Source organism: Lichenostomus cassidix, chromosome 7 (genome assembly GCF_008360975.1).
Source record: "Lichenostomus cassidix isolate B80296 chromosome 7, HeHo_3.0, whole genome shotgun sequence".
NCBI lineage: Eukaryota > Metazoa > Chordata > Aves > Passeriformes > Meliphagidae > Lichenostomus > Lichenostomus cassidix.
Genome location: NC_139488.1, coordinates 29,909,435 through 29,981,523, shown reverse-complemented (window position 1 = coordinate 29,981,523; position 72,089 = coordinate 29,909,435). Strand labels below are relative to the sequence as shown.

General features: G+C 38.4%; 3 long non-coding RNA genes across 3 annotated transcripts in view; 2 read left to right on the top strand and 1 right to left on the bottom strand.

Moving 5' to 3' along the window:
• Positions 1 to 610, top strand: part of LOC146434892 (uncharacterized) — a 4,819-nt gene extending 4,209 nt beyond the window's left edge. The window contains exon 3 of the long non-coding RNA XR_014853305.1: positions 1 to 610. This exon is cut by the window's left edge and continues 64 nt beyond it. This is a non-coding gene — a long non-coding RNA (uncharacterized LOC146434892).
• Positions 611 to 42,492: 41,882 nt separating this feature from the next.
• On the top strand, positions 42,493 to 44,959 carry LOC146434891 (uncharacterized). The gene is made up of 4 exons (XR_014853304.1): positions 42,493 to 42,530; positions 43,071 to 43,304; positions 43,904 to 43,968; positions 44,886 to 44,959. It is a non-coding gene; the product is annotated as an uncharacterized LOC146434891 (long non-coding RNA).
• Positions 44,960 to 49,097: 4,138 nt separating this feature from the next.
• On the bottom strand, positions 49,098 to 60,291 carry LOC146434890 (uncharacterized). Its single transcript, XR_014853303.1, has 3 exons — positions 60,216 to 60,291; positions 55,375 to 55,465; positions 49,098 to 50,238 (listed from the first exon to the last, which is right to left on the bottom strand). It is a non-coding gene; the product is annotated as an uncharacterized LOC146434890 (long non-coding RNA).
• Positions 60,292 to 72,089: the final 11,798 nt, after the last annotated feature.

Below are 72,089 nucleotides of genomic sequence, written 5' to 3'. Positions count from 1 at the left end.
AATTTTTTTTTAAAAATGGTTTTTAAGAGTTATTTTCTTGCTTGAAGGCTGCCCACAAAACTTTCATCTTGGCTGCATTTATATATGAAATATTGTGAAGACCAGGAGCATTGTTATTAATCTATGAATTACCAGAGAACTTTGATGCAAACCCAAATGGACTGGAAAGAAGAATAGACACAATCTTTAGAGTTTCTTCTTTGGTGAACAGTCTGGACAACTTTTTCCAATTTGAGATTTTTTTCCTTTTTTTCCCTCTCTTCCCATTCCTCTGACAACTTCTGAAAAATCAGAGTTTGAATCAGAAAAACACATAAGCAGACAGAGCTAATTTTAGACACTTTTAGTTAGTCTGACTAATTGCTGAAACTCTGAGGTTACTTGAATTTCCTAAGAAAGAAAGCATTGGGAAATAATAGTTATTAAAGAAAAGTTGGGTAGAACAGAGAAGTAATCCTACATCTTGGGTTTGGCCTGGAAAAATCCTCTGAAGTTTTGACAGATGAGGTTCCCTGCATCAGGCTATATGAAAAGACATTAAGTGTAAGCGACTGTGAAGTAAACCTTAGAAATCAGACAGAATCTTCACTTTCCTCCTTAATTTGTGATTAAAAAATGCTTTTATTTGATAAAAATACTTTTTTTAAAATTGTGATTTAAAAAAAACCCAATAAGATGGGGAAAATAAAAATTAAAATAAGAGAAAGCTAATGAGAAAGCATAAAGGCAAGAAAATTGTGAAAATTTTTGGTGTGTGCATGGAGCAAAGATTTAACTAAGGAATATATGAACTTTACCCTTCTTTCCATCTATCCAATGACTTGGAATTGGCAAATCCTATTGCATATCATACCAGGAACAAGGAGCCCAAAAGAGCCATTTCTCTCATGGAAGAGACAGGAATGTCCAACGTTCCAGCTAAAGATACTGAAAAGGAGCTCACCACTCTCTCATAACCAATTTGCTTTTTTAAAACAGGTTAAGAACCAAGAGACAGAGGAGATTTCTGGGTACACAGTCAGGCACCTCAATGTCCAGATTAAACACAATTCACTTTGTTCAACACAATTCCTCAGTCTGGATCTGTCACAGGCTAAAAGGAATATACCATGTCCAATATATCCATTATGGGGGAGATGAAGCACTTCTTCCCCGATTCTGGCAATAAAACTGTCAGACAGGGCAGCTCTGGGGCTGGTGGAGATGTGACACAGCAAGAAAGGCCTGGAAGCACTTCTGAAATACTGCTATTTCACAGCACCAGTTACTCCTCACACCACAGCACTCACAGCAGGGATCTGAGACTGGAAGAGATCATTCCAGCATGCAGAATTCACAATCCTTTTCTGGGATCAGTTGACCTTCAGGCTCATAACTTAGTATCTGCTCAAGCAGACTGAAGTGTGTTATCCATCTCACTGTAAATCTCGGGGTGCCATATGTAATTTCCTTCTTACTACAACACACTCCTGTAGTCATCCTTATCATCAGGAAAAGTGATGTACAGCTTGTTGTAGTGCCAAAAAAATCCAGAGATTGCTGTACAGAAATATCAGAGCATGAAAGAGATTTAAGATTTCTTTGCTTAAGCTTTACAAATGGCAGACAAAAAATACCAATAAAAATGGGGCAAAAATTCCTCCTCTCATGGCATTTTCTCAAGTGACACTTGAAATATTGGAACTCTGCTATTACACTTATGGAAGCCAGACCAAATACTGATGTGTAAAAATGGCTTTATTGTGAGGTCAAAAGACCCTGCAGGATGACAGCAGCTGTATGGAGGTCCCACCATAGCTAATATCACCCCTTGCACCAGGGATAAATAGGGAATTCACTCAAGTATACATGGATTGCTGTAGACTGGCTTTGTACAAGTGCTCAGCAGGAGTACAGTAACACCTGGTCCACATCTGCCATGAATACTGAAGCTGAAAACTCAACTGACAGAGAGAAAGGAGCAAAGAGAGGAATATCTGCAGCTTCTCTACAAAGCTATTTTTACTACAAATGCACCTCCCTAGATTCAGGAGAGAATTAAAAGAGTGAAGTCCTTTGACCAGTCTACACAGGGAGTTTAGGCAATTTAATGTTTCCTCCTGGCTTTGGAGTCTGAAAAATTCAGTTAGGCAGGTCTTGGGTCAAGTCCCAGAAGAACTGTGGTGTCTTGTTAGTTCCATTTGTTATAACACTGGGAAAAAGTCCCTGGAAGCTTTTTGCAAAGAAACTCCTAAACAAGTCGATTTTGGAAGTATAATTTTTGGCATAACATGAATTTTTGAAGGTCAGGCTGTATGGATACAGTAGAAATGTTCAGAGTTCAGACACATTTCATTTTTTTTTCCTCCAAACTTTTGCAGATCTTTTCATGAGGAAGAAGCAGTCTCTATAATTCATCAGACCCTCTGGCTACAAACTTCTGCTGATCATCTTTTAAAAGTTTGGCAAATAGCAACTGCTTTGCTGAATTTAGGAGCAGTAAATATAGTTTGCTTCCTCTACAACTTATTCTTTCTTGTTATCCCAAAAACCAAAACAAACAAAAAGACCCCAACCCACAGTTTTTAGTCAACTGAATATGTGAATCTCAGCTGATATTATGAACAAACAGATGGCAGGGAAAGAATGGAGGAAACAGCAATATTCCTTACAAATAGTTCTAAAAACAAATGAGATCAGATGCTTTCTGCTCATTAGCAAAGAGCCAACCACAGAACAGTGAAAAATCCATCATATCCTTCCAAATAAAACCTTCACTAGAAGGGTGGAGGAAAGATTAGGGGAGTTTCTATTATGAACTCTATACTGTGATAATTCTTCGCTCTCCAGATTGGAGAGGACAACCCTGGCTGCTCCATTCATGTGATCAGACACCCAGGCTTAAACCCAGTAATAAAAATCATCTGCTTCAATGGGATTATTTGCACAAATGAGGGTTTGCAGAACAATGTTTTAAGTAGCCCACCCACGTGGTGTTCCCTGGGAGCCTTGGGGGAAATCTTCAGAAAGAAGCTTTTCGCAAGTGCTGTGCAATTTCACTGAAGAGGATAGGTCAGACACTCAGCTGATGCAATTCAAACCAGCATTGTTGATATTAGCTATTCTCTGAGGTCTTCCCTGTAAAGATCTGACCTCTAGAACCAGCTGTACATTAGCATTATCTTTTTATGCTTCCACAACAGATAGGTTTAATAAGAGGCCATCTCTTTTCAGAACGTTCTTGCTATGAGACAAAACAGAAATAGAGTCTGCAATAATACCAAGGTCAAAATGTACTGCAAAGAAACAGAAGAGCATTTCACCAGAGAATGGAATGGATGTTAAATATTTTAAGAATCTGCTGCTTAAATAAAAAGTAACCTCCTGTGCATTAAAAATACATTTATTGATCCTATTCAGGATTCAACAGAAGTATTTCCAGCAAAAGAAAACTTAAAAGGACTTGTCTGCTGCCAAAATGGGTATGTTTATGGGACTGTCTTTGGTAAATGTAGCAGAAATAATAAAACATACTTAATAAAAGGGTTTTAGTCCCTCTTTTCTCTTCAATAGTTAACCTAAATTACAATTTAAGCATTGGCAGTGCAAGGAGGGAATTTAAAGAGTGAGATAAGAAGAATAAAGGTGCATCACTTCAGACATTCTAGCTAATTTATGCAGATAGAAGTGTTAAACAAATAAATTAAAAAGACCCTCACTGACAACACTTGACAGAAATAGAAATCATGTTCTTTACTCTCAAGGTACCCTTATCTTTCTTCTCTTTCCCTTAGTGGATGTGAATCAGAAATTAACACTGGCAAAACAACTACTGAAAAACTGGAATCCCAAAGAAAAAGAACCTGGGTTCATTTTTGTTAATATGGAGTCTGGAACAAATTCAACCCCCAAATCATCCTCCTACACCCAAATAAACCCCATAACATGGAGCACTGACCTTCCTCAGCACATCACATTTGCACCCTTTATTTAATGCCTTTTTATCTTTGCAGTTCTGGGTTTTAAGTTCCACAAGAGACAAAGAGCCAACTCATTTTTGGGAGGAATGAAGAACTCTGTTCTTGGTATTATTAAAAAAATAACTGTGATGGTTTATTCAGTACCAGGCTTAGAATATGTGCTGCAAATAGGAGTTCTTCATAAACATTTTACCTCTTCCTATCAGTGCCTGTCCAGATTGTCAGAGTACAGAGAACTCTTTCAAGGTTTTTATCATCAAGGTCTTGTCTGACTTTGGAGTATATTTGCTCTGAGATTACTGATGGTACATAAAGAAAGCACAGCATGATCTAATCATGATGTGTTAAGCTCTGAAAATATTATTCTGAGAGATGCCATGGGAATTTCCAACCCAAAATAGAGATTTTTAATAGGATACCCTCACTCCATAAGGTAAGGAAATTTGGAAGGCACATTTTTAATGTGTATAGACAAGGCAGATTCCAGACTTTGATCACAAAGAGTGGGTGGGAGGTGAGGAACTCTACTTTTTATTGAGTGGATTTCTATGGAAAAGGCCTCTGGTGCCTTCAAGGGTCAAATCAGTACTTGTCCTGTAATTCTGTTCCCTGTCTCTCTTGACTTTGTACATCTGCATGTATCCTTCAGTTAGGAGACAGCAGAGCAAATATAATCTGAAATGGATACTGATTCCAAATGACCCATAAAAGAGTTGGCTTTTCTTCATGGACACCCTCAGGCTGGGGCTCAGCAGACACATGGGATCCCAAGACACAGAGCTGAGAACTCATGACTGATGTTTGAAGGAGAAAAGCTGAACGAAGGTCTTGATATCTATCTGGAAACCAGGCTGAGCTCTTGCTCCTTGAAGCACCTCATTTCCTCTGCCAAGGATTCTCCTAATGGGAATAAGGCTCTCTGAAGGCTAATGCATGGATTTATATGCTTGGACTAATAACCCTGAGCAGGGGATCTCACTGATACAGGCCAAGAACCATTAGAACATTGTGCACATGGACTTGTAGCAGTATCTGCCCTCAGCTCTGTGTTGTGCAGCACTGCAAATCCTGGGCAGAATGGACCAGCAGAGTAGCACCAACCCAGCTGCCAGCAGTGGCTGTTATTAACTAATTAGCAACATGGCTCCAATTGCTCCTTCCAAAATTTTTTCCTCATGTGAATACTACAGATCCAAGTGTTATGAAAATTTAAACGGGGAAATTACAGTCAAATTTCCATTCTTTAATATTACATCCCAGACAATAAAAAAACCCCGTGCCATATGAGACCAATTTTAAGATCCAGCACCAGTTAATTTCTTCCACAGATGGAGTTTGTAGGAGCCCCTGCATAAGTCTCTCTTACATTTCTCTGCTGAAAAGTAACCAATACTCAATTTGGCTATCAGATACTTATCACCACATCATGGCAGATTTCCATGATACTTTGTGATAACTATTAGTTTTAAAACTGATTTTGATTTATAGTAATTTACTGGGTTAATCCGTTGATTAATTCCTTTAATTGATGTTTGAGTATATCAGAGAAACAAACACTTTTAAAAAATAAACATAAAAAGACACAAAACTATGAGAAATATCATTTAGATAATTAAATTCAAAAAAGAACCACACAGGGTATTTCTAACTCTCTTCATCCTGTATAGTTTCCAACTTCTCAATGCATAAAAGTGATGTAGAAACCCCATAATAATTGCTGAAGTTACTCATTAAAATGCAGAGCTATGTGAAAGGGAAGCATGGAAAACATTTCTGACATCTACAGGCAAGGTAAAGTTTTCGAAAGAAATACGTTTGCAGATCAATCCCACAGCTAAAAGACTGACATAAATTAGCATTCTTCTGTCAGGTGTTTGAAACAAGTGAACCTATCTTTTAGCAACCAAAGCTAAAAATATGGAACAGTTACTTTTGCTTTCAGCAGGACAAGTGCTTTGCATAAAATGAAATATTCATAAAACAACGTGGTTATAAAAATAGGTAATTTATCACAGCAATCAGAAAAAACAAGGCCCAGGAATTGTATCCATATCCTAGGGAGGGTAAGGAGCATTCTGGTGCCCTGCTGTCTCCCAGGACATATTGACATGTCCTAGAAAAGAGTGGATTGGATGAGGGAAGATGCCAGGGGAAGACAAAGCTGATCTCACATTTGCCTCAGAAGGAGGCTCAGTTCAGCTCAGGAGGAGTCTGCTGAAAGATAAAAATTTGGCTATTTCTAATTGATTGGCAGTTTTACGAAGGGTACAAATGTGGGAACTCATCTGGAACCATCATACATTTTGCTTGTTGTCAAAACTGGGATTAAGGTCAGGTCTCAGAGGAGTGGGGGAAGAGTGGAGGGTAGGCAGGGCATTAATCCACTGACAGCAAAACCTCAGCAAAGTTTGAAATAGAGTTTTCTTTATGAGCCTTACATTATTTTCATTCCTCTTAAACAAAAGGCAATGCACTAGAAGAGTGTTTGTGAAATAATATGCATGTGTGAGCAGAAATAATGGCTTCATGTATTTAAACTGGAAAGAAGGAAACAGTGTTCTTGTTTCACTTGGCTGAAAGAGAGCAAGTGAGAGAGGGAGGAACAAGGCACTCATTAAGGTAAAATAAAGTATTTAACATGTTTCATATTAAGTGAATTGGCGTACCTAAAGACTTCAGCTCAAGTGCAAAACATATGAATCTATTTTTAATTTACTAGGTTTATGAATTTTACAACATAGCCTGGAAAAGCAAGAAGGAAAGGGTGGGTAAAAGTTACAGAGTTAACAGATTAAATTATTGAGACTAATTGTAAGAACACAGAAAACTGCAAACGTAAAATTAAAATATAATTATAAACAAACAAAAACAACTACAGGGGCCCTGGAAAATATGTGGGAAACAATTTAGGGATTCTAAACCTAATGGCTTTTCAAATGTTTTATTAACACATTTCCTTTAACTGGGAAATGGTAGAAATGAGGTTCATTATGGTTTCAAAGAAAAGCTCCAAGCACTTTATAACTGCATACAAGGCCTTCAAATATTCCTGTGAAATGTTGCACTTGAATACATGCTCATAGCTCACCCTCCCTTAAAACAAAACCTCTGGGAAAGAAGGAATCACATCCCAAGTGACTAAAATCAAAGATTGTTGCCTTTGCTTCTCCTGGCCAAGGTCCTGTTACTGAGGAGAATGGGAATTTTGGTTCCTCTGTGCTATTTCAGAGTTGAGATCACCATGAGGGTTGGGAGGGCAGGGTGAAGTTTATAACTGCCTTTTCTTAAAAGACTGATTTCTGCTGAAAACATTTATCCCAAGTTTTAAGTTATGAAACACCAATTTTACTGATTCATATTTAGGTAATACAAAGACAATGTCTATGATTTTATCTGTGAGATAAAATGTTGTTTGCCTTTTTTAACAGCAATTATTTCTTGTCCATAGATCAGTTTGAGTTTTTCTGAGCAAAGGTTCCCTGGTATGCCAGAAAAGGACTAATGAAACTATTTTTAAAAGTTCATTTTCTATAAGTAATGAGAAAGGAAGAGTTGTTTTCAGTTTAGTTAAAAGGATCTTTAGCAATCTGGAAATTGTTTTCTATTTTACTTTGTTACAACAGTCATCATTCTCACTGAGAATTTCAGAGCATTAAAGGTACTTAAATATCAGGGGAAATGAGTACTTAAATCAACCCATTATTCAAAAATTAAACACTAAGCTCTTCAGTTTTCAGTCCCATACTCTTTCTAGTGTCATATTTGATACTACTATCAGTAACTTGAGTTCACATAGCTTTTATTGCTGTAAAGTAGCTTTCTTGTGTCTAAGTATTAACTTAACAAACAATTGTTAATACTACTGAATTAATGTCTATGAATTTTAAGTATTTCCTTTGAATAACTGTAAGCTCAACAGGATTTAAGAAATGCAATCTCCTCACTATTGTGTGCAAACAGCAAAAACGAAAGAATGAATAAACACAGGAGACCTAACTTCAAAAATAAAATTACTAAAGGCGTTCATCACACTCTTAAAAATTCCTGTGAAAATTATCTTCTTCAAGTCCTGCAAAATTTACTAATATTCAGCATAATTTGTCAAGCATTGACAACAGTGATAGAAGAGATCAAATACTAAACAAACAGGGCCTCCTCCATAAGAGCACAGTGACAGAAATGAGAAGTGAAAGAAAATTAATGCCTTTAAAAATGTGTTACACTGTTTTGTTGGTTTTTTTTTTCTTTTTAATCTCAGCAATTTAATGCATTAGAACAACAGAGAGGTGGATTAGATTTTTGTGTTGGCTTCAGTGAGGCTCTCAGGGGGCAGATGAAGTGGAGGTGTTTCCTGGCACCTCGGCAGGGGATGCCCAAAAGGGCACCCTGTTAACATTGGAAACTGTGCCAAAATGCCGCTGGACTTCAAATGATGAAGGTTTCAGGGCAGCTTTGAAGCTTTACAAATGTTTCTGGAGGAATAAACTGTCTAAAATAACCCAGTGTGAGGAATTACTACTATAGAGCTTGCATTTTATCCTTCACGACAATAAAACTACCCCACTTCTATATATTTCAGCCTCTGCTCAGTGTTGACACCATTAAAACCACCACATTATGCAAGGGCAGTGAACTCACACCCACCTAGCTCAGCAGGACAAGCCCTCCTCCTCCACAGTCTGCTCTGCCTCACACATTGCTAAGATACACCTAATTACACTAATAAAAACCTCCACCTGTTTCCTCTGCTTATCTGGGTGGAAAAAGAAAGGCAGCCATGGGCTGAACTTAAGTGAATTAAAATTAACCTAATAGTGGCAGTGATTTAAGCAATGGCAGGTGGTCTGGCTGCCTCTTTCTACATCTTCCAACTGGAAGTGGGCAAATAGCCTGCCAGGTTTGTGTGCTGCTTTTAATGAGGGTTTTTAAAGCTGTTTACTAACTCAGGGAAAAGAAAATTAAGGTGACTGCTAAGTAGAAATGGGAAAGGAGTTTCAAAAGCACTCAGCACTGAAATGAACTCTGATCCTTTCAGTGTACTGGAGATGCTATTATTAATTTCAATGAGACCAATGCAAAATATCTTGGTAAACCTGAGGCAAGGATCTTTCTTATGTTTAAAATATTGACTAGTTGTTTGCCCTTTTCCCCTACCACTGCCCCTCATACGTTCCTTCTTTGACAAGATTTTTTAAAAAAATCAAATATTGCAAAGAAAACTGAAATATATCTTGAGAGTATCAAGAGGGAGAAAAGCATTTTCCTATCAGCAGTGTTATTTTTATAAGGTTCAACTTAAGAGCTAAAAAATATTGCAGATTCCTGGCTGAAAGGTTAGCAGGGACAACCCATCCAAAAAAAATTAACATGGGTCACATGAGACTTTCAGGATAAATAGATATTATCAGAAAAATGTAGGCAGAAGGAACCTTAAAGTCCTTACAGATAACAAAACTTGCTCAGTACTTGGGGGGTGGGTCTGTATTCATTAAGAGAATAACAAAAGAAATCTTGTAGTCTGACAAATGACAGTAATTTAGGAAATAAGGCAAGCAGTGAGGAACAGTGCAGCCAAAGGTCATTTTAAACTCGACAGTGGAACACAGCAGACAGTGGATCCTGCTGAAAATAGAAAAATGCATTCCTAAGCATACCTTTTTCTGATTATTTTCTAAGTGACTAAAACATATATTGAGATTGTGCAAAATGTTTGTTCCTAAGATCATTAACCCAATGGAAATTTCTGTAATCCCACTAAGGCACCAGCACCAACTAATGTGGTGGCTATTTTCATTGGTGTGAAGAAATATTAGACACTTGGAAGTAATTAAACCTAATAACAAAAGTCATTGTTCATTTGCATGGAAAAAAAGAGGTCTATTATTGTTTATCTGAAATAGTTTACTAAATTTAATTGTTTTAAAGCAAAAAAAAAAATCCAATTGCTGCAGTCACTAAAATCTAAAGAATCTATATCAATTTCATTAGGCTTAGCAATTTTACATAGAATTTGCATCTGTAATAAACAAATATTTTGACTTCAATATTTAATACACAAGAGTATTCAAAGCCAGTCAGAATTGTACAGACTCCCCTGGATATTATCTTTTGGTTGACTGTTATATGGTGACCTGGTTGACATTATGACATGGTTCACCATATAACTGGAACAGGGAAGTGCCCAACCCTGGAGGAGACAAAAGCTGTGCAGATGTGGCACTTGGGGACATGGTCTAGTGGGGTACCTGGCAGTGCTGGGTTAATTTTTGAACTCAGTGACCTTAAAGGTCTTTCCCAACCTCAACAATTCCATAATTCTGTTCTCTGTTTCCTCTTTCCCAAGACAGCAAACAGCTTAGACACTGTCTCAAGTTCCCTGGCCTGGCAGTGCTTCCTGCCTTTTGATGGCAGAGAAGCATTTACAGAATCAAACCAGAGCAGTTTTAGGTGCAGAGATTAAGCATATCAACCTTAAACTCAGTAATGTCTTCTTGCATGAATTTCAGACATTTCTTTTTCTTCTGCATTCTTAGTATAATAATTTAAACTCATGATCACTTCCCAAACGTTCAAATAAACACTGATAATTTTAGAACATTTTTGAAGTTCGCGGTTTTGTTCCTTGCTAACACTTATTTTGTATTCTCAGATCTCATGCCAGTTCTTCTATAAGGACATAAAACCAGCAAATTCACTTTCTTCTCTTCACCAGTTAACACCTTTTCACTTTCTGGAAGCTTATTTTAAATGTTTATTTTATTAATTCTTAAAGCCCTTCTCAGGGTTATAAATGAGTTTGATAGCTGATGCCTAAATGCAATTCTGAGTGTGTTTTCACTTCTCCCCATTTTATTCTGAACCACCTTTCTAGATGTTAATTCTAAAACGGATGACATTTCCCCCTGAGCTGGGAATAAGTCTGGGATGTCTTTCTTCATTTCTGTTAACACTGATTCATTTAAGCACTGAGTATTCCAACTTTTGGTGTGTTTGACTGTAACTTGATAGGAAAAATAATTTGGTTCATGATGGACAGAAATCCCTAAATTTTTTTGCCACTTCAGAAAAATAAAATTAAGAGACTACCATAAAAAACTAATGAATTACACTGCTAACTCTGAACTTCCATTATAAAGTATTAAAACCCACAAAAAATAACAGAAGCCTTTCTCCATGTTTTTCATGTAACTGTGTAGATAATAACTGTAAGGATCTGAACAGCTGAAGATCAGAGGATTCCTAATCACAACTACATGAAATTTCTGACTATGGTCATAATATACTGAGTAAACTTCTGCAGGACTATCCATCTGCAAAGGTATAAGGAAAGCAAAAGGTCTTTGGAAATTCATCATCCATCCTTCTTTGATGGAAAGTGTCAGGCTGTTTTTTGATAGAAAGTGTCAGCCACTGAAAATATCAAAATCTAGCAAACACATCAAAGAACACAGGGTAAAAAAATTACTGCAGCCATACCCTTTGATGCTGAAAAAGCCTTTGATATACCTATGATAGAGTACAGGGCAGATGACTTAGCTAAAGGCTTTCTAACTAGAAATGAAGTCCTTTAATAATTTCTCAACTTTATCTATGTAATAAATATATAAACACTGCAGCCCAGAAATACCTGTATTATTTGTTGGGAATACCTTTATTTAAGAAACAAACCTACCAAAGTGTTTTTGCATTAGATTGGCTTTTAAGAGAGAAGTCTTGGGTAACTACGGCACAAAATCTCCTGACTATTAAATAGATTGGATTTTCTGCACATAAATATCCACTGTTTAGCAAGAGCTCCTGTCCTTGGAGATGTGCAGACTCCCACAGAATAACAAAGGTACCATACAATATTCTCCTAATGATCTCCAGAAAGTAATTTGTGTGGAGATTATTTCTACTGGAAAGCTGACTGCTGAAGGTGTGAGCTGCACTCCTGAGAGTGCATAACTTTCCTTGTTATTTACAGAAACTTGCGGTGAGGAAACTTTAATTAAATAATGTCCTAAATGGATTCTTCTGTTTGACCTTATGCAGTTTCATAGACTTGGTTTGCACGAGGGAGTTCACCACTGGTCCACTCCATTTGAATCTCATACAGTTCTAGTCTGCCTTTATAAGGAGTGCTGGTATTTGCACAGTAGTATCTGTTTTCTTTCCACTGTATTGCAGATTTATTTGTACATTTATGCAACTTCCTATGGAAAAGACAGAAATTGCATTTAGTCCTTGCAAAGGCTTCGCTGTGGTTCTACTCTGTTTTTCCCAAGACCAAGCTGGTGTTCAAGATAAAACTCATCTTAGGTTATCCTCGTGATGAAAAAATAGACTATAAAATTTGGTACTTTGCAAATTACTCAGCACTAAAGTACCCCCTGTAAAATTTTAAAGGTACATTTGAAATCCAGAATTAAGCAGAACAGTTTGGTCAGGAGAACCAATGCAGAGAGCAGTAGAGGAACAAGGTGTACTGTGGTATGAGTAGATCCAGCAGGGAGATAACTGCAAACATTCAGGGCAAAATAGCTCAGACACAGTAAATAAGAAAACCATGATCTGTGTTAAACAAATTAATTTTGATTACTAACTGAAAAATACATTTTAAGTAATTTATGATGCTGTCTTACTTTTTGCACTAATTAAGCTTTTGTAATAAAAATAGATCAACAGACTACTTGTCCAAGCACTTTTATCCAGATTTTAAAAGAACTTTATGTGCTTCATACCCTGTCAAAAAAAGAAACTATTAAGTAAATAGTATTTAAAAATCTATTGGGTTTACCACCTCAAGTATGATTAATTATTTAGAGTTTTTTACAGCAAAATAAAATTGAAAACTTTTTTTCTGTTCTGCAAAGCATTTGCATGCTATTTTGGGGGTTAGAATCTGTCTCCATGAAGAAAAAATGTGAAGAGAAACCATATTAGGCCAAAATAGGATGACGATTATCCTTGCAAACATCACGCTTCCCATTACTAGTATTCAAAAAAATAATATTTCAAGGTTTGAAATTACTTTTTGAAATAGAACTGAAAAAAAATCTCGTTCTTTGGCAGCAGTATTTGAACAGAGCTCATTAAAACATCTCTTGACAGGTTATATTAAGTGCTACAATTATGCCTAATTTTGGTTTAGTACAATATGTTAATTTTAAACAGTTTAAGAGATTGTATCTCTTCTGGCCATTTTCCTTTCTGCTTTGAAAGTGCACTTCACTCCAGCAGCAATCATAATTTCATATTGGAACTAACTGCATTTCTTTAGCTCCCATATTGCAAAGAACAATTTAATAGACACATTGGCCTTACTCTGCTGAAGCCTGTAAGTTTTTTCAAGTAGAGTATTTAATATCACCATGAGGACAGACAGGAGAGACCTGGAATGTGTCAGAACATATTGAGGAAGATATTCTCTTTCCTTGGAAAACAGAAACAAAATCCATACAAGATCCATACAACACACATGGCAGGAGGATCTGAGAGCTGAGATTAAACCTGTGGAGTGTTCTACATCACCTCTCTAGGTGAGCAAAGGTGAGAGAGATTCTTTATCACTGGAGAGAATTTGTAGACATGGAAAGAATCTTTGTGGTCTTTTTTGGGGGTTTTTCCCCGCTATGTATAAGGATCTGCAGCAGATAACCTAAAAGAGCCAATTGGAAGACAGAGTAGAACAAATATTAACCTTTGAACTGATGGGGAAGAAAAAAGTCCATCTGATGATCCAGATGGAGCCATGTGCACTTTGGGTTAATGCAGAAGGCAGTGCTTCAACCTACATTTTCATTTGAAGAGAAGAGAGTAATGATTTTAATTTTCTCTTTTGAAAGGTGCTATAAAACATAAATAATATAAAGCAATGTCTGCCTGGGTTGAAAATTGAGAGTGGAGTGTTTCAGCTGCAAAATAACCTATAATACCCAATTCTAGGTTCTTAGGATGAAGTCATTCATGTAGCTGTGTGTGAAACCAGGAGTGGTGAACCTTCCTTCCTGTACCAATTACATATCACAGGCCAAGAGGCATGAGATATTTCATATGTCACAGCCAAGAGGTGTGAGACACAGAGCAGTCCAGAGGGCACATGGCAGGGCAGAGATGAAAACAGACCCCTGGAAATCCACTGGACTCCTAGTCCATTGGGAGTATTTTTTTTTTTTTTCAATGCAGAATGTGTAAGAGGTCAAGTCTTTTAATAGAGAGATGTGTAAGTTTGTAAATGTCAGGCAACTGAAAACAGTCAGCAAATAAAATATGATAACAATACCAATAATAATAATACTCCATGATGTCTGAATAAACACTCTGTACATCAATAAATAATCACATTACATATGACATTACATAGTCCATCTGAACATTTCCAAATTAACAAAAGGCATTAACTTGACTGTCAAGCACTAAAATAAGGACATTTGTTTGCTGGCAGATTTCTTCACTGTGAGTAAATATCCCTGTGTCAGATTCCCACATAAGTATTGATAAATAGATTTCCACATTAAAAAAAGTTAACAGAGAGTTGCAACATATGGGCCAAGATTTTCCTATGAAATTTTAATCGATCACATTATTGAATAAAATTATTCTTTCTGCAGCTCTGGATTTTTGTTCCACAATTTTAGTATAAAATATAGTGTCATAGATTTGATCTCTTAAGTGAAGCACAGAAGCCAGTGTGTGAAAGTTTGGGAGCAGTAGAAATGGCAAATTCCTTCAGAAAGCATCCAAAAGAGTCATTTCCACTTGACCTCCATCTTGCTGACTGAGGAGAGCAGTCAATTCTCACTGAGCACTGACAATGGAGCTCAGTGCTGAAGGGCAGCAACTTCTAATGACTGCTCAGTGTCTTTAATTATTTTCCTTTGTGCTTTCATTGCATGTAGGTAATAAGCAGAGAAGCCAGTGCTGTATTGAGTTTTAGAAACTATTTTGTCGAAGAGCTAATTAAGTTTCTTTTCTTTCTCAAAGCTACAGTACCAATTGTTTTCCAGCTAAATTCACTAGATTTCTAAAGTTGTCCTGATATTCATATATTTATTACCCAGAAGCCTCAGCTGAGTTGTCAGTTTAGCAAAAGTTAAAAGCCCGATGGTAGGCAAGATATTTCCAAATAAAGAATTAATTTTGAGAAGCACCTGGTGTGGGGAGCAGCAGTGGAAGCAATTCAGTAGGAGCAACAGATCCCCAGTGAGATGAGCCCTGGGCTGCAGAGATCCCTCCCACCTCTACTCATTGACATGCCTGAGTTCAAACATTCACAATTTAAACTGAAACAGTATTTTTGCATTGAATTTTTGCCCTAAAAATAAAAGGTTTCTAGTCTTCACACCACATTTTCATTACAGATTCTGCAGTAGGGCTGAGGTCAATTTCTCAGTCTAAATTACTGTATTAAAAAGCCGCTTAAAACTGGGACGATTTATTTCCACTTCTGTACATCAAAAAGCTTCTAAATTTTGCACTCCATGAATGTGTGTGACCTTCCTCACGAGTAGCTTCAAGAGATCAAAATCAACATCTAAATATAACCACAGCTTAGAATTAGAGTTTTCCTTCTTACAACACTGGGTTCTCCCAAGAGCACCCGCAGTTTCAGATCTGCATTTCCTCACAGCACATCACAGAGAGGAGATCTCTTCACCTAGAGATTGCTCCAGGCAGGGATCTGGGTATGCTGACACAGCCCTTCATGCCTGCGACCAAAATATATAACCTTCTGGTACAGAGGAGACACAGGCAGAGGTCAGATGGTGGCTCATGGTAGTCAGGTCCTCAGAAATTTGTGAACATCTAAATACCCTTGGAAAAAGTCAGCCAGAGAAATCAGTCTGGTGTACTGATATCAGCAGGATTGTAGAGATTTACAGACACTGAAAACCTGGGCCAGGAAAAGAAAAGAGCAGCCAGATAAATCCTTTAGATCCCAACCATCAATTCACTGGATATTGATACAACCAAAAAGTATTTTCAACTTATCACCAGAGAATGCTGTATCTGAAGATTTAAATAATCCTAAAATATTGGATTTGTTTACCTGTGACCTGAAGGAAGGCTTCTAAGCTCTATGTAGTGTGTGAGATGCAGTCACATTTGAAATGTGATTCACTTCAGCCCATATTGTCTCAATTATCTGATGATACAAAGGTGGTTGTTGATGAGGTATCTGGCAAATACTCCACGTCAGTGCTACTGTCATGCTTAACTAGCAGATGTTTTAAAATGAAAGGCTGACAGTTTTTATGTGATGATTTAATCTTTTTAGTTGCCAACTGCAGCTTAATTTAATTTTAATCAAGAGGAATAACCACCCATAATTACTATTATAGTAAGGCTCCATTTTTACCTAGAGCCTGAAGCAAAAATTGACAAAAATTCTGCCTGTAGATTCCAACCTAAAATCTTTCTGATCTGAAATATTCTCCTAAATATGTTAACTTTGAAGTACTTCCAAACAATATAGATATGAATGAAAAGGCAAAATCGCAAATCAGTGGAAACTACTGCACAAAAAGGAAGTGGGCATGTGTTCCAAGACATGATGAGGAAATAGGAATTCCACCTCATTTATGCAGTTAGGGACAGTGCAGAGCAGTTAAGTGTTCAGGGTGCAGCCCCACTAAAGAATGAGTTATACAAAAAATATCTCTCTTCTAGCCAGAATCATGTAACTAGGCAGCTTAGAGGAAGCTAGGTGTGGCTAAGCAAGATTGAGACATCTCAGCTAATTTCAAGATCAGCCAGCAGAGGCCAAGGCAACACAGACTGCACATGGGTAATTTTTCCCTTGATGAAGCTGCTATGGCTCATGAGAGAATATCAGAGAAATATACTCATCAGAGAAATCTAATGGATAAGAAACCGAGTGGCACCTGGAAGAAGTAAAATCTTCTTCCATCAGATGCCAGCCAAGATTGATGCCAGCCAGTTTGCCTTCATGAGGGAACAAACTGACTCTTCCTGGTTGTGCAGTGTCTGTAGCTGGGGTTATGGCACCTGCCTGACCCCACTGCTGTAGGCTTATTAAAATCTTGAGGTTAATTTCCAGGCTGGCAGATTGGCTGTCTCACAGAAAATAACTGTCATCAGTTTAAAAATTCCTAGCTACAGCAGCAGTGAGCATCTCAGGTCATTTCCACACCTTCAGAAATCTGTATTCTTGTGGCAGTTAGATTCAGTTATTTTTCATCTGCTTTGTATTTTCAATTTGCATAGTGTATTACATATGCTACATAAAGAGGTACATCTCCTTCTCTCCATAGAAATAATTGGTCTGAACCTTAAGAGACTGTGCAACATTTTGTGCTAACATGGACAGAGAGGTTGGAAGAGGGCCAAGCAAGGTTGGCTGTCCAGGAAAAATGAAATTAAGAAAACAAAAAAGGGCTATTACCTTCTAAGTTTTTTTCTTTTTAAGACTAGGCTTTCTGCTTTTTTATTTTTCTCCTTTATAGTTTGAAAGAGAGGCAGAGGTTATGACAAAATCTTGTGGGTAGGAAACAAAACAAATATCATAAGGACCCAGGAAAGTTGACTGTGGAGACTCAGAAGAGACCAGACCTAGAGTTTTCCCTTGAGCTCATTCCCAGCTTCACACATTTGCAGTGCAGCATGGCTGTGCTGGCAGGTCAAATCCAAAGCATTGAGGCTAAAATGTCTTTAAATATTACTGGCAGCATATTTTCTCAGAAAAAGTCCTGTTTGAGTAATTCAGAACCATGTGAAAACATACAAGTTTTGATGGAGCTCGTATCCAGAAATGATTGTTGGCTCCATCATACAACTTCTGACCAAAATTAAGAAGAGATCCCTTTTACAAAGCTGTCTGCCAGAGCAAGTACCTGGAATGTGGAGCACCAATAGTCATATTTTTGTCCTGAAAGAAACAGAGCTGAGCTCCAGACAGAAAGCAAATTGTAGAAAATATGTCCACCTCAAAGATGCCTCAAAAGGAAATGTAGTTTTGTGGGTGACTCAGTATAGTTTTTTATTTAATGAGTGGAGGCAGAGGCTAAAAGTGAGCTTTTAGTCTTCTGGTATAAAGGCATAGCTGATTTCATACTGACCCAAGTGTTCAGACGGAAAAACCATCAGTACTGGGTGGGGTATGATAAGCAATATTTATTTTTCCATGTATAGCAGCATTATTTGATGTTCTAATAAAGCAGGAGAACAGTTTGAAGACACAAGTTTCAGGCTGTGTGAATTCTGTGAAATTTCAATGTACCCTGGGTTAGTCACAAGCATCTGAGAGTGCAAACTGAAAGAGCCATGGCAACAACACAAGGGATCACTGCAGGAACCACCTGCTGAATCTCAGCTGCTGTGAGCATGGGAGGGAGGCTGGCAGGACTCTAAGGCAAGGCTCAAGATTTTTCAGGTCAGTGAAAAAAAGATATCAAAGAGGAAATTATTGAGAAAAGGTGACTTCGAGGGAAGACACACTCGTTTTCTCAGTGAAAAAGGTCCATGTAAAAACATCGCTAAGGAGAAGTATTTCTGGTACTGCTGAGCCTAAAAGACTAACTGTGAGTAATTAATTCCTTTCCTCTAGAAAAATAGAATAAGGTATAGAAGCTTTTCCTCATTAGACTATAAATTTCAGATGTTAGAGGCCCAGTTTTCATTACACTTTTGACAGGTAGCACTTATTTGCTCTTTTCTGACTCAAATGACATCAGAGAAAAGGAGTTTTAAAAAATGTATTTCTCTCTTTCTAAATGCAAAGCATATTTTCAGTATGCTCAAATCAGTGTGTATTTAGCCCTTAATTACAGACCTCTGCAAAAAATCCTGAATATTTGTAATTCCTTCCTGCAGATAGGAAGCAGAATCACGTTTATAACCAATCAGTGCACCAGTGGCACACAAAAAGTTGCATTCAACATTTGGTCTTTTGACAAACACAATAAGTGTTAGTACCTTTGCCAGAAGATAGCTTCAAAAAGCTGTTCAAGATCTCAGTTTGGAGCTCCTGCTCATTCCTTCCTACAAGAATGTGCAGTATTACTGCAATAGATCACCAGGGCTGCTTTTCTCTGATGAATTGTTGCAATATATCATAGGAGCGGTGCCTGGCAGGAACATGAATTTCAGACATGGGCCTACTTTATATGTTTTATTTGAGGACACTTAAGGAAAATCAATGCAGAGTTCAAGAGCTGGAACTGGAGCTTAAGGAATTTAGCAGATCCTTAAAATGCTAGAGGCGTTGCAGAGTTTAAGAAACTATGAACTATGAAGGATGAGATGAGTTACTCTGTACAGCTGCTCATTTGGGGAGTGGAATACCTGAAAATTTGGCTGAATAAATTCTTCTAACTTCTAGCCCATCTCTGGGATCACTCTGAGGGCTGAAATATTCCCCTGTTGGTCAGAATCTTGCTGTTTCCTTCCCCAAAGCAATTACAAATAAAGTACTGAATTTTGAGAGGCAAAACAAACTAGGAGGGTTTTTTACACTTCAGAAGGACACATTCATATGCAATGTATGCAAGCCTTTAAACCTGCTTAATTAACAAAGAATTTATAAAAAGTAATGTATGTTTTAATTTACAGCAATAAAACACATTTTTTATTTTAAATGCAGAAGTGTGGGGCAAACAGTACTATCAGAGTAACAGCACATTTTACTTCACAGTTAGCTACCAGACTGTGTTTGTTTGGAAAGCAATGTCATAGAGCATTTTTATTAACAAATAAGGGTGACAGCCCATGCTCCTGAAAGGTGTTTTGTGTCAGTTATGAGTGGTTTCACTGAGAAGGGTGACCAGAATTTTGTGATGTCAATGTTGCTGTTATCCAGCCTTTCTGACTTGGTGTTTGCCACTCCATCTGTGCAGGGAGCAGAGCTGAGCACATTTCACCATTTGCAGCATTCAGGAGCTACAGTAAACCTTTCTATTTTGTGATTCTGCCTGCATGGATTTTCAAGGGATTCATAAAGTTTAAGGCCAGGAGAACCATTAGATCATCACACTCAATCTCCAGTATACCACAGGCTATTACATCCAGTTACTCCCCTATTAAGCTCAATAAAGCACAACCATCTTTCTCCTAGAGGGCCAGTCTTCATCTGAGGTATCAAGAGATAGACAATCTACTGTTTTGCCTGCTGTTTCTTTATATACCAAAGGCTAATCATCGTCACACTTAGCACTATCTGCACAAGTTGTCATTTGAATTCCTCTAGATCAGCTCCCAGGCACAACTCTTGCCTGCTTGTCTCAGTGAGATTAAAGGTTCTTTTTCTATCCACTGTCTTCTCCACATGAAAATACTTGCTGTGCAATCAAATCATCTTCTCTTCCTGAGATGCTAAACAGATCTGAATTCTTTAAGTCTTTCACAGCAGTATATTTTTTTAGTTCCTAATCTCTCTTCTGTGGTTCTTTCTGTACCAATGTAAGTGGTTCAGCAGTTTTATTAAATATATTGATATAAAAATATTTAAAGTACTGCTTCATCTGTCTGAGCAATGCTGGATAATCAGGTAAAAATAATTTCTTAAATCAATATACTGTACTGCTCCTAACGTTCCCAAATATAACTAATTTCTTTTATTTGTGTATATTTATGTATTTGTTTTGCAGGGAGACATGTCACATAAGGACCTCATGGTGAGTTGCCTCCTGGTTCTGAGCCCTGAAATTACTCATTCAAATAACATCTAAGCCTTTCTGCTTTCCTTTAGAGTAAACCAAATAAAAGCAAGCTTCAGAGCATTTTAAAATTCAGATTTCCACATTAAAAAAAAAGGCAAGGCATTAACAAGAGAGAGCCCCAATATTCACCCTTTGCACACATTGGTCTGTACTTTTTCATAGCACCTTTTCATAGGGCTGTGGATGACAGCCAAATTTGATACAGGTTTGCCCAAAACTCAGCTCAAACTGATGGACTCCTCTTTATTTCAAAGTATTCACACTTTGTCTCCCAGCACACTGAAGGGGGAGGAGGCAAAGAGCTCCCCACCAGGGAGGTTCCTGTGGGGAGCTCCAGGACTCCATCTATTGCCATTATACAGCTCCTGACGGATTTCTTACTTTCCCAGATGCTTTATCAGCTTCACAGAGCTCACCACTCGCTCTGAAGTGTGTCTGAGTGTACATTTCTATGTCTAAAAAAGCTCACATCTCTACATCTGTGACCCCATGGCTTCTGCAGAGCTCTCTTGTCTGAAGGGGAAGAAGAAGCTCTGACCTTGCAGCCTTGCCATGCCCCTGTGCTTCTTCTGCCATGAGCCCTGTGAAAAGGCAGGTGATGGGAATAATCAGGGGAAAATAGCTGCTCTGCTCCTGGAACAACCCAGGCTGTTCAGGTGCAGCACTTATCTCTGGGTCTTTTCTCAGGCAGCTGCTGGTTCATGCTCTGGGCACAGCTCCTGACGCTTTCCCGGGAAGCTACATTTCACTGCTGAATTGCCCTGTTTCCACATAACCTGGGGGTGCAAGCAGAGCTGTGGATGGTGGTGAGAATGTGAGTCTGTGCAGGGCTCTTGTCCTTCTTCCTGAGGTGGAGATGGAAAAGGATGGCTCATGTTTCACACACTGCAGACTTCAAACAAGTACATTTCCTTTGTGAGGAAAACAATGACAAGACTAGCAACCAGTATCATTAAATCAGCACTCAAACCCTGTGCTTAAAAACTGATCTCTCTTTAATTCTCTACATGCTGCCTTCCATTACAGGAAAATCAGAATATTGTGAAGAAGGTGTCAAGATCTCCCCACCCTCCTGGGCTGGGCAGGGCAGTGATGCAATGGAGTTGCCATTTCACAAAAAAAGATGGCTGGAACTATCCTGCTTCTGCATTGTGGGCCAAAGAAGCTGAATCTCTGAAAAGCATCAGTAGCAATTTAGAGTTTTCATTTCTCTGCCTCTCAGCTCCTGACAAAATGTCGTCATAGGAAATTTAAATCTGGATCTAAGTCACTTGGTTCCAGGATTTATAGAAAATGAAGGCACCTTATTAGAACAATGATACTCTGTAATGTTTAAAACCTTCCTGATTTTTGCCAGCCTTGTATAGAAAACAACCTCAAATAAACATGCTACATTTGTATGAAATCTATTTCTACTTTGTTGCTTCCCTGGCCTCCCAAAATCATGTTAGTCCACTGCATTTACAAAATTCAGCAGCTGGCCCAGGACCCAATAGACTGTCACCAAAGCAACAGTGCCCTGCTGTTAAAAGCCACCATTCCACATATGTTCTTGGTTTTACCCTTCTGACTTGTATTGAATGCACCAACTCAATTACATGAATTCTTCATATCACAGTGAATAGAGAAGGTTTCTGCACTATGTCCTCAGGAAAATCAATCAGTGATATTACACTCTCAGTAAGCCCAGAGAGGAAAAAATGACTGGAGCCAGAGCCAGCCTCTAGGGAGACAGGTGTATCCTTTCTGATCTCCAAAAAGCACCCAGCCCTGTACATAATCCTTGGAAAATGAAGTAGAACACATACTATGTCCCAAAATAAAGCCCTGTCAGAGATAATGAGAAACTCAAATTTCATATACAAGGACAGCAAAATCAGTGCTGGCACTGGAGCAGGACGAGTGGTTCCTGCAGAGGGAGAGTGGGATGATGATGATGATGATGAGTGGAAGGTAGGGAGGTGGCACTTTGCCTGTGTGGCCACCTAGTTGTCATCAGCAGCCAGAAAGAAAGGAGGGGAAAAAATTAAATATTCACTCAGCAGCATCCAGCCACCATCTCATAAAATATTTCTAACGTTTTTTAAAACTATTCCAATAATAAATGGCCAGTTAACATCTGTAAGCAATGTTTGGGACCAAGACTTCATAATGTCTGTGATTTCCTGATGTTCTGCACTCGGTGTTATGTTGAAATATTTTCCTTTTACACCCTGGCAATGGGATAAGGGGTGGTGGAAGGGGATATAACTTCTGTTTTGTTCAAAGCCTGATGAAATAGTACAGGATAATAAAACCAACTTGGGTAATTTAAATTATTTATCAGAGAAGAATCTGGTTCTTTCTAATAGCAATCACCAGAAAAAAATAGAGAGAAAAGAAAATTAGACAAATACTACTTCCATCACAGACCCAAACCTTGCAAACTATTATTTAAAGATGAGGATCTATGTCCAGCAGAGAACTTAAAATCAGACACAAGCCCATCTTGAAGTGCTTAAATTTACAACACTTCAGGAGAGCTGGGAGCCAGAAGAGTGAAATAAAAAAAAATTAGGGACATAGAAGCTGATCCTGGGTCTGATAACTGGGTTCCTGAATCTATTAACTGGAAATGCTAAGGATGGGACAGTTTTCTACCCCAATTTCTTTCCCTTCCTGAGCTTACTCACTGTTCTACAAGCCAGGCAGGAAAACATGCTCAGTGCAGAGTCTGTTTCTGATTTCCCTTCAGCCCCTCTTGCTGCCAGCCAAGAATGAGAGCACTCAGCCAAACAGATCCCTGGGGTAAGCCCTGCTGCACCCACCAGGGAGAGAGCTATTTCCTGTGTAACTAATATTCTGTGTTTACTTAAAAATGCATAAAACACACGGTTAATTTTGTTAATTACCCCCTATTGTCAACAGAATTACTTGAGGCAAGCACCAATATTACTGGCATTTCTCTTCCCTCCTTTCCTCCACACAGTGGAGGACATTTCCTCAAAACTCTTGTTAGAAAAATGCTTAGTGTGGTTCCTGGCTATGTTAGGACAGAAATCTTGAGTCAGATTTTTTAAAATATCTCCTTCTTCAGATGTTATTTTATAAACAGGAAATCATTTATATCACAGAACAAATAAAGATATTTAAAGGAGAGAAACTATTACACCTGCTCCTTATCTTCTAGACATCTTTGCATTCTTCCATAGAGGGGACAGGAGAAGAAAAACTAAATCAAGAAGGGAAAAGGTGAGAGATGCAGTGATGAAATATGTACACTTCTCTTTTAACCTGGCAGTAGCTTGTCAGGGAATTACAATGAAATACATGTTGTGAATACAGGAACAATAACCTTGTGTGATCTTATGCAGGGAAATAAGCAAACCCAAATTACAAAATATAGAACCCAAACATTTACGAAGCAGATGCTAAGCCACTAGGTAGACAATACACATTATACAAATAGATGTCCATTTTTTTCTAAATATGATGTCAATGCAACAAAATTTTTCAGGCACATCAAACGCCTTAGGCTTTTTCATCTTAAATTGCAAGACTGTAGGCTATTTCACCTTGTACAAAATGTAACATTCAGATAAACAAACACAAGCTCAAAGGTTCCTTTTCCCCCTTCCTTCTTCCCTCTGTTTCTCCAGAATGCCTTAACCACTACATTATTTTAAAGAGATCCCCAGGAATACTAATTCAATCCCTCCTGACTGGAACAGGTTAAAAGGGTATTGAGTAATTCCAGGTTCTGGTAAACCAACCATGCACTTATTGGATGTGAAAACCAAGTGAAGGGACCTCCAACAGAACCCTTTGGATATGTTTCTGTAACCCATAACAGCTGTGGATAAAAGAAATAGGTAGAACCACTGCTAGATACAGAATGTAAAATTAGCATTATTTTCTGTATTACATGATTCTAAATAACAGGTGGAAGGCATTTCTAGATGTGGTGAATCTTCAGTTCTCATGCAGGTGCTTCATTCTGCCCAGCTTAGGTGGGTCTCCATATGGAGAATACATTCCCCAGACATTTTGGGGGTGAGGTGTGGATTCCTTTGGTGGCAAAGCCCACTAAGACCAGGAACCAATGTCCTTCAGCTGGAATCCTTGGGCTCAGATTATAAAAGGCATTCCTGTAACACAGTTCTTCAATTCAAAAACTGTGTGTAAATATTCTTACCCAATTTTAAAGCATGCTGAGTGCCTACAAGTCTCAGTGGAAACTTTAGCTATTAAGAATTCATCTAGAGTAAAAATCAAACAAGAGCAGAGCTGACTATTCAGCTTTGCAACAGAGTTTTAGAGGGAAAATTTTTAAAAAGAGTGTTTTTAAAAAGCAGTTTTAGTATTTTAGCTGTAATGTCTCTCATTTCAAACAGAATGTATTAATTTGATCCAGCCTGTAGAAATTCTCAGAGCTATAAAATTGATGGATGGGTGTGTGTTAGTGTGAGTGATGATGCTAACCTGATCACACACTAAGGACTCACAGAACTTCCTGAGTGACCTCCACAGTGAAAAGCAAGGTTCTTGCAGCCTTTTAGAGAGTAGAAATTATGACAAATCTGAATCACAGATGCCCTAATAAATACCCTTTCCCCTAATAATTCTATCATATACTGGATTCTGAGTTAGTGACATCTGCAGGGCTTTACTTTGGGGGAGGGTGGGGCCCATGTGACATATTCAAACTGAACAGCAAAACTTGCAACCATATAATTGGTGACTGATTTCTATTTGTTTATCATTAACATCCCAGGAGCACTTGGCTGTTTGCTGGTGGCAAAACCTTTGGCTCTGGAATTTCAGTGAGATATCACTCCAAAGGCTCTCTGTCCATAAATCGATTTTAATTGCAATATTACAAGCTAGAAAACTCTGCTTTCATATTATAACTGTGCATGATGAGGAACTTCAGCAGCATGATGTGATCCACGGATTTCAACAGAGCCTAGGTCTGTTATATCTAAGATTTATTTCCTACTTTGCTTTTTACTGCATTCTATACATGTGAACCTGGAAATACTGGAAAAGCTTTGCTTTTCTCTTTCATTATTAGAGTCCATCCATTTATCTCTAACTCTTTACCTTCTCTTGGTCTACAAGTTTGCCTAAATGCAAATGTCAGGTGAAGATGATGTGCTTTGTCCTTTCCTGTCAGAGATGCTGAGCCCAAGCACTGGATGGACCAGGAAGCACCTGAAGGAAAATATTTGGAAATAAAATCAGTGTACACCAAGAATGTCTGTTCTCATTGCTGCCAGAGAATGTTACTATGTCAGTGAACTTAAAGCTGATAAGGAAAATATTTTCATTATCACTGTTCAGACACCATCCAGCTTCTGCATCTCCTCCTTGGCCACAGAATAAATACTTTGTTTTTCTTCTATCAACAGGATTCCCAGGTCTTTCTTTACTTTTGCTACTGCTCTGAGTAGATAAGCACTGCTGTCCTTGCAGTTACATGGGTCTATTTGTGAAGATTTAATTTAGTTGGTTTTTTTTTTTTTTTTTTAATGATTCTTTCTTCACTGATTTGTAAAACTCATCAGGTTCAGTTGCTACTTTATCCTTCAATATTTTTTTGAAGCTTTTCAAAGTCATACGTGAACTGGAAAAAAGCTAAAGGATTAAACACCTCCCAGACAGAAGATTGACCAGACTCTGACTTTGCTTGGTGGGAATGCAACAGTAACAGAGTAAAGAGAGTAGATTTAGTATTTTAACAGTTCTAGAAGAAAACAGAGGGTCACTAATAATGTTTCAGTAAAAGGCTGCTATTTTAAGACAGTCACATGATTTTGGGCACGTCTCTCACTTTTCCATCCCAAGATAATTCTAAAATCTCCAAGACAAGGCTGCTCTTCTGCAGAGCACACAAGGTGTGTGAATGCCTCTGTAGATCTATCTGCGCTCCAAAACACACCCAAGCCCAGGAGAAGTTCTGATTCCTACCCACTGGCACGGCAGGGATATCATGCCAGGGATATCCTCCCTTCAGCACACAGGTCTGCTGCTCCTGCAGGAGTCAGAGCATCACTGCAGCCTTAACTCCTGCAACTCATCAGCCTTAAATTCTGTACTCATCAATACCAAGCTGTGGTAAAGAGCAGAGAATGCTCCAGGATAACTCCATCAAAAATCCCACCTGGGAAGAATGGAAAGCATTTTCTCATGGCTAAGAGATGAGCCTGTTGGCTGAGGGATCTCCTCACTTTCCATGTTGGAAAAACAAAGATATTAAAAAGCATTGTGCTAATGATCCAGGCTGCTCTCATCACCATCTCTTCTGCTGATCTTTGATTTTACCACCCAGCAGAAGATAGGGAACACAACATCTTCAGGTTTTAAGTGAGCTTCACACTTCTATTTGTATTTTTACAAGAACATTAATTTCTGGATACCAGGCCTAGGTTTCTTGCTCAGTCAAATATTTTTCTGTCTAACCAGTTTTATTATCATATAATGGCTCTTTGCCTTAGGTATAATCAATCATTCTTGCCTGCAGTTTCATTTCAGATTTGCCAATAACACATGACAGGCATTTTGCTTTTAGACATTGCCTATTTTTTTAATGGAGATTAATTTTTAAAATAAGATGCAGTTTTAGTGTCAAGATAATTAAATTTTTGTAAGAGATACTACCTTTCTTTTTGCTGCATCAGCTCTCCTGAACTCATACCTTTAGCAGTCTGCCACTAAGCTACTCAAGTAAAATCAATAAGTTCTGAAGTCCAGCAGGGAGAACTTTTTCCATTAATAAAATAACTTTATTAACTCTGAGAACCATAAATTGCTGAAACAGTCTTTTTTTTTTTTTAATTGCCTCATCTGCATAAGAATCAACAGCAGTGTTTGTAAAGTGGCTCTATTGTCAAAGACATATTTGATAAATCTCTGCTGCATATTTTGCATTATCAAAGGGTTTCTTTTTGTTTGCTTCTGCCAGATTTGTTTAGCAGAGCCAAAGTTAGAGGAGCTAACTTAATGAACTCAAATATTGCATGACTTGCCTTGGGTTTAGTTCAAGGTGTTGAGGCTTTGTGATATCTTTCAAGCACCTGCTGGTGTCAGCTGATACTGGGAAAAGAAGTGAAAAAAGAGGATAGGATAGCTATCCTGCCATTTAACCCTTTCTCACATAAATGTTTGCCTGGATGTTGTACTTTTTCTGCTGCATCAGACTTTTGTTAGAAGAAATACAAAACCTACTCTGTTTCTAACTGTTCCTTGGCTCAAGTACAAAACTACAATAGAGTCCAGGAATTACAAAGGAGTTAGTTTGTTTTTATCCCTGTGGCACAGACAAAGAATCAAACTCCCCCACTGGTAAGAAAGCAATTTCACCATGATAAAGCTGGGGTTTGCTCCCTGGGCTAACTCTTCTCACGGTGCTGTTTCTATTTTTGGTGTCTCATTGCAGCAGGACCTGGAGCAAGGCACACAGAACAGCTGCTGTTTGTCACTGCTGGCTCCTGCTTAGACAGACTGCTAGTGATTTTAGCAAACTTTGCTTTGACAGCTACAATTAGACAGTTTTCCTACTTTGGGAATGAAGAAAAAGAAGAATTGGTCCCTTGCTGCTCTCATGGGGTTGCCTTTGCTGCCTTCAGTAGCAAACAAGTAGCTGCAAGCTGCAAAATCTAATAGCAGGAGCTAAAAGGCTCTACCAGCTCCCACCTGCCTTGGGTCACACTGTCTGGGCTCAAGCTCAGCACATTTCCTTCCAATGACTTTGAGATGCACTTGGTTTCAGTTTGGGGAAGGAGTTTTACGCCCCCAACTTGTCTCTATCCAGACTCATACCCCATGGTTAGTAGGGGAGAGATGTTTTTGGGATGGTAGTGAGCAATCCCAGCCTTTGGCATTAGTGCTGCTTTCAGAGCAAGGGCAGCTGATTCATCTTCTTTCCCCTGAAAGACTCTCTGAAGTTTACCTCTTCTCTCAGGCTCATCTACTGGTCGACCTGCTTCTGATCTGTTATTTCCAGAGTGCAAGGTCTGAGTCAAGTTTATTCTTCAAAGCTCCTTATCCCAGCAGACCATGATGTTATAATCAAAAGGAGTCAGATAAAACTTCCATCCAAAATTTCAGGTTTCCTTTGAAACAAATAGAATTTTTTCCAGTTTATTCTTATTTTTCATTTTCATTGAATTTTTTTCTTTGCTTCCAGTTTTTGTGGGACTGGAGGATCAGCTTGAATAGTTTATATGCTGGTCTGACTTAAAGCATTACAGATGGGGATATAATTGAACTTGCACAAGAGGAAAAAACACAAAACCTAAGTCTAATGAAGGCCTGCTGTATTTGCTACTTTAAATGACAAGGGGAAAAAAAAAGAAATTGTTTTTTGAAAAGGCTACAGGAGTGTTAATTAAATGCCCATCTCAACCAAAGCTCTAAAACTTGAGAGGCAAGCTCAGGATAGCACTTGTCAGTGGTACAACATGAATTTCCAGAGAGTTCTGAACTTGACAGAATACACTGGATGCTGTGGTTAAAATATGGACAAAATTGCAATATTTCCATTTTATGGATATTTTAATAATTCTCCTGTTCTGCTTTTTGAAAGAGCAAGTTCGCTGGGCAAAGAGGATGGCAGAGCCCTGAACTGCCATCTAGTAAATGGCAGACACTTTACTCATAAATTAGGAAAATAGGGAACTATGAAATTACATAGAGAGAGAAATATAATCTAAGACTGAGATGCACTAGTTCATAGAACAGCTCATGGGGCTATGACTAAAGGACTTTAAACTGATCTCAAATACAAGAATCCCAACATTTTCAGCAAGTCACTGACTCTTCATGATCTTTGATTCTCACAAGAGTAATGTGACTGCCAAACACAGTCAGGTGTTCCAACAGTGAGGAGATTCACACAGGCAAATGTGTCTCTTCAATGGGAAAAGGGAACACAGCCACTGGAAAACATCTGTACTGAGCTGAGAGGCCAAAATCTTCCAGCCTCATGTTCCTGTGCTTGGCTCCTGCCAGGCTTTGCCCTGCCCAGTGTGTGATTTAGTCACCTTGTATTTCTCAGCATCTCTGCAAACCAAAATTACACCATACACTTCAGGGGTGGTTAGTAGGATTAGCCTTTACATCCAGTTGAATTCCCTCTGTCCACCCCTGTTCTTAACCTTCAGGAGCAGAGTCATCACTACATATGTACCTTTAAAAATTAAATACATTTACATCTCACAATTTAATATTAATTATGCAACACTGCATAATTAATGCAGTTTTCAGCTGGGATGGAGTTAATTTTCTTTCCTAGTAGTGAAACCACTGCAAACATCTAATATGAATTATCTTTTACAGATGAGAAGGGCAGTCTATTCAGAATTTAACAAGACTGTGAAATAAAACTGATGCAAAGAAATGCATCTTCTACTTGTCATTTCTCACAAAAATATGTTTTATTGAGCGTTTTGAAAATGTGTGGTGAAAGACAAAAAAAAAATACAGATTATTCTTGAAGTTAATAAAAATTTTAAAAGGTATAATAACACAGCCAAACTGTATTACAAAGTTATACATTGTTCATATGTGATTTTCACAGGCATTCAGCCTGAACTGCCATTGAATTAATTTCATTAAATAAGAATTAGAGATGATCAAAAAGACAAACAAAAGAGATGAAAGATTTGCTAGAAAACTGCTACCCCCCTTTAATAGTTGGTATAATGAAATTTTAATCATTGACTATAACACATTACAGAGAATTAAAAAAATGTTTCATGGTCTAAACATGGTTCTGGTTTCATGGAAGAAGAGGAGCTGTGCTCTGCCCAATAGCTTAAGCACTTTTACAGGACTATCTGAGGTTGCAAAGGACTTTTCTTTCCCAGTCTTGCACTCAGTAGTTATTTCTAGGGATCACTCCCATTTCCAACTCTATTTTTTTCCATTATCATTCAGAAGGTATCCAAAGATCACATGATCTCTGTAGTATTAATTTTCAAATTCTCAGAGAGATGCAAAGAATATTCTTCATGGGGAAAGAGAGAAAAGACATCTTGATGGCAAACCTAGGGATCTGCTTGAGACATCATCTCCTCTGTGGTGCAGCAGCAGGAGCTGTGATAAATTTTCTCCTAAAACCAATTTTTCAAGTATTACAGGCAGTAATTTTCAGTTTAGATGGTTGGACAGAGAATGCCTGGAAACACAAATTTTCAAGTAGCAGACCATTAAGTCTTTTGAAAACCCAGAAAAGGTCCTGTGACTTGCATGATAAAGTGTTTTTAAAAAAAAAAACACCAAACAACTTAGGCTCTCCACTAACTTCCTAAATTATTTTGCACAATTCTCTGATAACACATTGGACTTCAGGCAGCTTACTCATTATAATAGACACCATTCCATAATTATGGTGGAAAATTAGAGAATCTCTAAGATAGACACACTGCTCCAGTGAGGTGGACAGCTGGATTTATTCACCATGACCCAAACTGCAGCTCTGCAGTCTCTACATGATCCTGCGATGCTTTCTGTCCAGCTTTGGCCTCAAAATACACTTGGGATGCCCTCCTTTTGTGGTGAAACACATAAACCACTCTCATGTCAGTGAGAGCAGAACAGTACCTTTAAAAAATCCATGATATTTAATTATTTTTTTATTACATAGTTTTAAAGCTGCGTGTAACATTGAGAAGAGTTTTACAAAGAGATCACTAATATAAAATCAAAAGTAAAAAATGAAGTGAGAAGCAGTTACGTTTCAGCACAGTCAACATCTTCTGAAAAATTTAGAGACCCCCTCACTGACACTGACAGTTCTCTGGGAAGGGAATGCTAGGAGTAAGCCAAGCAATACATTTTTTTTGATAAAAATATGGGTTTAGGGCAATCAGCAGTGGCCTCACTGTCAAATTTGTCAGCATTGCTTGACAACACCAATCATGACTTGCTACTGATTCATCTCAGGCCTGACAAAAGAAGAAAGAATTGCACTGACCCTTCCTTTGGGGAGATCATGACCCAGAGGGTTCCAGGCATTATTTAGGATGTGCAAATGCTCAGGATGTGTAGGATTTCTCTGGAGGTCTGGCCTTTTGCTGGCACTCTGCACGTGAGGAGGAAAGCTGCTCACAGATACCTGTGTGCAGGGCTGGGTTAGTCCTGCAGAACCCGAAATAATTCTGAGTATTCTTGAGCACCATCTACTGGTACTCCTTCCTTTAATAAACCCAATTCCTACTGAGCACTCAGGTTGCCTGGCTCAGCACTTCCCAATTTGACTTCTGTTAGGCACCTCATTAGGATCCTAAAAATAATTCTCATTAATTGCCTTAACCTTGGGCCAAACCTTCTGATCCAGCCAGCAGGGAAAAGGAAATTCTCTTTGGAAGACCTTTCTTTTTAATTCTCTTTGAACAGCTCCTCATATTTCAGAAATCTGTTACTTTCTCTTTAAGATCTTAGCCATTGTGATGTTTCAATGCATTTTCTTTGGTGTTGCCGTAATGGATCTAAATTTGTTTAGATTACACTCTTCATTTCTATACAGCTATTATTTGCTAAGTGTATGTCTGATTCAAAGCTCTTTACAAAATCTTTCCTACTGTTTTTCAGAGTTCTGGACTCAGCACCTCATTACATCAATTCTTGAGGGAAAATGTGATCCGGTAAACAAAAATAATAATGCATTACAGAGCACATATTCACAACACAACAATAAAAAGCCTGGGGCTTTTGCTGTGTCACCTAATTGAGAATGGATCTCCAAAAATGACCCAATTTTAGTCATTGTAGCAAAAATTTGGGGCAAGGACAAACCCAACTCCTTATCAGTAAGAGAATTTCTTCAGCTATGAGGTATCTTGGGAACAGCAGAGAACAATTTCAGTGAATACTGAAGGATTTGCTGAAATTGCTGCTCCCTTTTGTTTATGTTGTAGGGTTACTGTGTTTAAGCCACAGGCAATTAGCTGCCATGCTGAACTCATTTGGGAGCATCCAAGGTCAAGATCCTACTAATGGGAACTGACATCCTCCTGCCCCCAGAGAATGCAAGGGTAGGCAGCACAAAGTATCACTTTTTAATATAACCTGTTGTAATATTGCACAAATTACCCCCTAAAGTCAGGAGATATGCAAATTCTTTCTGTTTGTGCTTAAAGATTAAACTTGGGCAGAGCTATTCAAATACTAAAACTAAAAATTACTCTTTGTAAAACTAGGAGTGGCTTTAATACTTATTATTGAATATTAAAATTGTGAGACATATTAAAATATGTTTTAATCAAAAAGCCATACTAAATAGGGTTCCAAAAAATGTGAATTTGTGTCGTAGTCTCATTATTTGGTTTATTTCTCTCTTAAGACATCATTTGTAGAAACAATGAAAATAACATATGGGGAAATATACTAGGTTTTTTAAAACTGTATTCCCCCAGAGATGTAAAATCTGAAAATGTGCATATTGAACAGTAAATTACTGACTCTTTTATTTATTACTATCTGCTGGCAGATGTGAAATAATCCAGTGTTTTAAAAGGTGTTTTGGTTTTCTGGGGTTTCTTTGAAGTAGTCCTGCTAGAAAATTGGAGGTATCTATACCATCTCTGTGCATGTAAAATGGGTATTTACAGAACAATCTTGTTTGCAGAAGCAAGGAAGCCTTACACAGGAGAATATAAAGCCATTCAAGCGTAGTATAAAGAGGATATGTAAAAAAAAAATTCTTAATTCTGCTAGGTAATTTTGTTTGCTCATCCAGATGTAGCACAGCATTTTCTCTGCACAGCCTGAGCTCACAGGGGCACAGAAGCACCAATATGTCACAACTCATCTCTTTGGCAGGGAAGTCTGACTCAAGGGCAGGGATCACACAAACCAGCAGCCACATGGATGGAGTGGACAGTTTAGGTTTTGGAGATAATGAGGAGAGCAACTTCAATCCCAGCACACCAAGTGTGGGAGAAGCTGAGAGACAGAAAACCCAAACCACCATCTCAAGGCTAATGCCACTTCTCTTCCTTTCAGCTGCCCTTGAGATAATCTCTCACAGACCTTGAACCTCGCACTTCATTTTCATGAGGCTAATTGACATAATTTTCCATTTCACCATCAGGGCTCTGAGTCCTCCCTCTGCTGCAGACAGTCTCACTTAGCTCAGGTGTCCAGAATTTTGTGTGTCTGCAGTTCTCCTCTCCTGGAACTAAAGATAATGATGACTAATGACCAGACAGCCTGAAAAAAAACCAAGGAACATCCATTCAACAAGAAAACATTTAACAGAAAGCCGAGTTTAACCCCTTGGATGTGCTTTTAGCTTTCCAAGGTGCCCAGCTGGTAGCTGCAGCTGCTCTCAGCCTCTCCCAGGCTGGCTGTGATGCTGGAGCTGCTGGCAGCCACTCAGTTTGTTATCTCTTCAGACACGAGAGTTCGACTCTTCCATCTTCCTGGGTGACAGATATAGACTCCTGGAGCTGAGTCATTTCCCTGGTGTTGTTCCTGAGCCTGCCAGTGCACACTGCTGTGGAATTCCCTGCAGGGCCCAGCAGGGGAGAGCTTTGCACCTGAATAACTCTCAGGCTGTCACTGTCCCTCTTTGCCCTCACTGCATGGTGTGCTGCCAAGGAAAGGCAGACAGCGGAAATCCTTGCACAAAAATTCTGCATCTCTTCCAAGATGTTTCCCGTGGGATAAAATTTCTGCCTTTTTCCAATCAGTTCTACATTTGATAAAAGTCTGGCACAATGTTTTATATTCCCAAATATATTCTAGGGGCATTCTCATACATCAGCAATTTCAGGGCTCCTCTCAAATACTGTAGCTATCAAATGTAACCCCAATTCCCCACCCATAGCAGGTAAGATTTAATCAGTAATAAAATTGAAACAATGTTTACACATTTCAGGCAAATAAAACCATCAAAGCTACAGCAAACTGAGAGATTCCAGTGGACCACAGTAAGTATTTTGTAGCAATACAAAGAAATGCTAAATTTTAATAAAGTGCACAAGATTAGATGAGTGATAAAATTAGTGGTCATTCTAGATATCTATAGACACCTATATACCCAGACACCTTCTGGTGACCAATTTGATGGGATTCTTTGGAAAATACTGAACTCAGTTTCTGGAACAAAGTCACATTAGACATGCTGTGCAGAGTTTTGAGATGCACAGCTGTGGAAGAGCTCTTAAACTTATCTCCAGGAATGTTGCTTCTCTGCATACCTAAGTCAAAATTAGATTTTTATACCAGTGAAACAGTAGAATTCAGTCCAATAAAAGAATCACTTCTTTTATTATCAGTTTAGCAGAGTAGCAAGGGAATGAGAGCTTTTTTAAATTGATTTATAGAAACTATTTTTAATCATCTTTGGCAGTTAATTACATTATTTCCTATTATGAAACTGTACTGCTTGTTATAGAGTGCAAAATATCCAGGGAGAAAATGTTTATACCAGAAAACTTGTCAATTTTGCCCAGCTTCAACTTTACAATTTTATTCTCACTTCATGCAATCTAATTTTTCTTTGTTGGGCAGTATCCTTTGTCCTCTTTTTCAGAGCAAAACCTTGTACAGACCTCTTGGATACACATCCTGGTACTTGAGCTCTTCACACACACATCTTTGTGCTTAAAAATATATGGATGTGAGAGGATGAGTGTGAGGTTATATTTTTTTTTAAATTAAATCATCTTCCTCCTCTATAACATCTCACATTGAAGATTTTCTACAGCACCACAATGTTATACCCTACACCACCTAACTTGCAAAAGGAAGCAGAAATTGCTCTGAACCTTCACTGTAAACATTTCTGCGTGCTGTGAGTTATGGAAAAAGGAAAAAATTTGCTCTCTGTTAAAATCCTTATACAGAGTAGAATGCAACATGCCCCCCTGAGCTTGTCTGCAAATGCAGCTCGTTTATCTTGAGGTGAACATTAATGAGAATAAAGACCACAGATGCTTGGAAGAGCCATTAGAAGACACAGCCATTATTTGCTCACCAGTGACAGAAACAGTATTATCCACCAGGTCTTCAACATTTCCTCTATATTTTGGAAAAGCTGAAGAGGAAAGACAATTTCATAAATAACACTCCTCCAGGTCTTTTTTACAAATCTCATCTCCAGCGTTTCCAAGAACTTTTTGGACAAATATACTGCAGAAAGAGATGTAAATATGAGCTGTGTATAGTTCAAAATGTCACATTTTAGGGCATCTGTAAAGGCACTGTAAGTAAAATTAGGGTTTACTTGTGCCATTATAAGACCTAATTTAACATAATAATATGAGCATTATATTTGATCAGTGCCAAATAGTTATGCAGAGGCCCTTCCAGGGGGTGTGCTTTGATTACACTGTTCCTCATCTCAACAAATAACCATGTGAAATTACTTTTTTTTCGCTTACTACCCATGAGTCTCCAAGTGCTTTTCAAGAGCCATAAGTGTACCTATTCCTTTTTTGTTGACAAGAGGCACAACTGTTATTATTCTGAGTTATTACAGCTGCAAAGAAAATAAGCCAGACACTTTAACTCCCACTCTTCCTCTCCAAACATTGCTCACTGCAGTGCTCATAGCAGAGACTCTTTATGTTCTGAGTGACAAAACAAAGTTCAGAAAAGCAAACTGCTGTCAGAAGACCCACAAAGACTCAAACTTGTGTCTGGTGGGACCTTGAATACTGTGAGCTTCCACTGCTAATGGAGGCAGAAATCTTGATTGCCAGGACCATCTTGGCCACTGTGGTGTTCTGGAATCTGTGACTGTGTCCAAATAACCACTAACATGTAATAAACCCCAGATTTCCTGGCTGTGGTCATTCCTGCCTGCCCTGAGGATGTGAGCTTTGTCTCAGCTCACAAACTGTCTCAGTTCTGCCTTTGCAGTTCTCTTTCCCATCTCACCGTGGGGAGGTGAGCAAAGGGCTGCATGGGGCTGAGCAGCCAGCTGAGGTTAGCCAAGACAAACTGTTAATTAACTGTGAATTAACTGGGGAGAGGTCATAATACTGAAAATATTTTCAAGTAGAAAAATACCTTTTTGAGAGCACAATTACAGCCTAACTCTGAAGGTTTAACAATTACTTCAATTTATGCATAGCCTGATTTTATGGGCATTTGCCCTTCCTGTGAAAGCTACTTTTTACAGAAAAGCTTTGTTCATATAAAGGTTGTTCTGGCAGAACTATTCAGAGAGATTGAATCCCTTTGAAGCATCAAGAGTAAAACAGGTTCATTTCACCAAGGTCAATTTGCTTTTCTAGCTTCAGAGTGTGCTGGATCCAACCAGCACAGAGTGTGGTGCCACTGTCACTGCAATCCTCTTCCAAACCAACACACTGCACATCTAAAAACAACTATTAAACTGAAAAAATATAGTGCAGGTTCTCATCAGTGATAGAATTCTTTTTTTTAACTGAAGGAGGTCTGAGGAGGTTTACCTGTGAGGGAAACTTTTAATTAAATAGCTGCTGTGGGTGTTAGTCATGCCTTCCCTTTGCTGACAGGGATAGACAAACTGTCTGCTGAAGTGCCCATTCACTTAACAATACCTTCCTTTCTGAGAAATTTTACATAGAGAAATTATACTAAAGTATAATCTAAGGGGATTTTGGTGAGTTTTTTTTTTTTATTTCATAGAACTTTGAGTTTGTTTGGGTTTTTTTACACGCCTTTTTATTTTTTTTTCCTTTTTTTGCAAGATTAAATGTAGCAGAGTAAAACTGCAATAAACTTTTATTGACTATTTTAGTGAAATAAAATCTGGAGACAATGCATGCTTAAGTAGGTAACAAATGATGGTGGATATCTTGTGTGCTACAGGCATCATTTAAAAATCAAAAGATTCACTACATAGAGACATGTCACAGTAGATAATATAAGCAGAGAATTTCCCTTCCATACCTAGAAAGTTTTTACTTTTCAACAGAGCTGGCAGAAAGAGCAGATCATGCTGTGTCAATGTCTGATGCTATTATTCAGGGCATCTATGCTGTCCTCTCCACTCTAGCAGGAATATTTTAGGATTCTAATTTATAATAAATCAAGTAGTTCCTTCCATGGAAGTGTGCTGGGAACACCAAAAACTACTAAATTTTTGTTGTGTTAGTGTTTGTAGTCAATTAAATATATCTTTAGACAAAATGTTCCAAAATGCTTCAGCTCCTTGACATTTTGTGGTTTGTACTTTGGAAATCACCACTTTCAGTTCCACTGAATAATTTGAATTTGTCTAGCAAGATTTGCAAGTGGCTTTTGAAGAGTCTGAAGATATGTTGAAGGACCTACTCCAAACCAGCTTCTCAGTCCCTCTGCTTTGTTAAGTCCTTGTCAATACCAATATTTTCACAGACGTTTTCACAGGGTGCCTTGCATGACTGGAAAGAGCTTTAATTAAAGTTTCTTTCTGGCTTTCATAAGTTGAAGAGCTTTATGACCTGAAACTCGAGGTCTTTCCTTTCCCCATGAAGAATTCTTCTCTCATTGCACAATAATGTAATTCTTTATTTTCTTATAATATCCACCACCACCACCAAGGGGCTTCACTCTGAGCAGTTCCATGGGTCCCTCTTCTTCAGGAAAGACTGAAAAAAACAACCAATCACTGTTTGAATGAGGGTTAGAACAGCTCACTGCAACAAGCTCCATGGGACTTTTACAAACATAAATGATGCAGAGTAAAGGAAACTAGAGTTTAGAAATCAGTCTTTGTAGCTAAAATTAGGAATGGGAACCAATTTCTTAACATGTGCTCAGTAATCTCTTTTTTTGTGGTCCTTATCATCCCAGTAGCATGTTAACATGCATTCAAACATTAGCAACATCAATAGCAGTAAATGAAGTCTCTTTACAGCTCCAGTGAGCTCTATAAGGAAAATGATTACAAAACACAGCTTTGTTTTTTTCATTTGTCATTACAAGGAACTTCTATACACTATATATTCTGTCATTTGTCATATAAACCATTCAGGGGAAATAAAATTGTAGTAGAGTTCATAGTTTTACAAAATTAGGTATCTTACTTTCCACTAGTTTTTAAATATAAGGAATGCATTTTTTCTCTGAGTGTTCAGATTAAGCAGCATTTTATTTTAGGTTTTTCACTGCAGGTTTCTGTAAATCTGCAGAACTAGTGTGGCTGTTTTCTCAAACTTCCTCAAAGGATATAAGGATCCAATCATCATACTGCCATTGACTTTGAAATGGCACCATAAATTTGTTTCATCTGCAGTATTCATCTTTTGAAAAGAATAATCTAGTCATCTTCCCCCCGTTGCTAATGACTGCTAGAGCAGATTCAATTTTGTCAATGTGACTGAGGATGAATCTGATTCCTTGGAAGTCAGAGGGAGAGTTTACACCTATGATTACCATTTTGCTTTCTTAGGTATCCTGTGCACAAAATATTTGCTTATAGCAGATTTAAGAACAACTACCATGAGTTTATAGGCTGCATTGAAACTTCAAGGTCTCCTAGAGAAGGTACAAGAGAAAGACACAAGGAAATCTATTAAAGTTGTTTAACTCATTTACATTTTAAGACTGTAAGTTTATCTTCACTATTATATTTTCTTACCTGATTTAATTTTCTAATTACACTTGTTACCCTACTCTTAATAAGATTACATTTTTCTGAAAATCTGTGTCTTGCCCTCAAGAATTAATTGCATTCCTTAGCTGTTTGAAAGAACATTTGATCTGAAACTTCTCTAAATTCCCACTCTTTCCAAGATCACCAATTATTAAAAACATTTCTTTGACAACTTGGACAACATGTACATTTGATTTAACTCTAATTGCCACCTTGATCCATATAAAAATAATTACTAAAGGTCGAATTCAATTATCATTTCCAATCTAAATGATTCTACAATTCTATGAAAATCTAGAAACCACTGATTACTGCTGAGGAATGCCTACATTGCACATGAAAATGGTTCCTCACGATAAATGATAATGTGACATTTATGTCTGGGGGTCTGATAGGGGACACCAAAATTGTGCATCTGCTGAAACAATAGATGGACAATTCAAATCAGTCCAAAGGTCAGGACAACACAGATGGTTTGGCCAAGATCTATTCAGCCTCCATGAAAGGGAACAGATTCACAGTCTTGGTGACAATTGTGGCAGAGAGGTCATGCTGGTTTCACCACACAGGCAGGCTTTGAGACTATTCTCTATTTTAACAACACCAGCAACTTTGGTTCCTAGGAGCACAAATTTGCATTCAGAGTTTTATTATGGATGGATGTCTGCTCTCTTCACTGTTTATCAAAGAGCCAGAAATATGGTAACCAAATTTACCAAGCAGGCAGTTGTTTTTCTAGCGCCAGAGTTTCACAAATGAGCTGGGGAATCAGTGCCTATCAAGCTGCTCTCTAACTGGCTGGAAAAGTGTAGTCAGAGAAACACTTTATCAGTGCCAAAGTGGAAGCTGTAGTGAGCAGTATTCCCTGGGTTATTTCCAAATGTAGAACTATTCAATATTTTTCATTAGTGACCTTGATGACTGAGCAGTGAGCAAGCTTTTGCATTCGCAGACATCCTCAACTGGGAGGACAGGTCTGGAATTCAAAGCAAGCCTGACTAATTGGAAAAATGATCAGGAAGGGGAAAAAAAGTAGAAATAAGATGCAATTTCACAAAGGAAAGTGCAGCATTTTACAGAGAAAAACAATCAGCAGTGGAAAGTCCAGGTGAGGGACTGGAGGTGAAGGAGCAGGTTGGGAGAGCTCCTGGCAATTATCTGGCACAAAGCACCAAGCTGCAGTTCAAGGAAGACTGAGCTGGACTGGCTGGATGGATTCCAGAGAAGGTGACTGTGAATAACCAGCATCTCAGGAAATGTTAGCAAATATAAGAAAAAAGGGCAGAATGCCATTTATTTTGGCTAGGGGAGATAAGATGCCCACAATAGCTCTGCTCAGGTATATAAGTTTCCTGCAAAGTGGAAGTAATCTGCTTGTGATAAAGAGAAGCAGAAACAGTTTTAAGATGAAGTGAGAGAGAATGTCTAATCTACATCTTTCCCCACTGCAAAACCTTGGCAAAAATTCTACAAGCTCCATAGGCAGTTGTCATGACTGGAGATTTAAGTTTTGTCCCAAATGAGGCAGGTATGGCTTGTTCTGCTTCAGAGCTGAAGATGAGCTCAGTGACAATGCAATTTCCTTTAGCCTGGATTTCCATGACTGGGAATAAAACATTCAGCTCCCCCAGCCACCAAAACAAGGGACTGTTCCAAGATCCTCTTTGTGATTGTAAAATTGCATTAATTTATCTCACCTGAGGCCTGTGTAGCAACTCAAAGGATTCAAATACTAGAAGCAAACTGCAAAGAAAAAGAACATATTCCCATCTGTGCAGGTCTGCCTCCTTTGTAGAAACATAACCCTCCAACAAATAACGTGCAAATACACAAAGCAAGTATAAGGAAGGAGGTAAAACAGAAAATCACCCCTTCCTCTGATTTTCCCCTTTTCATCACAGATTTATGGGTTTCAATTAGAACTTTATGTAAACCATACATGGCTCCCTGTCACTTGTGCAAAGTAGGCCATTGCAGGTTAAATTCCCATGTATAAAATAAATAATATTTATTTAGTATAGACTTCTTTAATCTCAGAGAAAAGAATAGTCACACAAGCCATAATTTGATTTTGGTTTTATCTTTGAAATTGTATAATGTTGACTTCTTTACAACCTGCCATGCAAATAGTTACTTCCCTGTGAGGACCACAGGGCCATTAGTCACCTTGATTATGAGTCAGGAAACTGTAAATGAAGCACAAGAGGTAACACTGTGCACACTCATCCAGTTAAGTGCTTATTTTGAGAAAAAAAACTCCATACTTCTCTCATAACACATCTTACTTCATTTTGAACTTTAATTGATGCCACACTGACCCATGCTGGCTGAAGATAAGTACACATTATACAAATGCAATAGGCAAAACTACTGTCACAGCAGGCAGTTAATAACAGAGAAGCACTGGAAACAGATTATTCTTCAATGCACACCTTCTGAGAGCTGGTAATTGAAGGTATAGTCAGCAGTGATATCCATAGGAATGGGTATGGTCCTGTTATTCAACCTGTTATCTTAGGCTGCAATGTAGATGTATTTATTCTATTACCACCTCCACAAGCTGTTAAAGCAGGTGGGGCACTGGTTGTTATCTCCTGATATAACTCACCCCTGATAACTGTTAATGAGCTATCAAGAAGCAACTGCATGACTCTGGAATTATCTCATCCTGTTGTGAGATGCTCCACGCAGGAGGGAGGAGCCAAGCATTCCCACCTGGATATAACCTGGCTTTGAACTGCACAAGCAGCTCCTGTCTGCTGGATTCCCAGAGGACAACAGCTACCACTGGAGCTTCAGGTGGAGACCAGACCTTCCACAGGATCACTGCTTCAGCCTAACTACTTCACTTGGACTGCTGTCACCACCCTGACTAACAGGGTGTCAGGTTGTATCTGACTGGTTTTGCTTTGTTTTGTTTTTCTCGTACTATTGCATTTATTTTTAATTTTCCTGTTAATTTATAATCCTGACTTTCAATCTCCCACTGGTTTGCTTGCAAACTAATACACTGTTTTCTATCCTGCAGGATTAAAATATAGGCAATGCTGCACTACACATTGCACATGAACTACTTATCCACCTTCTTTCTTAGAGGAAATTGAGACTGCAGGTGATTCTAGTGTATAGTTCATCTCATCCTAATAAAAGAATTTCAGGGAGACTTGACCTCCACCCTCTCTCAAGATTTAGAGAAGTCTCACCTGGATTTATACAACTAAAATTCCACTACTCTGTGATTTCTGCTCATATTTCTGACATCACAAACAAGTCAGTGAGCAGCTATTTAGATGTTGCCTCTCCAGCTGAGCTGGTTGCTACTTGAGATGGAGACAAAAAGTCCTGCTGGATGAGCAGGTGAAATTTCTTCCTGATGTCTTTATCAAATTTACAACCATTGCTGTTCTTATTCCCAGTGGATTCTGTTGGGAGATGCACTGTGGATAGTGTTTCAGTCAAGGAGTGGCTGCTAATTGCATCTCACCTCACCTGATTTAACATAAATGGATCAACCCTTCCCTAAGACCTCACCCAGGGCCTCTTTTCAGATTACTCTCAGTGCCTACAAGGCTTGATCTCCTCAGCCATGTCTCTAGACAAGCTGAACTTCTCACTGAATGGACATGACAGCTGCTCTGAGATTTACAGCTGTCTCAAGCTCCAAGTTATTGAGCAATTTAGAGCTGCACTAATTGGCATAACACTCTTTTCACTTTCCCCCACACAAAAAAAGCTATTCAGTCTTAGGCCTAGTTCTAAAATAAGTAAAATTACAGGTAAGCTGTGTAATTTATACACAGACATCACAGAAAATTCTTCAATACAGCAAAATTCCTTTTCTCTACTGAGCCAGTTTGACCCAGGATTAATTGTACCTCAATTCTCTCTGGATCACAGCATGAAGCCAGCAAGTGGGAATTCTTAGGTGAAGACAAAGGCTGTACCCCTGGGGAACTTCTGAACATCACTGAACCATCAACTTGATTTTTTATGTTAGAACTTTTAGTAAGTCCTCTCCCTAACAGTATGAATTAGGCAGTGGCATATGAGCTCCAAAAATTAAGGCAAGGAGGGCACACAGAGAGAGGAAACACCTCCAAAGAGGACACTTCTCCCAAAGAGGGAGAAAAAGTGAGTATTTCCATAGAACTACATGAAAAAGATATTCTATTTAAAATACAGCCAGATGAGCTCTGTTCAGAACTCACTGGGTTATTACAAAGCAAAAGGAAAAGAAGCACTAGCTGAGGAATTTTAAATGCATGAAACCCTGATGTAAGCCATGGATCATGGACAAGATGTAGGAAGCAAAAATCAACAGCATGCTCGTTGGGAGCACCTGAAAAATTTATGCAGGGTGACACCTGAATGATTCAGGTTTCAGATATTTAAGCCCCATGCTGTGCCCTTTAGCCATCTCAGAGCTGAGGATGCTGGCAGAGCTCTGCTCCCTTCCCTGCACGTGTTTTACCTTCTCAGCAGTGCTTGACAGCCAAGTCCCATGGCACAGAGCTCCTCTCCATCCCCTCCTGGCAAACCTCTTCAGGGTAACATTCCCCAAGTCTCTCCTTCCCAGAAACACAGTGGTGTAAGGAAAATTTCAGTGCTGTGAATCAGCACATCAGCTCAGACCAGTGAGATGAATTTGTTAATCTCTCTGGTGCTGTGCAGGTTTCCTGGTTTGACACTCATGGTCCCACAGGATCTCAGCAATATTGCTTGACATTTAGGTTTAAAAGGGAAAGACCTGGACTGCAGTACTAAAAAGGCAAATACTGAAATTCTGCATTTCCTGGTAAGTATAATTCTGCCTAGCTGTAAAGCAGTTTGGGGTACACCAGCCAGCTGGGCTCCCTCTGGGAATTAAGCACAGCATCATCTGCTCTGGCACTTATAAAAATATCAAGTCAAAAACAAAAACAACTTGTTTCAGGAAAGAGCAAAGAGCTGAACCAGCTGTTTTGGCTTACACTTCTGGAATATAATATTTTAGTTTTGCCTAAATCCTGCCTTAGGCACAGAAGTATTTTCCAGATCTAGCCCTAGGAACTTGTAGAGTGCAATGAAAAATGCTGTATGTTACAAGTGATGTGCATTCTCATATATGCCATACACACTATTCCCTTGTGCCACTCCATTCCCACACCTAATAGAAATATTACAGATTTACAGCTGACTTAGGACAGTAACAGATCAGAATCTGATCCAGGCAATACACAGAACTGTCACTGAGGATCATACAAACAGAGTTTTTGTAAAAACCTTCACTGTGTGATGTAAATCACAGATGAGAGGAAATATGGAGTCATTCCTTCTAAAATATATATATTATCTTCCTATTAAAGATAGCTCTAAACCTCACTTTTATCTCTGAAAATCCCTGACCTCTGGCAAGTCTCAGATTCCAAATTAAGAACAGCATCTAAATTTTGCAGCTGGTCTCTCCATTCATAACGAGCCAAGTCAAAACTGAATACATCCAAATTAGAGGGGAGTAGCAAACTCTGGACTCAGATGTGAGTTCTGCAGCAGAAACCTCTTTCAAATGCTCATCATGTACTTGTAGCCACCACATACAATAATCTGTTAAAACCACCCAGATCTTTTTTCACAATAAACCTGCACCAAACAGTTATTAGTGATATCCAGCACAAGTTGTCACACATATTAATGTTAACACAAATTGATCAGCCTAAACGTCTGGCATGCCAGACACTTATGATTCATAGGAGGGTGGAGATAGATCTGCACACAGAGAAGATCTACTGGAAGTGAATAAAAGAAAAGCCATCACTCCTCTATGGGTCTGTCATCTGCTTTGCCAATTCTGTTTAAAAAAAAATCCCAAAAAACTACATGAAATTCATCTCTAGAGAGAAACCCAAAGTTCAGTCGCTCCTCCCATTTCTATTTGCAGCTTTCTTCTCCTAATGTCAACTCCATCTGTCTTCCACAGGAACTTAATGTCTTTTGAATTGTCTATTTAATCACTTGCAAGTTTGTCCCCTCGTTTGGCTGTGCTCTGCCCTTCATCTGTCAGCTTCAGTGCTCAGCACTCAGAGCATCCTCCTCCTCCACCCACGGATCCTGTCCCTCCTTTTCAGTATATTGCACTTTATCAGGTCTCTCTTCTGTTGTCCTGAGGTTAATTTTTTTCCACTCAACGTGACCCATTTCTTCTTTGTAAGCATATGAATTCCCCATTGCTCTCTCTCCTTTTCCGTCCCTAGTTTTACAGAGAATCCTCTCTCTTTTCTGCTTTACAGGATGTTCTCAGAGTCTGCTCCCCACTCTATTGGCATCTTTGTGCCTATAAAAAGTCATATTTTCTGCTTGGAGTAGAGAAAGACTTCAAATTACAGTAAGTTTCTCTGCCAGTAGCAGCAATTTGTTTAGTGCAGGGCTGTTGTTGCAGAGTGATTGTCTTGATTTTTTTAATAATCATTTTGCATTATTAATTTCTGAATTAAAAAAAAAATTATCAAGAAGCACACTTGGACTCCATTGCCCTCCATGCTGACATACACAGCATTCTTCTCCTTTATGCATCTGCAGGAATTCTAAACAAATGCTATTATTACTCTTCTAATTATGCATCCATAGTGCAGGGTAGTAAATATCTATTCCACTCAAAAGTAAATCTTCATTTTTGGAGCACCCTTGCCATTTCTTTCTGGCTGCTACAACAGTCTACCCATGATACTGCATTTTCCAGGTACCATAAACCAAATATTATCAGACATAAGCAAGCTTTCTTTGTTTTTTCTTCATTATCCTGAGTCTTACACTTGGTTTCAGTGTGGTTCTACTTTAGCAGAAAGCCACATTTCTATCAATAGTCAATTAGAGGTGTCAGCGAAGTTCTGAAACAGGTACTACTGTGTTCTGGTGATAACCCCTCCAGAGCCCTGACTAGAGAGATGTTTTTGCAAATGTGGGAATCTGTGCCATAGGAGAACATAGCCCAGGTTGTGCTGTGTTTTCATCTGAGCCCAGAGCATTCTGGGATATGATCTGAAGATTTTACTCAGATATTTTCAGTAAAGCTCAGGTATATTTTGCAATGTTCTGCCTCTGTATAAACAGATATGTGGTGTTGCCTTCCAATGTCAAAACACAGGGAAGCTGATGGAGCTACCAAAAATATCAGCTACAACTGCAACACCAGTTCTTAATTCCCCAGATGATCAGAACCACCCTCCAGAAAACAAAAAAAAACACAAAAAAAAATTCCCCTAAAACCAACTAACCAACAACAAAACCAGCTGTGTTTTATAATTTGTGACTCTTTTTGTCAGAATGCATACACATATGTGCTTTCTTGACCACTTCTTGCAAGAAATAAGAATAAAATTTGTAAAAAACAGTATTTCAAGAATTCAGTCATAAATTTTTGCCTTAAATCTTCAGAAAATGAAAATAAAAAAGTTTTTAGTACACTTTTTTATACTACAGTATATGGAAGATGAGATACACTCAGTTGTAGGCCAGCATCTCCTCTGTAATTCTTGGTCCAAAACTTTAGCTCCACTGTGATCTGAGAATATTGAACACTCAAATTCTTCAGCAAAAGATTCTTTAGTTAATTCTTTAGCAAAACTTTTAATAGCTGCAATCTGATGCCACTCCATCAGCTACCCTGTTTTACAGACCAGCTATTGCAAGATTTAAGAGCCAGACTTAAGAAAAAATACTTGAAATCCAACAGGCTGAACTCTGTGGGATGTGCTTATTAATTCACATTTGAAAATTATTGCTTGGTGCAGAAATCTTCAGAGCTCTCCATCTACTGCCAGAGAGTTGCCTCTTTCCAACTTCACTTGTGCTTTGGTTCATCCCAGGAGTCAGGAGCAGCAGCTTGTTGGCCATTTCCTGACACTGATCAGAGCTTTGTGCTGAATGTGACAAGTAATAACATCCCAGAGAAGGTTTATTCTAAACCAAAATAATTGCTCAGCCTGACCTTCTTATATGCTTGTTTTTCAAAGCTGTCTGTCCTTGAGTAATTACAGTGTACCTAACTTGGAAATCTTTTCCTACCAAAAGATGCTCTTTCTGATATTCATCCTCCCTGGTAACACCCAATTATTACAGAATCAATTGAGGCTTAGCTATAACTATAAGAGGCAATTAGTCAAAGGACTGCAGCAATTAGAGGGCTTCTGCCTTTGCTTTCTAAAAGTCAGATGAAGAACTCTGTTCTTTGCTCTCTTGTCTGTAAAAGCCACACAAATGTGTTGATTCAAATTCTCATACAAGTAAAGACATTTTCATGGGCTTTATTCAGTAGCTGTAAATCTTCAATTAAATAGGAAAGCATAAGAATGATTTTGAAGGTGAAATAACATTTAGTTACCTCCTAGCCATTGATGGGAGTAGTTTTGAAGGTGAAGGAAAACTTCCCTTTCCCCACTCTCTACAGGAGTTCTATTTTTACCAAGTATCCTACAAGAGTACAATAGTTCTATTGCAAAGTCTTGCAATAGAACATAAGCTCTCAACCAGGTGATATTTGAATATTTAATAACTATCTTTCCCTGATACATCACCATTTTTTTCATCCTTACAAAAGCTAATCTTGAAAATACCCCGTAGTTTGTTTCAATTCACAAATGTTGGAACCACTAATTCCTTTCTTCTTTAAGAGGAATAATTGATTGTAATTGTAATTGATTGATCATTGTAATTGATTAAGCACATGAAGTGAAAACGCCATGGGAAGCATTTTTGGTAACAGGGTAAGAATTCCTCTGGTGAATAAAGAGAGCCATGAAAATAGCTTAGGTTTGTCAATATTGGTAAGAAAATGAGCAAAATCAGAATATTTTGAGAAAGTATCCTATTCCACATCAATTGTGGGATGAATTTAATTTCATTGGGTAAGGTGATCAGTGCAGAATACTTAATGCAAGGAAACTCTCTATTTTCCTCATCTCACTGGGAGTTACATGTGACTATTCAAATAATGTCAAAAGTGAGCACATTCAGCTCTCAACTCCCATGTTCCCAAGAAATTTATTGTGTGAAAAAAGATGAATTTGTTTCCAACAAAGTTGAAGATAACTCAAAACTTTTTACCTCATCTTTGATTGTGTATGGCTGCTGACATTTTCCTTAATGAATGTCTGATTTTCACCCAATATTTCACCAGAAATGTAAAATTACACATGCATGACCAACACCAGATAGAAGTGCTTATGAATTCTCTCTCAGAAATGGCAGTGTTAAAAAAAAAAAAATACACACATCAAAACTGTCCATAAGTTGCAGTATTAAAAATATTACCTAAGGTGCTGAAAATATATCCTTGGCAAAGACGTTTTTGAAGAATGATGATTGCTAGTGTTGTCAAATATAATTGATATCTCAAGTTTATTAAAATACTGTGTCTTCAAGATAATTTATTCCATTTGATAAAACTCTGGCCAAAAAATAGATCAAAATATTTTTACCATCCACATGCGAAGCTTTTTCCTTACTGCTTTGTCATAAAATATTAAATACAAAGCATCAATAATTAATTAGGTCTGCCTGGTCCATTAAAAGGCAGATCACCAACCTGATCAAAGCACACTTTTGTAGATATAAAACTGCAGAGTGTAAAAGTCGTGTGGGCTGTACATCTCCCAGGTGACACCTTTACAAAGAGGGAGTGAACGTCATTTTGGATTTAATCGTTGCTTTGAGAGGCTGGGATTGAAACCCTACATGGGCTTGATGACCATGAGACAGCTTTAGTTACTGTGATGTTGAAGATGTAATCATGGATGTCAAATTTTCCTCTCATTCCTAGGGACTCCACAGGACAGATGTCAGATGAAGTGGTGCTCCCTGTTGCTCAGGTAGTGCTGTGCTGTACACCTGAGTGGGACTCCTCCCAGAAGGATTACACTGCACTGGACTAGGTGACAATATTGCCCCATGAAGAACCATAAAAAAGTTAATCAGATAAGGACTGGAACAGATCCTAGAACAGCTACCAAACCAGCTGAATTTTTAAAGAATCTAGGACAGGATGGTGTGTCACAAGCTGAAAATTTATCAGCTCTGCAATATTACGGAAAAAAACCAAACCCCAATCTTGCTGAAATGTAGATATTTTCTGCTGGAAACAAAGCCTATAAGGCAAATGAAAGGACCTTTCATTTGTTTCAGCTTTGGGAAAATCTTGGCAAAAGGACTGTGATGTATATGGGATATTGTAGCATCTAAGATGTGCACACATCAGATTCTGAGTGATTCTTCTTTCAGCCAGTATCCATTTTTCTCATGATTGCTAATTCCAAACAAAACCTATTCAAATTCAATATTTGCCCTTTTTTCCCTCCCAACTCTTTCCCCCATACTGTTTCTCCCAGAGAATCTGCAATGTTGAATCTATCATTACATTCATTTCCATGGCAACAAATGGGATGCCATAGGAGTGTTTTGATCCAAGGACAGAGTGGTAGATAGAGGTTAGATTCTGAGAGAGAGAATTCTTGCTCAATATCAAAGATAATTACAAAGGGAATATAGAAAATTATTTGTTGAGCTAATTTTCTTCTATACACACAGAACTTTGCTTCTCTTCATGAAGGACATTCTCACCTCTAAATGCTGAACGCTTAGAATAATTTTTAGGGGTAGAGGTGATTTAATATGTTAATATCTGTCTCATTTTTCTTGATTATACAACATGCATCTTTTTTTCTTATCAGCTGATAAGCTAGTTAATATTAAAATATGAGGAGAAGATGCTATGCTTGATTATCCTCTGTGGCATCTGCTTATTTCAGTAGGCAATGGGGAAACACAATTTATGAGAGAAGAAAACCACCATATTTACAGTGACTTCCAGCCTGATGGATTCCAAAACCCCTAACAAACCAGAATGGATCCAAAAGACATTAAATTCTTGCTGATTATTACTCCTTATAGCTTGATTCCACCTTCAAGTTTTTCAGGTCCCATGGGGGTGGAATATGTGGGACATTTTCTAAAGAAATGCAATCCTTCATCTTCTTTCTTCTTTCTGGTTAACTTCCTCAACCAGCCTTTGCTGGATCCAGACCCTCCTGTGGATCTGGAAATAAATAAATTGGAAAACATAGGGTTTTCTATGACTGGAAGAACCCAAAACTTTTGCAAAAAGGCTGCAAATAGCCAAGACAAAAACAAAATGCAGACATATTTCTCCTAACAATTCCAAATTAGCGAGAGACTGCAAATGCAGTCAGGAGTCATGCTGCAATCAGAACTTACAGACCTCTTTCAAGCTATGTACAACCAGGAAAAGAAAATAAAGTCTAACTCACACTCTAAAACAGCACTAAGAAAACACTAATGCTGTGGCACAAACTGAGAAAAGTGATAAAAGGAACACATAAAAGCAAATATTATACAATTCCTTTTTTCTAGGGTTTAGGCACACCAGGATACAGACTTAAAACCTTTTTTAATGGGGTCTGCTGGAGACTCAGAGTGCACATGGCAAGGTTTGGTCCCACCAGGTGCCTGCTTTGATGGTGCTTTTTACCTCAGCCCTCATGTCCTTCTAACTACAGGCTTTGTGCTTCCAAATTCACTTTTCTACAAACATCACAGAAAACATAAAGAAGTATTGAGTGAGTATTCAAGGTAAGACTTGAACCTAACTTTGAAGTTTCGAGGGAATGAAAGAGGCTGGGGGAAGATTCCTTAAAAAGCTCATTGGAAACTTGATTTAACTGGAAAATAACTGACATTTCAGAAGAATGTGTAAAACAGCCTTCTTAAGAAATCCTCCAGAAAGATAAAACTTGTCTAGTCACACAATGTCTCACCACTCACTGAGCAATAAAAGCAGAAATGACAACCACATGAAATTATATTAGTGGAGTAGCTTGAAGTCTGTTCAGAAATTCAGTTTTATGCTTTCACCAAAGTATTTCATCTCCAAAATTATAAATGCATTTAAAACTTCTTCTTCTTCTTCTTAGTAGCTGGTTTGAGGCTGTGTTTTGGATTTTTGCTGGAGACAGTGTTGATAACACAGGGATGTTTTGCTATCCCTGAGCAGTAGTACAGATAAATTAATGACATTTCAGACTATAATTATCAATTGACAATAAAAGCAATGTCATTTTTCAGAATAATATGTCTCTCTCCTGATCTAAATCACTCTTCCAAGGGGCATTTTACACACCTTTGTTTTTTTTCTTTAGTCAAATGTTTTCTTATGTGCTTAATACTGAATGGATAAACAATTATCTATAAAACTTGAACCAGAATCAATACCCGTGGGAAGAAACCCATCCAGAGGACTGTGTGCTCCTTTTCATATTGAGAAAAAGAAAATCCTTTCAGTCAAAGAAACTGAAAAATGAACAGTGGGGCAGGGTGGGGGGAAAGTGCTTTTTTAAATGGATTTGAATGTCCCATTGTAATTTTGACTTTTTCAATTTTTTCTGACCACAGGAGAAAAAAGCAAATAACTAGTTATTTTGAATAGAAACTCCAAATGGTCTCTTCTGCCTTTTCCAACAATGGCATTTTAACTGTATAAAGTCACAAATCTGAGCCTCCAGGGGAATCTGCACTGTCCATCTCCTGTGTGCTACTTTCTAGAAAGTAATCTGTGATGGTATTGTGTTAATCCTTTGAGATCAGATATTAAATCTTTTGTGTATCTGGATGGACAAAATAATCATAACATTTTGATACTTAATACAAATTGCTTTTTGTAGACTGCAGTGGGTAGGAATGTGATTCTTACCTTCTCCACATAGGGCTCACAGGGAAGCCCATAGAAACACATTTCTGTACAAATGATTCTGAGAATTTTTTTTTCCATAACTGTTAAAATGCCTAAAGCAAATCACACTGTGTATTGCAAGGAAGCTCATGGTAGATATTCGAATGCCTTTATTTCAACAAACGGAATACATACATTCCCTGAGTTCTCTCACTTAGATCTCAGTGATACTTTTATATCTTCTTTGCTTGCTTTTTTAATCATTTACAGCCTGGGAGAAAAATAGAAATAGTCCTCTATAAAGTGGTATGTGGAAAGGCAGCTCTGTGGTGCTTTTTGCACCCTAAATGTTACATTTGCACATAGTTAATGGCAAGACATTTAAAGCATAGTGCAATTCGAGTTTTCATTCAGCTGTCACTGAGGTGACCAAGAAACTCACCTATCAAAAATGGAGGCTTATTTAATGTCTGTTTCATGCCTGAGTGTCTCTGTTAATACTAGACTGAAATCCATAGTTTTCTACTGACATTAGCTGGCACAGGAATCAAACTTTTCCTCCCTAACTAGAAGGAGGTGAAGCAGCACACAGCAGATGTTAAAATTTTGGGATTTCTTTTGCAATCTAAGGGCAAATATCTGAGTTTCTGCTGCAAACCACTCCAAGGGATCTGAGGGTAAACCTCAGCCTGAGGCACACAATATCTGACTGACACTTCATTGCACAGCACATCCTGGACACTCTGACACATTGAGATCTTCATACCTGGGCTGGTCACTTCAGCCTTTGGATGCTTCTTTGATCTTTTTATCCAAGAGTTTACTCAGTCACTGTCTGTGGTGGGGAAAAAAAACCCCAACAAGCCAAAAAACACTGCAATATGAGCCTTTTTTAATGCTGCAAGAGCTCAGGACATGCTACAAGCACACACAAAAGAGATGGGGACCACTGTCCACAGTTTGACCTCAAAAAATGGAAGGACATTTAATGCCTAGTTGTCGCTCCCCTGGTTTTTTTTGACAGCAGGATATGGCAGTTTGGGTTGGAAAGATGAACTGGAATGATGTCTTTCTCCAACAGGAGCAGGAACTCACAGCACAAATACAGGCACAGGCTTCCAAAGGAATTGATCTTACCAACAGGCAGAAAACAGTAATATTTTTATACCCAACCCAACGCATTGGAATATACACTGAAACTCCCAGTTTATCCTCTGACCCTCTTTCCAAGTCCTTTAGCATAGTCACAAAACAACTGGTAAAAGCAACAGGCTAAACATGGCTTTAATCTGAAATCTACAGATGGAACTCTTGATAAAATACACATGAGCCTTGGAATCTGTTTCTTCTATGGAATAAAGGTTTGTTATAAATGTCCACAGTTACAAGCAAGCCATTAAAAATTAACTAACTCATATTCTTAAATATAATGCACATATATGTTTAATAGTCTATGAATAATAGCCCTGAGACTACACATGACTGAACATTTAATCTAGAGAGCCTTCGTTTCCTCTTGTCAAAATCTGCTCAGGTTTTGTTATTGAAGAGGTAGGAAACAAGATTAATGGTCCCATGGCTGTGAGTTATTTTTAGCCTGTTTCTCTCTCTACATTGTATTGTTTGCTTGTGTAGCATAAAGCAAAATGGGATATAATATGAAATAAACTTTGTCTGGCCATTAATTTCACCATGAAGGGTAATGTACATCAATAATCATTTACTTCTAAAAAGCCTCAAGTTGCAGGTTTTTGCTGAGATATTCAAAATGATGTAGAGGGATTAGTGGTATCCTCATTAATTTTAATACAAGGTAGGTGTCTAAATCATCCATCTATATCTCAAGATTGTTTTGTAATCTCAACCCATTTTTCTTGATGACATGATTTTGCTTAATTATGTAAAAATGCAGCAAGATTTGGCTATTTAACATCTTCTTAAATTTATATTACTACAGAAGATAAAAGAAAATAGAATCTTATCTGTGTATGACATGGAACAACACAGTGTGAGGATTCTTTGTCAGTGCTTTGTCACAGTGTAGGCAAAAAAGCCTTGATGATTTCTATTTAAAGGTCATTATTTTGAGAGACCAGCAGTGCCACTGATCAAAACATCAGAGATGATTTGGTTTCAAAGTTATCACTGAATAATTAATTTACTTAAAACTCAGACAAAATAAATATGCAAAACAGAGAGATGATATTTGACAGCTCCTACATTCCTGTTAATATTTAATGCTTCTGTGGGTAGATCAGCAAGAAAATCTAATTGAATTAGCAACATCATAATTTGAAACATGAATATCTAAGTTTCAGTGGATGGTCACTAAACAGTAAAGTAATTCAGTGGGTCAGATTCAAATATAGCCAATATACCACCCTACACACTCACAAAATAGCAAAAGGGAACATAAAAGCACTAGGGAAAATACCTGATATCCGTATAATTCTGAAACATCAGAACAAATTGTATGTTTGATTATCATTTCATGATTCTTTCAGCAAGAAAAAATGCTTGAGTTTTTTTGCTTTAACTTTAAAAATAATTTGTGGGTAGAACTTGGCAAGCTTTTATACTAAGAGATCATTTCATGTCTAAGCAACTACAGGGAGGAATTAATACTTGACACAGCTCAGCAAATTGGCACTGCACATATTATGGGGAGGTATTAGGGGTAATCAAGGGCTGATCAGACAGTGAACAAGGGATTATTTCCACTTAGAGCACCCTGAACAAGCCACAACAGAGAATGGCAAGGTTTGGAATGGACCTTACAGATGATTTACTTCCACCTTCTGTGCCACCAGCAGGAATGCCACCCACAGCTCAGGCTGTGCCAGGTGTTGCACACAGGACAGGGCTGAGTGCTGATCCAACTTGCTTTTCACTCATCACATTACAGATCACCCCAGAGTCTTTCATTAAACACTCTCCTCTTCCAAAGCTCCTATCTGCTGAAGAAACTCTCCACATATTCTCTGTCCTGCTGTCACCACCTTTGCTCTGAAGAGCAGCAAGGACAGCTGCTGAAACACAATGGAGCCTCGAGGTAATCAGGGCATCACCATGGTGGGAGATAATGACTGAACTGGAAACATCAAAAGAGTAAACAAAGGATGTGATCTGACCCCCTCTGGAGAGAACAGAGCACGGGAGAAATCGTTGTGTATCAAAATGCTTTGTTCCTTTCAAAGACAGTCCTGGGTAGATGAAAGCTAAAGGATGTTCCCACACTAAGTCAATTGATAAAATACAGGAGACAAGATGAAGATAAGGGAGATGAAAGCAAGTCTTTACAGTGCTTTTCCATCTCTATAATTAAGAGTGCCAAGTGTCCAGCAGGATAGAGAGCACCTGATCTGTGATCACCTCTGCATCTCACAGAGCACACAAGGGAAGCTTGCAGCTTCAGAAGCTGTGAGGCAACCCAAATTCCACACACCACATCAGAGAGGGAAGTTGGAAGTCAAAGGGTAAACTCACCCTGCTGCATGTGTGTGCTTCGGCTGAGTCATTATCCAAATGTCAGGAGCTGACTGGTTTAGTTAGAACAGGGGAAGCCTTTTAAGAGGATCTAGAAAGGAGAACAAAATTCAGAAGCACTATTAGAAAATAATAGGCACTTCTCTCCTTTTTTTTTTTCCAGTTGGCTTGCAGGACTTGATCCAAAGCCCACAAAAGTCAAAGAAATATTCCACTGACTTCTGAAATCAAACTGAGAGGCTGATCAAATTCTTGCTGAAGTAATACTTTGATTTATAAACCCTCCATTTCTGGACAGGTTCACAAATGCTGTCATCAGGGAGGTTGTTCTGTATCACTGCTTTTTAAAGAACAGTAACAGGACAGAAGGGCAATAACCCCTCTGGTAAAACCATACAGCAAATTGGCCAATATTATTGCAGTTATGGTGCAACAGTTGAATAATCAAACCTGGCTATTTAATTGTAGGAACTTAAATATGAATCTAAACGTGTAAACAGCAGATTGGTAGCAGTCTAAGCTGTCATAATTCAGGTAACTGAGACCATTTATTGCTGCCCAAAGGCTGAGTTGCTGAGCAACAAGTGTCTGAAGTTACATGTGACCAGCTGCAAATGGAGCTCCCAGGCAGCTGAAAACATTAGCTGGCAGAAGCTTCTGCACTGGTTTTCATTGTTAGACTGTAAAAAGCTAAATATTTGCTCCAATTCTTATTGAGAAAAAAATAAACAAGGATTTTTTTAGGGTTTCTTGAGTCCCAAATGGAGCCCACTGTACCTTTTGCTGGGAATGCTCCTCCAAAAAATTGTTTCTCAGACTTCTAAATCACAGTGCAAGATTTGACTGCAACATAAATTACAGTGGACTTTGGTTCCTGAGCATTTTATGCTGTGGGGCACCACCAGGAAATGAAAAAGAAACCAAAATTGTACCACCCCAATTATGGTGTTTGCTTCTCTCTTCAAACACTTGCTCCTGACAAAGTTGTGTGATCCTACCTAACACATCACAGGTAACAAACTCAAAACCAGCTATCAGAGGAGTATGAGAGACTAATATTAAATTAGCCAAGTTAAAGGGTTAATTTTTTCTAAGATTAAGAAAAAACCTGAAAGAGTTTCGAGCCCATGACATTTTGTACTTGAAGGATTGCACCCAAAGTACTCTTGAGAAAGAATTATAAGAGAAGATGTGGTCAGAACAGTGACATCCCTCATTTTTATTTTGCTAGGAAGTGATGGAAATATAGAGGATGACAACTCTGGCACTTTGGGGTGTGATTATCAAGCTCACTGGTTTTGCTTGGACCTTTTGGATGAGGTCCAGGAAAAACTAGTGAGCAATCAAACCTTATCAAGGACATCACAAGACAGTTAAAACCTCCCAGATTCATTGCTGTCCCAGTGAGTCACGAACTGTAACATTTTCACAAATTTCAGTGGAAGATAAAAGGGGATGATGGCTATGTTTAAATCAATGGACCCAGAAACACTTCCAAGATATTAAATAGAGGTCTGTGCCCTTGAACACCATGGCTCCATCATAGAGAGAGATTTTTGCATGCAATTTCCACTGAAAAGAAGCCCAGCCTACAGATCAGTATCTTCTGGCCACATCTTTGATCTGCAGCATCTCACCAGGGAAGGTACATAGCCAAATCAGCCAGAGACAATGCATCTGTCACCCCAAATTCCCCTTTCCAAGGAGAACAGAGCATAGTAATTTGAACAGATCAATAATGAATCAATACACAGCATTGATCTATTGTGTATTACTGTGATTTTCTCATAGCACTTGATTTTGTTCCATTAAAAGTGACTTCATGAGCAAATATTTCACAAAATTGTGTGGATACTTTGTAGGAATGGAAAACTAAAGGCAGTTCATGCACATGAAGGTAATGTTTTGAAAACTTCATTCTCATAGCAAGTTTTAATTTCCCAGGGGAACCAGGCCCTGAATAAGGTAAACATATCTTTGTGACTTGTAGAATATGTACACCCCTTTCATATTTCTAAAGAAATGGTGACAGGAAACATTTTACCCAAATAGGAGGTGAACTTCCATATTAAAGCACCTCTTAATCCCCTTGAAGCTTTTTACGTGATACTGCCGATGTGCAGGACTTAAAGTGAATTTATGTGCAGCTTAGGTGTGTTTTAAGACTCCTCTAGACCATCTTTAAAATATAAACTGCTTTCTTCAAAAATAAAGTCAAGAACCCTCCCTCTCCAGTACTACAGTGGCACCTAAAGCTGCTCCCTTCCCATAGGGCTCAGCAGGGCTGGCAAAACCACATTCCTGCCATTGCAGCTGGTTCCTGCCATGGGCTCTGGTTTTCCAATTTCTTGGAAAGCCCTGCATGGTCAGTAAAGGCATGTCAACCCTCAGGGGCCTTGCTGTAAGATTGGATATTCTCAGGCAAAATAATTGCATGGTCAGCACAGGGATCATGGTGCACTGGAGCTCAGACAGAAGTACATTAGATATTTCTTCAACTTCCCATTGGAATGTATCTGTACACTACAAACAATAAAATATCAATAAAAATATTATCTCTTAATAACCTCAGGGTGAGAATCAGACCTATTCTCTTGGCTTACATAGCTGTACCTACAGCACAGTTGTTCTATTTTTCTTTGATGCTGCATGACTACAAAAGTTTATTCTTTCTTGCTTTCACTAATTTTATAAGGTATTTCTTTCCACAATGTATTCTTTCACCTTAACTGCCCTGACAGAGCACTGTTGGGTAACAGAGACATTAAATACTTTCATCAGTAGGTAGGAAGGAGGAAAGGAAAATAAATGGATTTTGAATTAACATTAAAACATGAAGATAAGTTGTTTGGGGTTTTTTTTAGTTTTATGAAAAGATGCTGTAAGTCACACAGCATTCTTCAAAATGTTCCACGTGTTTGATATCTTTGCTGTGTTTGAGAAGGTACAGATACCTCCTTAAAATGGAATTAACAGGCTGTACCCACTCATGGGAGCATCACTCTGTCTGCCAAGCTCATTCTCACAAAGTGACTCTGAATGATCTCGTTGAGCACATATTTAAGGACAAGCTATAAGAATACATAAAAGAAAAAAAAAAAGAATTCATCCCATCCAGAAGGGAATGTAAATGTTTCCAAGCACTGGAGCCAGCAAAGCTGCTGAAATATGAGATAACATTCAGCAGAGGATCCCTCCATCAGGATATGACTCTGAATGTGACTTTCATTATTGCTTGTTTTCCACAAAAGAGCTGGGCACAAGGTCAGGGACATGACAATCCCACAAAGAGAAAGTAGGTCTTGGCTCAAATGCTAGGCTGGATGTTAAAAGCAGAGAAAAATCTAAAATTATCCAAAGAGGACTACAGGTGATGGCAGGTAGTATGGAATATGGAGAAAAAGGACCATTTTAAAATTCACTCTTGTGCATGAAGAATAAAAACCTAAAAGCCCCAAAGCAGCAGCTTCTGCATTAGATTCTCTGTCAAAAGGAAGCAAAGAGATTTGAAATGCTTGACTATGGTACAAATATTTGCAGGGTCTTCACTGGAAATTGTAACATCACCTCCTTGAACAGATTGCTGTAGATCTGGTAAATGACATCACTGATGTATTGGGTCCTGTGCTCTCCCAGGAGGACAATTGAGGGTAATTTGGGAGAAAACACACCTGAGAGAATGTTCCTTTCCTGCCAGCTGACAGTCCTGTATATATGTTTGTCTTTTGCTTCTGTCCTTATCTCTGCAGCTCCTGAGTGAGGATGCACTGGGTCCCCTTGGAGCATCCTATATCCATGAGATCTCCTCAGATCCTTGCCTACATCCCCACATCCATGGGATCTCCTCAGATCCTTGCCTACATCCCTACATCCATGGGATCTCCTCAGATCCTTCCATGCTGAAGCAGAAAGTGTTTGGCTTACATTCCCACTGTGCTCAAGGATGCAAGTGGGACTAACTCACCATATCTGAATTCCTTTCCAGCTACAGCTAGTGGTGAAAAATCAAAAATTCTGGCCTATCGTATCACTGGCAAGGCAAAAAAGAGGTTGTGTTTCTACCTATTTTCTTTTAGGCTCTAAGCACAAATGTACACTGTGGCACTGTGTTATCTGACATACCTGCCATTATGCAAGATTTATTCATTTTAGTCTTATGCTTTCCCAACCTTCCTCTATGCTCCTTTCTTTGCACCCAATAACATATTAAAAATAGATACTATTTCTTTTTTATATGTTAACAAAGCAGTTTGCACAAGAAAGCCTTGTTTATTATTTGGTTCTGTAGTTCTAGGATAATAGAACCCCCCAAAATAATAAGACCTGATAATAATAGTAATGAAAATAACAATAGAATATTGCCAACAGAAAAGTAGACACGGAAGAAAAACAATGCATGCATCCTTGACTACACAAATAGAAAATTAATGTGCAAGCACATTCATAAATTAAAGCATTGAATTCTGCTTGCTGTTATTTCTGAAGCTGTATTATTCATTTTTTTCCACTGTCGTACTGAGTTATATCTCAGTCTTCTGCAAATTCCATGCAAAAATGTTCATTTAACTTGCAAGTTTCATGAGTTTTAGCACAAATCATTGGAACTGATTTGCTTATTATACAACACATTTTTTTTTTTTTTAAATGCTGATAATCTGAATATATAAATAAAGGAAAACGCAATACAGTTACATCATGTTTAGTAAATAGTGAAGAGAAAGAAAATGGATACTGAAATAATTTGAAAAATATTTAGGAATAACAATCAGAATTTTTAAAAAAATCAGAAATTCAGTGTAACTGGTTTCCAGAACCTAAAAGGGCTGAATTCACAAGGGTACCTTTTCAGATATTCAGTTTTGTCGACTCTGCCAGATCTCTGGCAGCTTCACCAGCTGACTCTGCTTTGTGAATAAGATCCAAACCACCCTCCTCCTCTTGAGCTAACCATCATTTTCACAAACTTAAATTGCAGCCTGTGCTGCATATGGAAAGCTCCTACTTCACCTGGATAGAAGTGGAGATTGTAAAGCCATCAAGCCCAGTGCACTTTACCCATGCAATGCTAGTTCAGAAACACCTGTGCTAAACACCTGACCTACTGTGAAAATGCACAGTCTGCAGCAGCCTTGAAAATTTCCCATTTGTCACCCACGGCGAAGAAAGGAGGAGGTGAAGTGGCTTCATACTAGACTGGAGGATAAAAAAAAGCCACACTGAGACAATGTATTTTAACTCCTTTAAAGACCTTTTGATAATGTTTCAGAAGGGCACCCTGGGGTTTTTTCACCTGCTGATCAATGTCCCTCTTTCCACAGCGATATTTAATCGCTCCCTAATGGGACCAGGAGGAAGTTCTAAATATAACCACCAAGAAGAATGCTCTGAAGAGCCAGGACCCAGAGTTTCCATTACTTTCACACAGAAAACTGTGATGAACATCAGGGTTTAGCAAAATCTGAGCCACCCCATCCCGTGGAGGGAGAGTGGAAGCTGAAAAATGGGTCACTACCATGAAGGGCATTACAATTACTGCTATTGAACACGTGAGGTTAAACCCATAAGCTATGAACAGTCACTAGCAAAAATGGCTTTAAACTACACTGGATTGCACCACCAATTTGGAGGAAATAGTTGGTTTAGAAAAAGAATCCAAAGAATTTCAGTTAACTGCTTGCACAGTAGGCTATAAAGTGACCTGCGGAGTCTCAGCAAGAGCATATTGGAATAAATGAAGAGTGAATCATTTTCATGAATGAAAAGCTGAAAGCCCCCTCAGTGAAGAGAAAAAAAGAAAAATTGGGGAAAAACTAAAGAGGATCATCAGCTGAATCTCTTTTCTCTAATAGTTTTAGGATAGAAAAGGAAACATTTTGAATAAAAATAAGATCAAACATGCATTTCAGATTCCCAAGAAATGGTTGAATTCTGCATGGAAATGTATTTACATAAATACTCAAGCTGTAAACATCCACAGCACTCATGTAAATATGCTTGTTCAGAATCTTCAGGCTAGAAAAAAATTGTACAACTCATGCTCCTGTTCAGGTGAAGTTGCAGCTCCCTATTCAGGGACCAGGAATGATCCCACCTGACTAAGACAATCAGCCCTGGAGGGTGACCAGGAATTTACAAACAGAGGAGATTCAGAAAAGTCTGTTAGAAAGCAAGAAAAGAGCCAAACTCAGAAAGAGCAGTACAACATAGAGAGCTTTGAAAGAAAAAGTGAGTTCCCACCACAAGCTGCATTACAGAGAATGTTCCTGACACTTCCAGCAGGAATACTTCTTCAAGTGTTTATCAACATAAATATTTCCAGCACTTTCCTACCAATTAGCAGATAGCCATGTCTGATCTCTGGCTGCAGAAGAGCTCAGTGCTGAACCTTCAACCCACAGAAGCCTCTCAAGCTGCTCATGCTGCTGCAATGCTCACTGCCCAGCGCTGAGAAAACACTTCCTGGGCATCACTGAGGAGCAAAGAAACATGATCAAAAGGCTGAGGCCAATTAAGAAACACTGCAGATGATCCAGTAAAGAGTAAAAAAATATTTCCTTTGTGAGTTTTTAAGTGGAACAGGATGCAGCTAAGGCAGCTGGAAGGAACAGCACTACAGAGCAGAACCTAAATCTGTCTGATTTCAGAAGTGTCTCTTATAAGGGTGACAAAGAAAGGGCAAATTTCACAGGTGGTGGGAAAGATAGGGAAGAAGAATTTAGTTGTGTTGTTGATGGAAAAGTTAGAAAGTGACAGGGGACCAAATTACAATCTGTCATAAACAACTGTTCCACTGCATTTTCCCAGTTGCCATCAGCAGACATTCTGTCCTCAAGCTGGAAAAAGTGCATTGGATGGAAGAGAATGGGGTGGGAGACAATAGCAGAGGAGAGAGGGATCATGGCAGAAATAACTATTGAAGAACATAGTCTTTTCTGTTGCTGCAAACTGAGTTTAAGCAGGGAACACAGATGTCCAGCATGACAAAAGTACAACGCCAAAATGTAATTAAAAAAATTTGAACTCCAAGAAATGCCTTCATAGTGTGCAGCTTTTCCTCCAGAATTTTTAAGATAATTTGTCACTTTTTATAAATGTCAAGAAAACTTTGTTTTGTCTGAAACATCTTTGAATTTATTGCCAAAACTGTCACAGAAACAGCACAAGCAGTTTGATCCAAAGGTCACCAAAGTCAGTGGGTAGAGCAGCATTTCATTCACAGGGATTTGGATGAAACAAAAATACAAGCTGTACATATTTTAATATAGAACAAATAAAATTCAGCAGAGAATTATAAGAAAGAAGACAAGGGAAAATTAAAATCACTTTTTCTCTGCCCTTACAACAGCTATTTTCAGAAGAGAAAGAAAAGCCAAATTCCCTTTCAGTGCAGCCTATTTAAGTATAGCAAAGATTACACTCTCAGTAATCCTATGCCTCTCCTTTATTAAACAGTCCTGCTTTGAGCTACTTCTGTGCTTCTCTTGGGATGGCCTCGAGCATATAATTGGATCCACTTCATATGGAGAAAAGAGCCTGTAACCAGCAGTTGCAACAGCAGATGCTTGTTCACTCATGAAAATAAAGACAGAAAGTTTCCATCAGTCATTTAGAACTCTAAACATACAGTCTGGGTTTGCTCTCAGCAGCTTTGCTGTGCATGCAGTCGATTTTTGCCTTCCTAAACCCAGTACCCAGGCTTTCAAGAAATAATTCATTGCCCTTAAATAATGGTGTAGCCATTAATGAGAATCACAAAAGCCCTCCCTGGCAGTTGGCAGTGCTGCCTTAGCTGTCTGGCCCTGCAGGAATTGTATCTCAGAGCAGGTTAGGACAATGAACATCCAAATGAAAGCCCTTGGTAATGCATTGATTAAGATGAGACTGCCCAAAAAGAATAGATGGGTTCAAAATACAGCCAGCTTTTATTTGACTATGCAAAGGGGAAAAGGACTTCCAAAGAGAGAAGCTATTAAATGTGGCATGTCACACATGGCTTTGGCAGCGATACAGGTGATCTGAGTAAACTGGGGCAAAGTCATGATCCTGCTGAAAGACTGCTGCCCTCTGCAAAAGGAAAAATGCTTCTTTCCTTGGATCACACATGGCTACGTGCAGTCCTCTGCTCTCACATGGCCAAGATGCACAGGGCTAATAATGAATTTCAGAGCAAAATCACTTGCAAAGGCTACTCATCTGCCTAAGGACTTCCAAAAGAGCACCACAGTTAGGCTAATTATCAGCTTTTTCCTCCTTTTCCCCAGCTTCTCTGCCTTTATTAACCCACAAGGTTTCTTTACACCCTAGATAAGGGATTAAATTAGAATTAACCATGTTTATATGATAGTACATTGCTCAAAAGAGGCAATCTCCCACCACAAGCATCCCTTCCCTCAGCATTAGGTTTTCCACAGCAGATCCAGGACCAACACCCAGGAGTTTGGATGTCTCACCTGCATAGCAGGGTCATGGCATTGCTAACCAGCCAGGGCTGCAGAGTGACCACATATTCATACCTGCAAATCCCTGAAGCCAGGAAGCTGACAGGCTTCAAATAATAGCCAAATTACCCAGATAATGAGAGATTTGATGTACTGTATTTGGGGAACAGACATGAAAGCACGTAAACAATCTTGAAACATAAAGGGGTGGATTTATTTTTAGAAACTGCCTTTTTCCCAGTTCCATGTGTTGCACAAGGGATTCAGGCTTCATAGCCAGAGCTTTTCCTGCTGCCCAGCAGAATGACATTAGCTGCTTTGCCTTTGGGGCTTTAGGCACATGGGGAAAACAAATGGGATTTGGGAAACAGAGTGATATTTTCTTGAAACAGCTTGTTCCTCTGGCATTATGCAAAGCCTGTGCAAGGCTGCAGGCGACCAAAGCAGCCACCAAGGGACAGCAAAAAATCAAAGCAAGTGCAGCTTTAGTGTCTAAGATACAAAATTCAACTGAAGTAGCAAAATGGCTACATTAGCTTTATGACTTCAAATAGCATTCCAATGATTTTTAAGTCATTTGGAAAAGTCAGTGTTTTAACAAGGTACTGTAGAGCAAGAAAGCTTCCTCCTTTTTTTTCTGATCAAATTAGGTAGAAGGAGAAAGTTTCACAGGAAACAGCAGTGCATCCAGCAAAAAGATCAAATTTTAACCTTCCTTCTGTCTCATTCTTCTTCTCTGTGTCGTCTTATAAAGACACAGCAGATTTCAGAAAGGCAGGAGTTTAGCAGAACTATCAGGGCTGATTTCATCCTTTTGTTTCATGTAACTACATAGTAAATTCTCACATTTCAAAATAAATCTAAACAAAATGAAGAGAATAAGAGGTCTATAAGTCACTCACAGGAGTTAAGCTCTTCCTCTCAGCTTCCCCTTCTTGTTTGTTTGGTATTGTGTTAAATGTCCTGTGAATAACAGAAGATAAAAACAAGAACACATTTGTATCACGTGATGTGAGAACCCCAACCACTCTGTGATTGAGAATTCTGCTGTGAGAAGGAACCAAGATAATCCAGAGTGTAATTCCAGCCTTTTCCCCCATTAAAACTATTTTTCTTATTGACTCCACTACTCAATCCATTCCTGTCCACCTGCCAAAAAAAAACAAGAGACCCAAAAGCGCAAGATAAATCATAATAAATCAATTGACTATTCCCCTAATACCCTAATTTATGCCTTTATTTTGCTCCAGCAAGGAAATAATGAGACTAAGAAACATAACCTCATTTATAAAACTTGTTTGCCAAGAGGAGCATGTTCTGTTTCTTTCAGCAACATGGAGTTAGCATAACAACACTAGAGAGATTAAATACAGGCAGATTTTCATGATGCATTGCTTCCTGTTTGCTGCAGAATACATAACTGTGTCCAAAAGAGAAACAAGAAGGCAACTACATGAAGCCTCACACAATTTTAATGAGTTTTGACTGGCAAAACACAGCAAGCTTGTTGATACAAGTCCAGGTTTGCTTTGTGTCAGCAGTACATGGGTAGCAGAGAGAGAGAGAGAGATATGCCAAAACTAAGGAGGTGCTGCAAAAAGGGAAAAAATGGTGAAGAGGAGGACTGTCTGGTTCCTTTTATCTTATTATAAGATAGACTTGATGGGTATTTTGACCAATTAAACATCCTGTGGCACATCAGTCATAGTACAGATCCTCTCTTGCATCACAGATCATGATTTTAAATCAAGAATAACAAAAACGATTGAGCACTACATGTCAAAACTAGGCAGTGGTGCTCCTAGGTACTCACATAAATACTGAACTGATTATTAGGCTGTAATTTCTAATAGTAAGAAAGAAGTAAAGAAAAATTAAGAAAAAAGCAATATTTTCCACATATTTTTACTCTGGGTATGTTGAATTACGTGAACTGATCATTGGAGGAACAGAAATGTGATCTCTAAGTTTTACACAAAAACAGCAGATATTTTGCAATTTAAAAAAATACATTTATTAAGAAGATACAAATGACAAAAGCAGTAAATGTATCAGTGAAGTTCTTTGCTTAAAGCAATGACGTGTGGTTGATGTTTATATGCCAATTTTTTTTCAGCAGTAAGCAGCTTGAAAAATTAAAGTTGTCACTGTTTTTTCAGAAGTCTCTGTTGAGTTAGGAAAGCCCTTTCTAGTGAAGCCAAACAGTCCTAAATAACCTGGACATTTCTGAGAACCATAATATAAACCACTCTGTGCTGAAATGAGTCTTTCCCTGATTGAGAAGTTTTGATTGGGATCCTGATTCCAGTGCTTTCTTGTAACTCATGGTTGTTTACTTGAGGAGAAATCTCATTAAAACCTGAAGCAAGTAAGTTCTCAGTGAAACCAACCATACCTTCTGCAACTGAGTAGTTGTTTTCAAAGCCAAAGTTCTTTTTATTTTTTTCAAGTTTTGAAAGTAAAACATGTTTGTTTACCTTTCCTTAATGTTCATCCAGTTTCAATGAGAATTACAAAGGCAGCTCATTTTCCTCTTTTCCCAGTGACCTTTTCCACAGACTGAGCTACAAAAGAAAACATTCTCTGGCTCCACATTTCAGTACATTCACCCTGAGAGCCACTGTCAACAGTACACTCAGGTGTGTCCAGGTGTGACACAGAGAAACTGGGACACAGTTCAGGGACACTGGCACAGCTGGGGAGTTTCATCAGGATATGGACACATACTGGAGAATCATAAAATGTTTTGTGATTGAAGTGACTTTTGAAGATCTACCAGTCCAACCCCCTGCCATGGGCAGGGACACCTTCCACTAGAGCAGAGCCCCATCCAGCCTGGCCTTGAGCATTTCCAGGGATGGAGCATCCACAGCTTCTCTAGGAAATCTGTTCCAGTGCCTCACCACATTCACAGTAAATTATTCCTTTCTAAAATCTAATCTAAGTCTACCCACTTTGGAGTTTAAAACCATTGCCCCTTGCCCTATCACTACTGGTAAAAAGTCTTTTTCAGTCTTTTTTATAAACCTTTAAAATATATTGAAAGGTCACCATAAAGCTTCCCAGAACCTTCTCAACTCCAGAGATGACACATCTTTCAAAAACTAACATTTTGTGACATTCCTTTACAGTGAGTGATTAAGCCTTTCATCTGAAATGCTTTTGCAGATTTTGGTGATTATACAAGATTTGCAATGAAGCAAGAATTCTAAAGAGATGGCACTGATGTAGAAGATAACATACAGGGGGCAGGAACAGATCCTGGGAACAACTCAGGGAGATTCCTGGAAGGGAAGAAGAATCTGTTTTCCAACAAAACTTTAGTCTAGTTTCTTTGTCAGAGACATCTTTCTCACAGTAAGAATTATCTTGGAATATAATTGTGGGGTTTTTTAATCAAGCCTTGACAATTTTGGAACTCAGCACAAGGGGTTTCTTTGAATTACTACTCAACAGTCAAACAGCAACTTTTCCTTGGAAAGGCAGTGCCCCAAAAATATGTAAAAAAAAAAAAAAGAAAAAAAAAGAATGCAAATATTAAAATATTAACAATATAATGTACTAATATGTGAACCATTTTAGGGATTATAAGTGTTCCAGGCCTGTCAAACACAAGCATTTCTGTAAAATTTGGATGGGGGATTCTACTGTTAAACACTTCCAGATTAGGAGGAGAAGATACAATAGCATGACTTAAATGGTGATTCAATTTCCCTGATAAGAGAAATGTAATATGCTTCAGGTCATATGCATGGAAATGTCCCACTATAAGTTGCTTCTTAATTTCAGGCTTCAAAGGCAATTAACATGTCTGAAACTGGGGGGTTATTCTTTCATCCCAGTGATGGAGCAGGAGATCACAGCCCACACTCCTGTAAGATCTCAGTCCTGTTTCAGTGGCTGGTAAAATATTAGTTCTATTAAAGTTGGCAGGTTAAGGCTGGAGGCTTAAACTCTTCAAAGGCTCCTGCATGTTTTTCAATTACCTGAGTGCTAACAGGAGACCACAGAGGACCCAGAGAACCCCAGAGGCACTGAGTGTCTTTGGATGTGCAGCTCTGTGTCTAATAGTCCCAAAGTGACTTTGCTGGAAATGCATGGAATGGTTGCCTCCAGCCTTGTGGATCAGCTCTGTTTGGCCACCTGCAGATGCTGGGGTGTTGCAGAGTTGGGTGTGACTGAATAAAACCTTTGTGGGTGAAAACCTTTGCAGCCTGCAGCAGCAGCTCAGGTTTGAGTTAATTCCTATCTAAAACAAACAGGAATTTAATCCCTGGTGTAACTGGCCTTACATCAGGGCTTTAGGGGGAAGCCTCAGCCTCACTACCTTGTAATGACCTACATTGAAATGGTTCTCAGAGGAATAATTCAATTAATTCAGACAGTTATCAGCTGGATCCTTCTCCTCACCTCTTTTTAGCACTGGCTGTTTTATTGCCATTTTTCTTATCTTACTAAACAGAAGCAAAAATTCCTGTAAAGTGTTTTTAGATGAGACTAAGCTAGTGAACTTGAATGAAATTATTTTGGTTAATTGAGGAATTCCTCTTTTTAATACTAATTATATTTGTCCTTAAAGAGCATGAAACAGAGCACAGGAAAAGGTGCAGTGTGTCTTTTTATTTGTTAATAAGCAAAAATTCAGAAAAGCTGAAGGAATTTAATTTGTAGGGTAACGAAGTACCTGAGTAAACAGACAAAACCTGTTCCTCATTTCAAGAGAGATTTCATTTTCTTCTACAAAATGCCTTGCAGTAGGTGCTGTTTAGAGATGGCTTTTCCATTACATCCCACTGCTGAGGCTGTCATCTAAAATTACACAGAATTGCAGAAAACTGAGCAGAGCCCACTCTGGGGTCTCAGGTAACATAACCACCCCACAGGCTGTCCCAGGGCTGCACCCAAGGCACAGAGAAGTCAGGAGTGCATGAACAGCAAGGACTGACAGCCAGATATGTAGCTTCAAATTTAAAAAAAAAAAAAATCTTGCAATAAATTATATTGATAGTTCTGCATTTCAGATTCCCTCTTATTCCCAAGGCCACAATTGTTCTGCTTACAGTTAAAATAGTGGAACAACTAGGATGGGAAGCTGGCATGCAGCTCCAGGCTTCTTTCCCTGGATTTCACCCTGAGCCATGCCTTGAGAAAATTTCACAATTCACCTCTAATGTGGATCATGTAACTGCCAGCAACATTTCAATTAAAGGTGTGCCTGTTGTTTGGAGGAACTGAAGAAGGTGCAATCTGAAAAACATCTTTTGCTGCTATGAACTAGAAAATATGCAGAAAGTCAAAGAAGGGATCCTTCCCTCTCATCCATTTTGGTGGATCTTGTTTCCTGACAAAATTAATTTTCAAGAGTGCAAAGACAGCTGCAGCTACATCCTGCAAGTGTCCATCAGTCTCTAGGGGATGGAGACAAGACAGACTCCAGGAGCTGCCAGGGGAGTTCTGCCTCATCCTGTGCTGAGACAACATCCCCACATTAAGGAGTCATTCATTAACATTCTTAACCTGATCTTGCACACTGCTTATTAATCTAAGTTTTCCTGTTGGAAATGTGAGGTTTCAGCTAATGGGCAAGTGATTTTCAGAGAGAATTATCTTGGTTGCTGCTTCATTTTGCTAAAAAATATGAGAGGCTCAACAACATGTTCTCATACTGACCTAAAATCATTACTTCAGAACTTACAAGACTTTAATACAGTAAATCTACTAATGATTGTGATGTTTCAAAGAGATACTGTCTATTGTCACCACCACAAAATAAGTGTTGATGTGGAAGTTTTCACTCTGTCTGAAGGAAAGCGTTAAAAATTGTATCTAAAATGAATCTATTTGCATTCACAAATCATACCTACTGCAGATTCAGCCAGTGGCTGGAATTAGTCTGTGGTCCAGCTGGAATGGATCTGAGATGGCAGCCTAAGATTCTAAAAGCCTAGGTCAGAGTGCTCATGAATATGCACTGCAGTGAAACATAAACATCTAAGAAAAACTACTTAAACATATGTAGTTTTAACATATAAACAATTTATGTTCAAAACATAAATTCTGAATGGATTTTTACAAAAAAAAAAAAGTCCATTTAGAGCCCCTTCTCAGGGCTCTAAGATCCATTCCATCTAAATGATGATCCATCATTCCATCTAAATGATGATTTTCTGAACATTTCCCATACCTCCAAATTTGCTAAGCCAGCTTCAACTTTAACTCTTCACTTTCTACCTTTTGTAGGTACTGGTAATATTCTTATTATCATTTCTGTCACTGTGTTTCTGCAGCAGTTACTTCATTATTTAGTGCAAAGCAAAACTCTTTGGAAACCAGGAAAGACTCAGAAATCTTGGAAAGAAAAACTGCTGGAAAGCAAGATATCAACTTTGTGCCAAAGAAAAAGAACCAGTCAACAAGTAAGTGTACTCTAGCACTCTATGCAAATTGTGCTTCCCTAAACTGACATGCAAGAGTAAATTCCTGGCTTCAGCCTCTACAGCATCCTCTGAATAGCCATTGTGGAAGTAAGAATTGTACAAAGTAAGAGACCAGCAGACTGGTTAGCTGATCCATGTTGCTATTTCCATAAGAAAAGCAATGAGCCAGAAAAAAAAGAGGAAAAAAATCCATTGAAGAGTTGGGTACCTCCTACCGAGGAAAACTTAAAGTAATAATTTTATGGTAAATTTTAAACTATTAATTCTGGGTTTAATAGTTGTCTTAAATTTTAACTGTGGGTTTAGAATTGACACACAGAGGTTATGGTCCTTGTATATCCAAAGGTGTTAAAAGTTAATGTGGATGAGCACCACTATGGGCTATGTCACTGTATTTTAAGCTAAATTTAAAATTGGCTATTAAGAGAGGTTTTGTTTTCTTTTACAACTCTCGCTTTACACAGGATATTTTATTTATAAAGGAAATGAGAGAGTAAGGAATTGCTCAAAACTTGCCTGCACTGGGCTGGGCTTTGAAACAAAATTCTCAAGATGAGCTCTAATATTGAGAATGAGCCCAAGACCTCTCTTGCCTTTGCTCAGTCTCTCCCACACAATAGTTATAGAAATCAAGCCTCTGATACAGCAGTCTGCATGCTGGCAGGCTGTCTTTGAAAAGCTGTGACAGCAAATAACTGATGTGCAAGATGAGAAAAACAACAGCGAAGAAAATAAGCCACTTTAGATGGTTTCTGAATCCTGAAAAATATTTCACAGAGGTGATTGAGTCACTATTAGATCTGAAAATGGTTTCTTAAAAACTGAAAGGGAAATTGCTCCAGTTACTCAAAAAGCATAAATACTGTAAAGATTGTATTTACCTGATCTGTTCCCTGCATGAAACTGCTCTTATCTGCCTCCTTTAACCACACAAAGAAAACTCTGCCTATTTCAAATGTTTTTTCACCTGATGTTAGTTTTAACTGTCAACACAGAAAGCAGAGTCAGGTTCTCTATTTTCTGGGGATATTCTATCCCAGTAAGAACACATTCTATTTTCCCATCATCCCTACTAATGAGTGAGCATTCCATTAAAAGAGACAGTTTAGTTATACAGTCCTTTGGAAACATTTTTTTCCTGAATGATGAAGTTGTCAAGACATGAATATCATCTAGTTCCTGCATCTACAGTTCATGTCTGGAACTAAGGGGGATTGTTGCCTGAAAGTTGACTGCAATGCTGGGTGAAAGATTCTGTCATCTGATAGAGAGGAGTCGATAAGTACTACATCCAGTCCTCTCCCAAATCAGAAATAGAGAAAGTGGAATTTAATAAGTAAAATAAACCCTCAGAAGCATTTGGAGGGAAGGATAACCAGTGAATAACGAGAGCTATTTCAGTTAGGAATTTTGATATGACAGAGAGAATCGAAGAGGAAAAGGTAACTTGGAAGAATTATAAGCTGCCCCCTGAATATTGGGAGGACATGCTAATTTAACTGACCACAAATGGGCAAAGTCAAAAAATATGGTTAGAAAGAAAAACAAATTGTTCTAAATTTCAAAATGTAATTACAAAAGTAATTCTTGGCTTTGTGCTCCTGAGTCCAACAATGCCACTGAAAATCCTAAGCATTCTCTTTTAAAGCTTTTCACGCCCAGTGAGAAATAAGGGCATAGAAACAAGTAACAATATTGGACTGAACTTCAGTAGGTTTGAACCCTGGTTCAAATACAGATGTAATGTGTCTTATTGGTCATTTACAAGAGAGGAAATATGGAGAGGTGATTTCTGGTTTTGGGAATAGCATGATACACCACCTCCACACAGCTTCATTTA